Source organism: Pinus tabuliformis, chromosome 8, assembly GCF_031772625.1.
Source record: "Pinus tabuliformis cultivar Carrire ecotype Pingquan chromosome 8, CPIR1, whole genome shotgun sequence".
NCBI classification, from domain to species: domain Eukaryota; kingdom Viridiplantae; phylum Streptophyta; class Pinopsida; order Pinales; family Pinaceae; genus Pinus; species Pinus tabuliformis.
The window spans coordinates 1,323,991,384-1,324,052,331 of record NC_142294.1 but is presented as its reverse complement, the minus strand read 5'-3'; the positions used below and the strand labels follow the sequence as shown (position 1 = coordinate 1,324,052,331).

At 39.4% G+C, this 60,948-nt stretch overlaps 1 pseudogene; it reads right to left on the bottom strand.

The window, feature by feature from the left end:
* Positions 1-1,961: 1,961 nt before the first annotated feature.
* On the bottom strand, positions 1,962-33,492 carry LOC149240354 (glucan endo-1,3-beta-glucosidase 3 pseudogene; annotated as a pseudogene).
* Between the last annotated feature and the right edge of the window lie 27,456 nt (positions 33,493-60,948).

The window sequence follows — 60,948 nt, the reverse complement described above, 5'->3', positions numbered from 1 at the left end:
TGTTCCACATACTACCTATGCTTCCCATGCATCAATGATGTTCTCTCAGATTTCGCTAGTGTATTCCATTGTACCAAACCATGAACCATATAAGCAAAAAAGATTTTTACATTTTAAATTAATTTTGATTTGGAAAAAAATTGTAGTTAGTGATGTGGTGCGGTGGATAATAATGCTTCCTACAAACTTTGTTTTTTTTCCACAGCTTAAGTAATATTGCACATGCCCCATGTCGAGGATTCACGAGAGCTTACCATAATGTAATGCCCAATGTCGAGGATTCCCAATAACTTATCATAATGTATGCTTGAAATAATTGTCTTCATAAATAATGAAAAAAAAGAATTCCCAACTAATTTTTCTATTCTTTCTCCTAGTAATGCCCATTGTTCTTAGAATGATTTTCCTTCCTGCAACTCATTTTTTCCCTCTAAATATACAACCATTGCTAACAAATAATTAACCCAAGGAATAAATTCTGACACACTTAAGAGTTACTGCTTGGAAACATCACGCCTCTAGTTGCATCTTCTCGCATTCCTCCCGTATGGCCTCGACCAAAACTTGGAAATACAACTACAATCAATTTCCCTACGTTCCTGATCAATTTTCCACTTTAATTATTGTGGCTACAGTACCTCCTCATGAAATTCCTACCATTAAGCCTTCCTAAAGTGTTGTAAATGAGGTGCCACTCGTCAGTGGTGGGATCATATGCTTCGATGGAGCTAAGGTCGAAGCTAGGAGCCACGTTATTGTCCCCCAAAGCGTAGATGCAGTCCTCGATGCTATTTTCGTCCTTTAATTCCATGGTAATTCCGTCCGTTAAGTTGGTTTCTTATTAGTTGACACTTGATCACACCTTAAGTCGATGGAGTTGGAAGCCACGCTCCACCCACTTGTATTAGGGTTTAATTAAATTCCATTAGCCTGTCGATCCTAAGGGAAACAATGATTCCAATTCATTGCACTATTGACTTTTCATTGGAAAAATAATGTAGTCCAAAAAAGAAGCTAGATAAATATAGCCCAACATGTGAAAAGCCAAGTTGCACTACACCACTACTTAAACATAATGGTACATAATGGTGTTGGTGTTGGTGTTCGTGGTCTTGGTCAAAGTCCCATTTGCATCAATATTGTAACCAATTTTTCAAATAACTAGATGAGTTTCCACTCTAAATAAAATCGTAAAAGCAAGATTAATATTCATTTTAGATCTTATATTACGAAACCAGAGAAAGGAAGGACAACAACTATGAAAGTAGTAAAGCTATCCCATACTGGACAAATGTTGATTACAAAAAGACCCAGAAATGATCAATACCAAAACATTCAGTCAACTTTAATCTCATAAAAATTCATGCCTTGTAGGATAAATACATGAGCCATGACTCACAAAACATAAAAATAAATATTATCTATTAATCTTTTATTGTTTTCTTTGAAGGCTTGGTTGGAGAAAGCAAAGAGATCACAAGAAATTCTCTCCAGATAGGTAGTTCATTTTGTTTTGAAACTATCTGATATGTATCATATCAAACAAATATAAACAATACATGGAAAGAAATTTGCTTCAAAGGATAGTTAATTGTGGAAAAGGAAACTTAGATATACCATTACACACAAAGTTAAATAAATTAAAGAAATGAACTCGTTGGACAACTCCATAGCATACTTAAAAACCACCTATGTTCAACTAATGAAATTATTAACACAGTTTCATAGGAACCATGGATCTATTAAGTGTCCAAGTGCATCAATTTAAATAATTGAGTGGAAACCTATATATGCCCTTGATTTATTAAATGCCCAACGAAATTAAATAATTGAGTACAAATCTCTCCATGCATAAAAGATCCAGTGTATATATATTATCAATTTTATTTTTCCTATCTTCCACTATTAAGTAACTCGAGGAAAAAGAAACTTCAATACAAACCTCTTTGCACTTAAAAGATCTAGTATGTGTATCTAATCAGTTTTCTTTTATCATCAATCTTGTATATATAATCAGTTTTGTTTTCACTTAGAGAGCACCTAGCTTCTCTTAGTGCAAACATGAGCATATGACTAGCATACTTAACCAGGAATGTTTCTCTACTGAACAACACTAGGTTCTGCACTATATTTTCAAGGATTGGAAAAGCCAACTTACTTAGGTTATTAGTGGTTATGGTAGCCATAACGTTAAAGTCACAAGAAATGATTTCCATGCATGTCTTGTGGTAGTAGCTATGAGAGGCATAGGAAGAATGCTACTGAACATTATTAGGATTGTAGCAGGACTGGCCTTACAAAAAAGAAGAGAAATCAACTTGGCCAGGACCGCATGCCCAATCCAAAGAAACTCTAACAAGTTTAGGGTCAACCTCTTCCATTTATATTCAACAAGTCTGAATGGCAATGTCATTGGCAATAATTGTACCAACATATATTAAATGTAATGTGTACACTAGATATTTATCGGCATATAGAGTCCCCAATTCTGCTCATAAATAGGACCTGATCTCATATCCTTGTTGAATAATTCGTAAATGTATGTATTGACTAGTATGCCAAGATCCCTAGGAGTTCCTGTGTTGTTGAGGACATGCCTAACTTGATTACTGTGATAAGTGTCAACATTGTCATCTATGGCAGGGGGTTCACTCTAGACACACTTTAAGGTCCATCCTGTCTCAAACACAACCATAGGAATGTTTTTGAAATTCAAGTCAGCCATGGCAAAGTATGCAACATCAATCATGGCATTAAACATTTGTGTAATGTAGCATTTTATTGGCATCCACTGCCTCTTTGTTAGTGGGGAGGGGTTGAAAAAGGGCATATTACAATCCCACCACTCCATTGCTTTGCGTGTACACATAACAAGGATAGATGTTGACCATGAGAAAATAATCAGTTTTCTATAGAAAATCCAACATGAGCACAAGAATCAACTTAAGGCTCCCATTGAAGAAGGCCTTAGAGGGTGGAAAGGAATATAAGATGATGTCAAAAAAATGATGACTTGAAACATTGATCTACCTGTCCAGATTGGCTGCCACCAAAGTAGATTGCAAGAACGTCGTGGTAGACAACACACCTAAGGCAACATTGGGAATAGTAGTAAGAACCTTGCTACCCACACAGATTCCTTTGAAGTTGATTTCTGGAAAGTAGGTTTCCACCTTCCTGTTCACCCAACTAGCTACAGTGGAGTTTGACAACCTTATCCCTAGCAATTTGTTTTTGGGCACTGTTACTACAAAATCTATTATTGTTTTCCCCTAAAATGTCAGAGTTCCTTGATCTACATCATGAAGCCACACATGTTTCACTTGTTGTACCTTGACATGAAGTGCACTATAGCTACATTTGAGTTCCATGCCTTTGAAAACACTTTCATTCCTGTGAGTACCCAACAAGACAACCAACATCTACTCACCCTTGAATTTCCCTTCATATTTCTTGTCCTCAAGCTGACACCACTGAAGCGCAAGAAACCACAATGAAAGATTAGGCTCACATATAGCCCGAGCCGCGTGAGGTCCATGAGATCGATAGTGAAGATGAAAAACCGTGGAAGTTTCTCGCCATTAGTGATCAACCAAACAATGACCACAACAAAACCCTTTCCATGCGTACGTTTTTTATCCCCCAGAGGAGGATGAAAATGGGTTGCTCAGATTGGCTTGCATGAATAGTGTTGTGACATAGAAATCCCATAGAGAAAATGCCTTCGACATAATTAAATGAATATATATATATATATATTTATATATATATATATATATATATATATATATATATATATATATATTCTAACTTATAGATGAAATGACCTTTTTCACAACATTTTTTCTCGTTAATTTTAACTAAAAACTACTAAATATTTTTAAAAACTTGAGCTTAAGTTGTCTAATATGTAAAACTCAAGTGCCCCAAAGGGTTTATAAGATACTCAATCCATTTATGCATTCAAAAAATCATTCTAAACAACAAAAAATCAAATTCTTTCTTGAAATTGTTTTACCGGATTCTAGTGAAAAGGTCTATTTCATCTATAAGTTAGACTATGTACCTATATATAATATAAAAAATAAACTTTATAATAATATTTATGCCGATAGGCATTTTTTTTGTGAGCTTGTGGTGGGAAAACATTTTTCACACCAGCCAATCCAGGTGCTCAATTTTCGGTGTCCTTGGACCAATTAGAAATTTCCATTTAGGACTAGCACCTAGACTATCAACATTCCCTATACCTCCACAGTCTCCCAGCAATAAATTTTCACTTCATATATGCCCAGGTTGCCTGCCTGTTTCGGAATTAAATTTAATTGAATAGGCATGGAGGCAAGGACTTCATTCAATATCTTCATTCAATTTTGCATACTTCATTCATTGTGTTGGGTGGACTTCCACAATCTCCATGCAATAAATTTTCACTTCATGTATGCGCAAGCTTCCTGCTTCTACATTGAATAGGCATGGAGGCAAGGACTTCATTCAAGTTTTCTTGTTGTGTTCGGTGTGCTGGGTGGACTTCCAAGAACTAATATATACTGATGAGGGGTGCGTTCTTAACTACTATTGTTTCAACTAGTAAATTTCAAAAAATCAAAGTTGAACGACATTTCATTAAATTTGAAGGACTTCAAGGGTTTGCTCTGAAACAGATAACTTGTCTACCCAAATAGTGATACAAGTATTGTTTTGAATCTTTCCACTAAACTCGTTAGATAATCAGTTGGTATTCAGAAGAAACATTTATATAAGAGTGCAAAAGTAATCCCCTCTTTAATAAATGTAAACGAGATACAAAGCACATAATTTGTCTAGATATGGCGATATGGAAAGTTTTTTTCTCCCGCAAAAAACCAGGCAAGGAAAATTTCTGAAATCCTTCCAACTTTTACAGGAGTAAACATGGCCAAATATAACACACACTAGAAACTAGTGTGAATTGAAAATTTCATTATTCAAAGTGGAACTGGATTTACTGGTGTGAGTTGAAAAATAAAATTAGGCAAATATCATTTGGGATGGGATGACATGGTTCAAAAACAGTGCAAATCCAACTAAAAATTCCAAGGGAAATTTAAACGGAAAAACACATGGAATTGAAGAGCACATGATTCAGTCATGTAGAATCTACCTTCACCTGTGACTTGCTAATATAGAAAAACAACAATTAAGAAACCATTTTAGGAAATTGATGATGAGGGAATGGGCTACTTATGAAATGGTTATGTTTCCCCATGTAGATAATTTTTGTAATGTACACAAACCCATCTTCTAGGTGAAGGAATGGGGTTGTTACACTAAAAAATGTCACCATGGCTATTTACAGTTAGTATGGCTCTATCAACAGTCATGATATCCTCCTGGGCAAGTCTTATGCCTCTGCTCTCCATGTCAAACTCCAAAAAGAGAGAAAGTCTTTATAAATGTATTTATCTCTGGGTACGCAGATTCTCTCAGCCTTACCTGCGTGTACGCACCTCAAGTTAACATTACCTGCGTACTTGTACGCTCTGTATGTAAAGGGGTGGGTGCGTACCCCTGTAAAGGTCAAAAGGCGCGAGTTTCATCTTTAAAAGGTTACTTGTGGTCATTTCTAGAGCATTCTAGAAGGTTGTTCGACGTGTATTGAGCGCCTCCAGATGGTTCATGTACCCCTATGAAAGAGGAACTTATCCCATCAAGAGGGGAGCTATCCCATCCAAAGAGGGGCTTATCCCATTGATGGTGGACCTGATTAACTTCCTCTTGAGCACTATAAATACAGGAATTGGGCCAGAAGGAGGGGAGGTTGAAAGCTAAATATTCCTAAGGGTAGATGCTACTGGAATTAGGACTTCCTTGTAGAAGCTTGTGAGGAGAGATTCCCATCCTTTTTTGTTTCATTTGGAAGTGGGTGAGCTTATCAAAGTAAAGGAGAACTCTTGATGGACCCTGGGAGGGACTTGCACAACACCAAGGCTCAGGTTGTAATGGTTCCTTTTGTTTCCTATTAATGCAAATGAGTCCATTCTTCTCAATAACTTGTTATTCATGAGTTGTTTCATATACTCCTTGGTCTATATGTTAAATATGTTTTATTTTATAAGATATTCAGGTGTTATTTAATCGTTTGATTGTTAGTGAATGCAGGTTTTGAAGTGAAGGAGGAGCTCATCCGGATCGGCGAGGTTGGACTACTACAACAGCGTTGGACTACAGGTAGGATCTAAACACTTGATTTCTTGTATGGTAAATGCATATTTAGAGAAGGATTGCTCTTGTTTGTCTTGTTTGTCACTAGAGAGTCTTAGGATCCTAGGGAGGTTGGTTTTGTCCGCAAAATCGACTCTTTCCGCCTGACAGGGGTATAACAAGTTTTATTTCCTCCTCCTTCTGCAACTACCTTCAAATTGATGCCTCCTTCCACCATCAAGATCAATCCCAGTGTTCTCCTAGGGTCACCGAATGACCATTGGCTAAGTTTGTAGGTGCTTAGCCTGTTTAATCCCTTCGTGGGTTGAGTTACCTTTGTGATGAGTTCGACACCACTAGTCTTGTTTCTCCACGAAATGACCAAAGGCTGGGTGATAAGCCCCAAGATCCCTAGCCTCTTCTTACTCCCTTGTGTCGCTGTTTTGCTCCTATGCGAAGTGACCAAGGTATAGCGCTTATCCCATATCCCTCTATATCGACGCAATAAGCTTAGGCCTCATTCACACCCATCGGGACCATAACGTCGGGTCTACATGTCCCATGGGGATCACCTGACCTTACGTCCATTGGTTGTAGCTTTTCCATGAGGTTGCCTGTCATTCCTTTGTGTCCTGACGCTTCATCTCCCATATCATTCCTTAACTGTGCCTGCTTACCTCCACCGAGGTATTCTTTCCTAGCCAAGCTATCATGTGGGACCACTCACAACGTCCACCAAACAATCAACTTCCTGTCGGGGTGAGTAGTCTCTGACAGTATCCATGTCATCAGACGCTTAGTCAACCTAGCAACTCCATCCAGAGCAGTGTTGATCTCTTTTGGCCTCATGCCAACGAGATGGCATCATGCTGACATCACCTACCATCGTTGGCTACTCAGAGCAGGGATGGAATTTGAAAGGAAATTTTCCTGTCACAGAGTGATTTTCCCATCAAATAAAACCTGAAATTTTACAAGACCGTCAAAGTTCTTTGTTGAAATTGTGGAAACTAGTCGGGAAAGTGTGAAAATCATCAAATTAGACGAGTGGGTGTGTTTTTAAATACCAACCCTGCCTGGGATCCAAGCAAATGCTACCATATGTCCCATTGGAAGAGAGAGAAAACTCCACCAGCCCCTTCCTTTTTGTGTCAATTATCTTATGTTAATCAAAACCACTGGGTTCCACAATCTGGATCTGACACCACTGCTGAGCGGTTAGAAGTTTTGGAGGCGTGCCCCGAGAGAAACTCTCTTCTGTCAATCTGCGTGATCAATAGTGCGAGAAACTGCTTCTGGGTCCCCAAGGCCTAACAAGGTTACCATCTTGAGGCCCACCGAAATTCTGCCGTGTGGCCCAATACCCATGTTCTAACACTCCTGATTTGCTTCCCTTTCTCAATCTTATGGGGTGAATCTTGTGGGATGATGTATCATGTGGGGTCCACCCAATGCATTTTCATTGATGTATGATTTCCTTTGTGGATTGGTAACTTACATCCCAATGCTTAGCGCGACTCTTTTAATCACACTAACTGATTAGCTATTAGCTATCATAGTCGGGCGGGCTCCCCTCGTTCTATTCCTTCCCAATGCTTACAACTTGTGCCCCATTTGAAACCACTGGGTGAACCTATCGGGTTTATACCGCCGGGATGGCATCATCAAAATTTCCCAATGCCTGTGCCTTTATAAATGTTATGGGTTATGTGTCTAGGCTTATGTGGGTTGTGGGATAACCCACCCACCAATAGCAGCACCACCGAGAACGCGTCATCTTCCACGTCATCCTTGTGCTTAATTCCTGACTCTCCTCTTTGAAATAGGTTACAAGATTCTAGGGTTCTGACCTCTAGGCTACTCGTATGAAATTTCCATTACGGGATTTGTTTAATGATGATCATAGGTTCGTCAAAATACAAGCTTATTAGTGACTTAGTTAAATTAAGTTTCCGGGAATTAACCCGCCCGAGACTTCTCTAGCCATGTTGTTCTTCTCCTGACCAATCATGTAACAGGAGTATTTTTCCCCTCCAATAGGAATCCTTCCCACCTAGGGTTATGATAAACGAAGGGAATAAGGTTATCCAACATTTTCCATAAGGTTAGGGCTCCACTCCTTTGTGCCACGACAACTTTTTTTCCTTAGCTTCCTATTATGGCCCAGTCGAGGAGCTTTGACTCTCCCTCATGCAATTTCTTGGACATAGAACTCTATAATATTCTTGAAGATGAGCTCCATCATTGCACAAGCTTCCTTGAGATAGTCTTCTCGACTTTGGCTCTGTCTCAAAGGTCTGGAAAACCTCCAAAGCTACTTCAAGGCCTTCACACTCTACCAATATCAATCTAAATCATTCCACGATGTTACACTCATGAGCTTGGGTGAAATCCACTACAATGAGTTCCCGACCTTTAGGTATTCCTTTTTTTAAGGATACGGAATTCGACACATACTAGTGTTGGAAACCTTATAGTTGCCCTCTGTTACGCACATGAAGTAAAATCATGAAGGGACTTCACCTCTCAAGCCACACGCTAGGGGTTCCATGCTCCAAAGAAAGCGTGAAAGAAGATTTATAGCACCTGTCAAGGGTTTCCATGGAATTTGGCTATTGGCAGGGACTTATAGTCCTCATTACTAGGGCCCTTGGGGCAAGAAAGGAGGCTACTGAAAATACAAGGTTGAGACGCCTCTAATACATGGCTAAGAGTCCTAAGGTTGTGAGGGGAGGTTTCCCTTGGCATCAAAACATAGCTCACATGCTAGTGCATAGTAGGGAAACTATTATAAGTTGTATATGTGCATAACCTCTACAGATGCAGACCATGTGAGCAAGAATCCTCTATGTAACCATTATTCATTAATAAAAGTAGGTTCTTATGCTAATATTTGTCATATTATTGGTTCATATATTTTTAGATCCTTTTCTTTGTGCCTGGATGGATATATATATATATATATATATATATATATATATATATATATATATATATATTATTCAGTCACAACAAAGTATGCTCATGACTTCCTTAACACACCATTCTATCCCATAAATGTAACCTAATCTTGCTTCTTGAGTGTAGACATTGCCTCTTATATCATATAGGAGCTTAAGGGCGAAAGGAAGTCAACATTTATTTATGAGAGATATGGGCTTTTCATGTGCTTAAATCGATGAATCACAGACTAAGCCATTCCAGCTTGTGAATCAATCCCTTGTACAATGTTAGTGGTCGTAACACCTACACCAATAGGAATTATACCACTGTAACATGAAAGAGTCTCTTTGCTACTTACTAGCAAGGAAGTGATTAACACACACATACTATTTGCAAGAAGGTACTGTTGAACATCATAAATGGTGTCAGTGAATGAATTGTAACTTCATTTCTAGATTACGATGACTCTTCAGCGATACCAATCAGCATATATCAGTTAGCAAATCAAGAAGTTACTTTTGAACATCATAAATGATGTCAGTTCATGAATTGTAACTTCATCTCTATATTACAATGACTCTTCAGTGATACCAAGCAGCATATATCAGTTAGCCTATGTAAGTAGTGAAACTCCATGCAAGGTTGAAATTGGTTTAGCATCAACTCGCAGAAAAATATGAATACTTATCTTTGGCCATTAGGGACATGAAACACTTATATTTGTTCACACATTTTAACTAGCCATGCAATAGATAAATGCAAGTGAGAAAACTTGTCATGCAACCATCAACATATCAATCATTCACATTTCAACATGAGAACCACACAAAAGAACTTATCTTGGATTTATAATGAAGATGAGAAACTGATATTTTATCTATTGCATGGAACTTCAACTCTTTACACAACCATATACAAGTTGCAGCCAAGCTACTTGCAGTTGTCACCCCAGAGCCAAATTCCAAGGGTCTGAGGTGGTCTTGCTCAAGTGAATTAACACCAATCTACCAAATAAAACATGGACTCCATAGGTTCATCTTCCTCCACCCACCAGCTGATAAAAAACTCTATAATGTAGATGGAGCTCCAAATTCAAACTACCTATATCCTCTAGATGTCTATTGAAATACACACAGTACTCAAAGAAAAACCAGAGGCTTGTTGCCTCTCCTTTCTTATGCGCTGCCTCCTACGGCTCTATCTCGTTTATTTCTAAATTCAATATTCTCCTTTGTCTACTATTTTTCTTTTTCTACCCATGACTTTGTTACACTAAAAAATGTCACCATGGCTATTTACAGTCAGTATGGCTCAATCAACAGTCATACTACCCTTTTGAGCAAGTCTTAGGCCTCTGCTATTCATGTCAAAATCCAAGAAAGAGAGAAAGTCCTTGTAAAATATGTTTATCTCTGGGTACGCAGGTTCTCTCAAGCCTTGCCTGCGGGTACGCACCTTTTGTTCACAAGGTCTGCGTCCAAGGATGCTCTGTATCTTAAGGGGCAGGTGCGTCCCTCTGAAAAGGTTAAAATGCGCGAGTTTCATCTTCAAAAACTTACTTGTGGTCACTTCTAGAGCTTTCTAGAAGGTTCTTGGATGAATATTGAGCGCCTCCAGATGGTTCATGCACTCCTATCAAAGAGGAACTTATCCCATCAATAAGGGAGTGATCCCATCCAAAGAGGGGACTATCCCATTGATGGTGGACCTGATTAACTTCCTCTTGAGCACTATAAAAAGAGGCATTGAGCCAGAAGGAAGAAGGTGGAAAGCTATAGATTTCTAAGGGTAAATGCTGCAGGAATTAGGACTCCCATTTAGAAGTTTGTGAGGAGAGATTGTCACCCTTACTTGTTCTACTTGGAAGTGGGTGAGATTTGTCAAAGTAGAGGAAGACTCTTGTGGACCCTGGAAGGAGCTTGCACAACACCAAGGCTCAGGTTGTAATGGTTCCTTTTGATTACCTTTAATGCAAATTGGTCCATTCTTCTCAATAGCTTGTTGTTAATGAGTTATTTCATGTACTCCTTGGTCTATATGTTGAATATGCTTTGTTTTATGTTATAATCAGGTGCTATTTAATTGTTTGAACTGTTGGTGATTGCAGGTTTTGGAGAACGGGAGGAGCTCATCTGGATCAACAAAGCTTGGACTTCTACAATAGCGTTTGGACAGAGGTAAGAACGAAACACCTTGATTTCTCATATCATAATGTATGTTTAGAGAAGGATAGCTCCAGTTTGTTTTGTTTGTCATTAGAATGTCTTAGACTTCTAGGAAGGTCAGCTGTGTCCGCACCCTTGACCGATTCCGTGTGACAAATTGGCGACTCCGCTGGGGATAGTTTCCATTAATGAAAAGAGTCCTTTCTTTTGTTTGAACTTTGCTTTGAGAAAATTGATTTCTTTTTCTGGTTTTGGCCCTGTGATCTTGTCTCTGGGTGGGTTAGCTTAGGATTAGTTTGATTTTTGGTTTTCTTGAGTTTTTCAGTAGGACGCACCCTCTGAGTGCTGCACAGTGCGTCCCTGGACGCACTTTTGCTGTGTGCACAGAGCGGGCCCGCACTTGTGCTAACGGGTTGCCTGCATCCCCTACCAAAATTTAAGAAAATTCCATTTTTTGCCTTTTTTGCTCTTAGATTTTGTTTTTTCTTAGTTTTTTCTGCCCAGATTCATCAGTCCCTTGTCCAGAATCTTCACCTGAACTGGTTTCATTAGTATTAAGTGTTTTAGTGGATTTCGTCGAAGTGTAAGCCCTAGGGTTTGATTTTGAGTAGGTCTTGTAGTGACTTTAGCGGTAGGAATTGTCAAAGCCTTAGATCTCTCTGGTTTTGTCAACTTTCTAAGAAGTCAGACCTGTTCTAAAAGCCTACCTATAGAAGTAACTTACCATCAAGTTGTCTTTTGGGCCATTTTCGAAGTACTTGTTATTTAAGTCTTGAATTCCATTTTACGAAAAGAACAAAAAGATTTGAATTTTGTTTTGGCTAGTCTTTTGATTCTGCATTAGCTAGCCCTTGATTTGTTTTTAATCAAGTAAAACATCCTAGAATCGCCTTTATGAGCTTTTGCCTTGTTAGGTTTACTTAGAGTAATCTCTTTTTGGTTTGCTTGTGAGTTAAAATTTCATAGTTTTATAGCTTTTGAGATTGTTTTTGTTAAAGGTAGGTTTACATGCTTTATTGAAAATAGAAAATACAAAAATATCTCCTTTGAATAGTTTTGTTTCAAGTAGCTTTAAAAGTTTTTGAAAGAAAAGAGTTTTTCGTGCAAGTAAAGAGTGGTTATGTTTGTATGCTCGAAAAGAAAAAAGAGAATTGTTTCTTTGATTGTCTTTTCTAAAGAAGTTGTTTTCTCTAAAAATTGCATTCTCTCAACTCTTTTAGTTAAATATTTTCATTGAAAAAGCAAAAGTAGTCTAGATCATCTTAGGTGCATCTTTATAGTGGTTGGAATCGAGTCTATACACCATCGGTTTCACTTCCATCACCTTGTGACTTTAAAGAACAACCTTAAAAGTAACGCTTAAAGTAAAATTGAACTAGTAACTTTTATTTTCTAGGGCTCTAAAGCACCAACATAGCTTAGGCTAGTGTCTTGGAATAGGTGAGTACTTAACTCTCCAAGGCAGTAAAACAAACAAGTAGTCGATCTTGTGATAGAATCAAATCCAACTGTTACATTTACACTCTGGGAAAGCTCCTCTTAAAGGAGAAGCACGAGCTCGTGTCCGAAACAGTGAGGGGATCATTCCCCCCTCGTTGGGAACGACGCCAGGCAGTACGTATTACAAACGGTAAACCTCGGATTAACCATTGTCGAGGAGCCAGGGGTCACTTATCGGTAAACCTTGGATTACTGTCAAGGAGCCGGTAAGGGGATTGAGCTTGCTACTCTGCCCTTGCGTGCTGTCGGAGTTTAGACTGTTCCCCCAGGTGTACTTGTGGCCGTTGGTAACCTTAGTGACCATAATCTCTAGGATTCTACCCAAGGTGACGGTGGAGGGAAGGTCCCACTGTACCTGGAGCAGACGTCGGCTATACTCACTTGGATTTTCTGGGGGGTTCACTTCACTTCGAGACGGTTAAAGTGGAGGAACTTGGTCCAGTCTATTCATTAAGCAGGTTGTCGGCGTAACTGTTCCACCCTCCATTTCTGTACTAAATCCTGCGAGGTTGGACCTAATCACCAACTAGCGCTTTTGGTCCGGAAGATACTGTTTGTGTTTGGTTTGACGCTCTAGATTCTTTAGGCGTGTGATTCAATTTGTTTGGTTCTTTAGAGGCTTTAGGTGGTTTGATTTGAAATTTTATTTTGTTTTCGTGTGTAGTAGTTAAAAGTTTTAGCTGTGGCGGAATTACCGAGACAGTCCCGTAGAATTCGGGGCAAGTCTCCTGAGATTGTTACCGGAATAGATTTGTTAAGAAAACTCCGTAAATCGCGGGGTGAATCTCCTGAAGACATTCCGGGTCAGTACGAAGGGTTAAAGGTCCTTGTAACTCCTCCTAGTGACAGTAGAGTAGGTTCACCTGAAGAAGGAGAATCTTCCTTGGTAGTCCATCCAGACTACCAAAGTTTAGAAACAGGTTACAATCCCGAAACTGTTACAGTTTCCGAGCTTGCTGGTAGTTTTTCATCTGCCAGTGAAACAGGCGAAGAACCTGAAATATCCGAACCTGTTACTCCGACTCCTAGTGTTCCTGATTCACCGAGAATAGAAAGAATTATCACCGAAAATCTTCCTGTTGGTTTAATTGCAATAGAAGAACTTGTTCCAGAGGAAGAAATAGGCGTCTCTGATCCTGAAGATCAAATTACCCTTGATCTAAGGGAGCGTGAATCCATCTTTTACAGTCCTCCTAGAAGTACTACTTGGTACCTCTCATTAACCAATTATTTAGACAATTTTGGTTTTTCCACACCTCGAACTCCTTTTCCACCTAGAGGAATTCATACTCCTGTAAATATCTGGTCAGTCATCTGTGTTTACACAAAGTCCTGAATCTTTTTTACATGGCGGTCCTTCTGTTCCTACTGGGTATCAATCTCTTTCTGGTACCTTTGCGGGAGCATCTCCTCAACCCATTAATCATGGGTTATTAGTTGGAAACAGTGGTAATGTACCATTGAGTGTAGGAGACATTTACATGATGTCAGGTTCAGTTCCCGTTACCCAACCTCAAGGTGGCCAATTACCGCCTGGGGGGCAACCTTCGTTAATGCCTGGGGGGCAACCTCAAGGTACTTCATTCGTGTCTGGGGGGCAACCTCAAGGTCAGTACGCTCCTATGGGGCAATACATACCTCAAGGTCAACCCCAGCCTCAATATGTACCCCAAAGTCAACCTCAGTATCAATATCAACCTCAAGGATGGCAACCTCAAGGATGGCAACCCCAAGGATATCAACCCCAAGGGTATCAACCTCAAGGATACCAACCTCAAGGTCAAGGTCAACCCCAGTACCCGTATTTACCTCAAGGTTATCAACCTCCGGGTCAATACTCTGGTCAAAGTTATCAACCACCTCAAGGGCAATCATATGGGACTGCACCTTACAATTATCAACCCTATCCTCAATCCGGCTATGGATCTCAGTATCCTCAACCTGTTATGGGTCAATACCCTGGAATGTTAATGTGGGATCCGTCACAGGGTCAACAGATGTTGCAACCAAGTATACAGTCGGTACCTCAAGCAAGACAACCTGTAGTTCCTGGTCCACCCCAGCAACCGCAACCTGTCCAGTCAAGTGTTCAGACCCCTGTAACTTCGGTAATTACTCAGCCGCCAGTTGCACCTGGTACTCCATCTCAAACGGCTGCAGCAACTACCGCCACATCTACCATACTTACTTCTGGAGTATCGGCAGCTCCAGTTTCTATTGTCCCTGTAACCACTCCTCAGACATCTGTACCGTTGTCTGGATCTACGATTCAAACCACAGTCCAGATGCCTGTAGGCCAACCTGGTATAAGTACGGTTGTTACTACTCAACCTCAATTTGTTCAACCTCCGTACCAGGGACAGTATCAACCTGGGCAAGCTGCCCAACAACCGGTTTACCAGTATCAACCGTATCCTGGGTACACTTATCAACAACCTCAGCAACCCCAGTACGGTCCGGTTAATCCTGGTTTTCCAGGAGGATATAATATCCCAAATGCGACTCCTGTTCCTAGTTATCCTGGATATCCTCCTCCTGGGGCCGGTATTGTGACCCAGAGTTTTAGAGATCCTAACCGGCAGTTACCATTTATCGCAACTTTGGATTTACCAGACTTGACGCGCCTAACGAACGATCCAATTCAATATCTTCCGTTCTGGCCGTCAATGCCAAATAAGTTGCCCAGCGATATACCCAAGTTCGAAGGTAAGTCTGGAGAGGATCCGTCCAATCACGTGATGACTTACCACCTCTGGTGTGCTTCAAATTCCATCTCGGATGATTCGATCCGTTTACGTCTTTTTCAGCGTACGCTCATTGGTCTCGCGGCCAAGTGGTACATTGAGTTACCACGGGCCTCTTTTTACAATTTTAGCCAGTTAGCTACCTCGTTCTTAACTCATTTTCAGTTACCAGTCAGATACGATAACAGTACAGAGTGATTAACTTTACTAAAACAATCGACCTCCACGTATATTTCAGATCACATCCATGAGTGGAGACGTCGAAGAAGACTAGTGAAAGTTTTTATCCCGGACCAAATCTTAGCTGAATGGTTTGTTAAATCACTATTACCAAGAATTACTGAAGATGTAGCTAAGGTCGGAGTAGTTACTGAGGAGCAAGTCATTGCTCAGGCACAATACCTTGACTTAGTTTACACGCAGTCGGGTACATTACACGAGAAGATTCCGGATCTTCCAAAGTCGAACCAAATCGCTGCTGCTCCTTCGGGATCTCATGCCGCTGATGGTATGATTGGTATCGTGACTACAAAGAGCAAGAAGAAGTCTTCCAAGGCTTCAACTACTCCTATTATCACTTTGCCCGATTCCCCGACAGGAGAGTCTTCTCCTGAACTTACCGCCGATATTCACGCTGTAGAGTCATCTACGGCCAAATCAAAAAACGGTGGGAAGAAGAAAGGAAAGAAGAAGGCTAAAGCAGACAAGACTCCAAAGGAGAAAACTGAAAAGTCGGAAACCAATGACGAAAAGCGCAAACCTCGATATCCTTGTCTCATTTGTGAAGAGGATCATTTTACAAGAGACTGCCCTCATCAGGCCGAGGTAGTGAAAATAGTCAAAGGTTCTCCCACTCCTGCTGTGTTAAAAAATCCATTTCCGGAGCAGGAAAATAAGATGATAGGTTCTTCCTCGAATGCCAGTGAAGAACCCATTTTGATGATGTCTCATGTGAGGATTGCGACTCGATCGCAAGATTATGGTAGTAAGAATCCTGTTGATGGAAAAGAAGCAGAATCTTCTCACTCTAACCCATCAACCTCAGCTCCTGGTTCCGATCCATTACAGATCGAGAAACCTAACCCAGACTTAGTAATTAAACCGCCCGCCAAGGGTGTACTTCGAAGGTCTGCTTTCAATCCACATGCGAGACCGGCCCAGAATTACAACATTGTTGAGGACTTAGCTGTTTCACCCTCAGCAATGTCAGCGTTAGAAGTGCTGCAATCATGTCCAGCACAACGAAAATTGCTTTTGTCGGCTATAGGAGCTGTTGACGTCCAGGATCCGAATCTAATGATCTTCGATTTAGAAAATAGTACACCACGACTCCCCCATCAAATGGCTTTCCAAATTCCAGTGATAGTCAAAAACAGGCCTATTCATCGCACTGTGATTGATGAGGGAGCTTCTACGTGTATTATGTCCATTCAATGTTGGAGATCCCTTGGTTCTCCTTCGTTGAACCAATCCCCCACCATCCTTAAGGCCTTTGATGGCCGTGGGTTCCGTCCGTTCGGTATTCTACAGGAATTGCCTATAGGGGTAGAAGGTAAAACCGTTAGTCTGGATGTGGAAGTGGTTGATGCCCCTCTAGACTACAACCTTCTTTTGGGTCGAAGTTGGTCATATGCTATGACAGCGGTCGTTTCATCGGTCTTCAGAGTAATTAAATTCCCACACAATGGTAAGATCGTGACAATTGATCAACTGACATACTTTTCATCCGACCCAGCCTCTTCAGAGAGTATCCAGCATGTCGGTAAGACGACAATCCCTTATAAGGACGTTGGTGTAGGTTTAGTTAAGGATTCCAGTTTACTGGGAACTTTTCCTATCCCTCCACTCAGCGTAGAACCTTCGTTTGCAACAATTCATATGATCACGTCAGAAAACATTATTTATGATGATCCTTGGTATGTTCCATCTGACTCTGAGTTAGACTCGTTCGGTGATGTTATGTCGTTGAGTCCGTATGAAATTTCTTATGAAGCTCTTATGTCTTTTACCGACTTTCATTCAACCGAAGTCGACCAAATGAATGTGGTCAGTGAAGAATCACTTTTCACCTCAAACTTAGAACAGATAGCGTTTCCCGAAGTCGTGTCATCTGACGAACAACTTCGCGAAATCCTAAGTGTAGACAATCTACCATGGGAGGATCTCCATCACAGATCTTCGTTTTTACCTAAGGATGATGCATTTGAAAATGATTTTTCATCTATCTTTACCGCTGAATATGTCAAAGACGCTCAGGATCCAACGAAACATTCTGATTCAGAGCTGAATTTAGGGAATATTTCTCGTACTATTCCCATTGATATTTCAGTGAAACCCGGAATTGAGGAGAACATTCATATAGGTGCCTCATGTACAGAAGAAGAAATCCAAACTTACAAGGCCCTATTCCAAGAATTCCGCGATGTGTTTGCATGGTCTTACGAGGAAATGCCGGGAATCGATCCTGCCATTGTTGTTCATGAAATCAAAACCTACCCGGATGCTAAACCCATTCGGCAACGGTTGCGTCAGATTCACCCTCGAAAAGCGGCTGCGATTAAAGCAGAAGTCGAAAAGCTGTTGAAAGCAGGTTTCATTTATCCGATCCCGTTAACGGATTGGGTATCGAATATTGTTCCCGTCAATAAGAAACAAGGAACAATAAGAATCTGTATCGACTATAGGGATATCAATCGAGCTTGTCCAAAAGACAACTATCCTACGCCTTATATCGATCAAATTATTGATGATTGTGCCGGAAGTGAAATGTTTTCCTTCATGGATGGTTTTTCGGGCTATAATCAAATCAATATTCTACCTGCCGACCAACCAAAAACGGCATTCATTTGTCCATGGGGGACATTTGCTTATTGCAAATTACCTTTTGGGCTTAAGAATGCCGGAGCCACTTTTCAACGGGCAATGTCTTACGCATTTCACGACATCAAGCACATTGTGCAACCGTATCTCGATGATTTGCCTGCTCATTCTTTACGACGAGCTGATCACCTTGACCACCTACGAGCAATCTTTATGAGGTGTAGGCATTATCGAATTCGGTTGAATCCCCACAAGTGTGTTTTCTGTATAGAAACAGGTCGATTGCTGGGATTTGTTGTTTCAAAAGCCGGCATTCGCGTCGATCCCTCGAAAGTCGAAGCAATCATCAAATTGCCTCCTCCTTCGAGTTTGCGCCAACTCCAAAGTTTGCAAGGGAAAGCGAACTTTTTACGTCGATTCATCCCAAACTACGCCGAGGTCACTAAAGGTTTTACACGGTTGTTGAAACAGAACGTTCAATTCTTTTTGGACGAGATTGCCCAACAATCTTTTGATGCACTTAAACACGCGTTGACCCATGCACCGTTATTGCATCCTCCCAACTACAACCAGGACTACTTCTTATACCTCGCAGCTTCACATTCCACCATTGGGATGGTGTTAGTTCAAGAAGATGAATTCGGAGCTGAACATGTGATATATTATCTTAGTCAAACCTTAAATCCCACTGAGTTAAAATATTCACATGTGGAGAAATTGGCCCTGGCAGCTGTTCAAGCTGTCCAGCGTTTTCGTCACTACATTCTTCTCCGTAAAACTACAGTCATTTCGGATTGCAACCCTATGATTTACATTTTGACAAGACAATTGCTAGGGGGCAAGTACTCTAAATGGATAGTTATCCTGCAAGAGTTCGACTTGGAGTTCGAGAAGTCCAAGTCTAAGAAATCTATAGTTTTTGCGGAATTGATGTGTGATTTCCCGCGTACTGACACAGAGACTGTGGCAGAAGAGTCCATTGCGGACGAATCTTTGTTTCTTATCAGTACTTTAGATCCGTGGTTCAGGGATATAATCATCTATCTCCAAACCCAAACCTTTCGGCCTGAAGCTTCCAAAGAGGAACGGCGAAAAATTAGGTTTCAATCCCAGCAATATAAAATTATTGGAGATACACTTTATCGCCGGGGGGCAGACTTAGTTTTTCGACGTTGTCTAACTCACGAAGAGGCTGAGAGAGTTTTGAATGATTGTCACTCTGGAGCATGTGGCGGTCATATGTCTGGGTATGCCACAGCTCAGAAGGTGTTGCGCGCTGGTTACTTCTGGCCATCTATGTTTAAAGATTGTATCATTGCAGTCCGGAAGTGCCACAACTGCCAAGTGTTTGATCGAAAGATGCGCGCACCACCTGCTCCTCTCCACCCTATAATTGCCGTTGGTCCATTCGCCAAATGGGGTATCGACTTTATTACTTGTAACCCTCACTCGGCCGGGGGGCATGCGTATATCATCCTCGCGGTTGATTATTTCACTAAATGGGCCGAGGCGATCCCTACATTCGACGCAAGCGGCAAAACAGCTGCAGTTTTCATATTCAATCATATAATAACTAGGTTTGGTGTCCCACAAGCAATTATTACTGACCATGGAAGCCATTTTCGAAACACCATGATGACTGAACTTACAAGCCAGCTTGGTTTGCGCCATGACAGCTCTACTCCTTATTATCCGCAAGCCAACGGTTTGGTTGAGTCTATCAACAAAGTTCTGGTTATCATGATCCGAGGAACCATTGGTATTCATCGGTCGAATTGGCATAACATGTTATTTTCGGCGCTATGGGCATACTGAACCTCAGTGAAAAACTCAACAGGGTTCACTCCTTTCCAGCTAGTTTATGGCTTAGAAGCAGTGTTACCCATTGAATGTGAAATCCCATCACTTCAAATGGCTGTTGAATTACTTCCAGCTACTTCCGAAGAGGAGAAACGTTTATTGTACTTAGCTAAATTAGATGAGACTCGACGTGACGCTACATTGGCAATCGAGACTCACGCGAAGCGAATGAAAGCTCAGTATGATAGAAATGTGACCCCTCGAAATTTTTCAGAGGGAGACCTAGTGCTTTTATACGATCAAGCTAACGATAAGCTAGGTGCTGGAAAATTCGTTCCTATGTGGCATGGACCCTATATTGTAAAGCGAAAGCTAGCAAAAGGGGCTTATGAGCTAGTAGATTTTGATGGGGACTCTTTGGATAAACCTAGAAATGGGCTTTACCTAAAGAGGTATTATGCTTAAATGGTGGGTATGGAGATTTTTAGTTAGGTTAGGTTTTCTTTCTAGCTAGTTTGATTGTTAGTTAGTCAGTGTGCTTAGTTTAGTGAGTGTGTTTCGTCGTTATTATGGCTTATCTTGGTTTTGCTCTTGATATTGTAGATGTCGACGCCCCTCCAAACATACATTGGATTCGCTGATGGTGCTTGTCGTAATACACGGAATATCTCTTCCGCAGCTTGGGTTATCTATTCACCCTCTGACGAGTTAGTTTCTATGCATGGGGTAAGCCTCGGTCAAACAACGAATAACATCGCAGAATACAGTGTAGTGGTTGAATTATTATCCGAATCTATTTCATTTGGAATTCGACGTTTGATAGTGAGGTTAGATTCTGAACTTGTTGTATTACAGCTTAATAGAGTTTATGCCATTAGAAATCCTGTGTTATTAAGGTTGTTTTTGAGAGTGCGTCTCTTGGAACGTGAATTTGATTACATTGAATATCAGCATATTCCAAGGTCCTTAAATACATTAGCAGATGCAATTGCTTCTCGAGTGTTGGACAGACATTTACGATAATCATGCAAGTAAATTTAAAAAACATTTCATCATACATGTTAAACAAGATAAGCCGGTAATAGTGATATATATATAGATAGGAGTGTGTCAAAAAATATACATCGTCTTCGATCATAGGTTGAAAAACACCTTATGATAGGCAAAATGATAAGTACAAAAAGTCAAAATGTCACATGTGTCCACAAGTGACTAGCTAATCACTGGTGGTGCTCACTGTACGACACCACTGCACGAGCTACCTTGCGCAAAAATCTCCTCAACGGTCCAGGGACCACGACTACGTAGCGCTGCAGTCTGATAGGAATGTCATCCATAGATGTCTCTGGTATATCTGCCATCAGACGTTGTAGATCATGCTCCAACTCAGTCAGTACCTCCGCAGCCGCCGCGTCCTGTGGGGCCGGTAGCGGTGCAACTGGATGTCGCCTCTCGAAAAGCCGGAGGTTGGCTGGACGCTGTGGACCAACATCTGCATTTTGAAAACTTTACTGTTAGTTTGAGACGATATATATAAAAAACAAAAAAAAATACATAATTTGAAAACTCGTGAAAAATAAAGTACCTCTGTCATCCCATTGTTCTCCCTGTGGAAGAACCATGTCCGGATCACCTTGAAAATCTATTCCGGCATACGGAAAATCCTGGATCGCGAACACCTGGTCCTCTAACCAGTGAAAATAACTGTCAGTGAATCGAACAACTGCCGCACCCTCATCCGGATGCCGGGCCATCACAGCAACCCATCGTACCAGCTTTGGCTCCAGAGGACCCGAAATATCAACAGTGAGATGTTGAGGGATCAGCATTGGTACCCTCTCTAAAGCAAAGCTCACGACTATAGGCCCATATCCAAAGGTCTTTAGTCTGCCGGTCTTTGCCTTGGTCAGTTGGACTTTCAAGTTAGCCAACAGTGCATCACACCAATTGAAAATGGTGCCTTGGAGACAATCAATTGCCATCCGAAATTGAGACCCAGTAGCAATATGTAAAGTGGCTGAGCCACAAATTCTGGTCACAGTGAAAGCCAAGACCATGAGTTCACGTTGAGAGACATATTTGATCTCTATGCCTTTCTTGTGCTCTCGATCAGGTACGCACCAATCTGCTCGGAGACTATCAAGGGATTGGCCACCCGGCCTAGTCCCAGCCAGATTGAGTTGCTCACCTCTGTTCGGCAAGCCAGTAAGAAAGTAAATGTCAGCAGGCTCTATCTCGAGTTTTTGCCCGCCGATATAAAAAGCATTGTTCCTGAACGTTCCATCTCTCAACCAGCCACTCCAAGAACCTTACCTGAGCTCTCATACCGGGAATGGACCAGTATTTGTATAAACCACATCCTCTTAGGGCATCGAGGGAGGGTTGATGATTGATTGCAGCTTCATCAACCTCCTCATGCTCTCTTTCTCTCCAATCCAGCATGATAAGTGCCCTACACATGATTACACAGGCATTAAAATTAGTTTTGAGAAATTTCATTGGGTGGTTTGGGAGTTTGGGGTTTCAAAACCCGCGTTTTGCGGGGGACGCACCCCGCGTTTGGCACACAGTGCGCCGGGACGCAGGTGGCCTGAAGGCAACCTGCGTCCCCCGACCTTTTCCCTGTGTAGGAAAAAGTCGGGGGACGCAGGTCAGCCTTTAGGAAAGCTGCGTCCCCCGCAAGGCGTTTTCCAAAACCCAAAACCCCCTAAAAATCAAAAATGAAACTTAAAACAAAATTCTAAACGGATGAAATTGACAAGGAGGATGTTGTGAAATACCTGGAAGAGACGGCGTTCGATTCTAACGGTCGGTTTTTCCGCAGCGACCACGGGAAGTTTCTTGTCAAAAGCTCCTTTTTTCAACCTCAACAGTCAAACGGTAAAAATGACATGGTAAAAAGTCTTTTTATAGGTTTTTTGGATGAATTTGTTCATTTTTCACCATGAAAAGATGTTTTTCGATGAATTTTTGCCTATCTTAAACAGGTATGAGTAATGTGTCGCTTTTGTGCAGGACAAAGGGACTTAGAGGGAAAATTGTAATTTTTCACAAACAAAATATCAGAGTCATCTTTTAAGCCCTTTTCTGACTCCTAAAACATGAAAAGATTGCCGAGCGTTTCTTTTACACTCGTTAAAACGGAATTAAAAGACGGTCCCCTTATAACTCTTTTCTGACTGTAAAATCAGGAAAAGATTGCCGTGTTTTTGTCGTTTCAAACTCGATACGGAAATAAAACGACGTGTCCTTGATCGCTTTTTACTTTTCAGGTCATTGACACTAACTATGAAAGTACTCCTTGGTCGCAAGATCAAGCGGTTCCCCCAGGTATTATTATGCTTTTTCGGGCTTGAGGGACACAAATTTACGAAAAAGTTCAACTTGGAGTTTCCTTAAGTTTTTCAGACTCTCTAAAATTGAAAAACGCCGAGTTTCTCCTATACTGGGCTCGTTAAACATTTCACAGTAAAGGACCTGTTCAATTACAAACAGGAACGAACCACTCCTTCCTAGGGTTCGAATCAAAACTAGGTTGGACTCGTCCGAAGGATGAGCTTATAATCAAGCATATGTTATCCTCCTCAAGCTTGTTAAAAATAAAGAGGTACTTGCCAGAAATGGTGGGGGAAAAGAGAGAAGAATGAGCCCATTTGTTACCATTTGTCTCAAAAGAAACTTTATTACCACTCTTGGACACGACACTTTTCATTCACCTGGGTTGGGAAATCTTTTACCTCACAGTCAATCAAACCACTTTTGAAAGTCTTTAACCGGGTTCTGGGGATTAACTTTGAGTTATTTAACACGAAACCATCTGTCGTGTCGTTATGTGTTCAAGAGGCCTGCAAACAAAACTTTCATCTGCAAAATACTTGTCATCCATTTGACCATCCCTGAGTCAGTCCTTAAAGCAATATTTCTTCAACTTGAACAATGATTTCGTGTTGTGGGCTTGCCTGCAACGAGTCTCTTTCTATCGACATCAACACATTATCTAGAGAGATGACTTAGAAATTGTCAGTGCCTTGAAGTCTGCATGCATCAATGGCAGGTTTCTCACCTTTGACGTCAGTTTACATCATTGACTTTCGATCGAAGGATTCCGTGAAATGTTCGACACCAACTCATTCATTCACATCTCATGGATTGTACTGGGTACTTTGAGAACCATTGACATTACTGGTGGTCTCTCTCACGCTTGTTAACAGTTCACATCATCGACTGGTAATCAAGTGCTTTCTACCATGTTCGACATCGACTCATTTATTCGCATGGCTAGAATCGTACCAATTCGAGAAATAGGAATGAAGACCCTGGATCAAATCTTTACCGTCCAGGCTGCGAGGAGTTTTGTATTCATTATCTAAGTAGGCTAATCATAAATAGATGGCTGCGCCCATACTATGTCTACAAAAGTCTATGATTATAATGTACTACAAAATCATTTCTGTATCAGAGTAGTTTAGTCTGTTTGTTAAAGTTTTTATCTGAGTATGGGAATGCCTACCTCAGTGATGATATAATCTTATCCATGTATTTTGTGTTGAAAATTGCAGGTTCCAACCAGGTTCTCCACGAGATAATCCTCGAAATGATAAAGCGCTTCACCCTTCCTAGATAATACAAAACCCTAATTTATTCCAGGCTTCGCACTTTAGGGGGCAATCTGTTACACTAAAAAATGTCACCATGGCTATTTACAGTCAGTATGGCTCAATCAACAGTCATACTACCCTTTTGAGCAAGTCTTAGGCCTCTGCTATTCATGTCAAAATCCAAGAAAGAGAGAAAGTCCTTGTAAAATATGTTTATCTCTGGGTACGCAGGTTCTCTCAAGCCTTGCCTGCGGGTACGCACCTTTTGTTCACAAGGTCTGCATCCAAGGACGCTCTGTATCTTAAGGGGCAGGTGCGTCCCTCTGAAAAGGTTAAAATGCGCGAGTTTCATCTTCAAAAACTTACTTGTGGTCACTTCTAGAGCTTTCTAGAAGGTTCTTGGATGAATATTGAGCGCCTCCAGATGGTTCATGCACTCCTATCAAAGAGGAACTTATCCCATCAATAAGGGAGTGATCCCATCCAAAGAGGGGACTATCCCATTGATGGTGGACCTGATTAACTTCCTCTTGAGCACTATAAAAAGAGGCATTGAGCCAGAAGGAAGAAGGTGGAAAGCTATAGATTTCTAAGGGTAAATGCTGCAGGAATTAGGACTCCCATTTAGAAGTTTGTGAGGAGAGATTGTCACCCTTACTTGTTCTACTTGGAAGTGGGTGAGCTTTGTCAAAGTAGAGGAAGACTCTTGTGGACCCTGGAAGGAGCTTGCACAACACCAAGGCTCAGGTTGTAATGGTTCCTTTTGATTACCTTTAATGCAAATTGGTCCATTCTTCTCAATAGCTTGTTGTTAATGAGTTATTTCATGTACTCCTTGGTCTATATGTTGAATATGCTTTGTTTTATGTTATAATCAGGTGCTATTTAATTGTTTGAACTGTTGGTGATTGCAGGTTTTGGAGAACGGGAGGAGCTCATCCGGATCAACAAAGCTTGGACTTCTACAATAGCGTTTGGACAGAGGTAAGAACGAAACACCTTGATTTCTCATATCATAATGTATGTTTAGAGAAGGATAGCTCCAGTTTGTTTTGTTTGTCATTAGAATGTCTTAGACTTCTAGGAAGGTCAGCTGTGTCCGCACCCTTGACCGATTCCGTGTGACAGACTCTCATGTGTTCCTTGTTGAAATATCCCCTAATGAATCTCCTCTCCTTCTATTCTCTATCGTTGCACAGTTCCCTGCCAACACTCTGTCTCTCATTAATTTTCCTATTCTTTTACTATTTGTTTTTCCTTGTTGTGGTTTCCAAGACAACATGGGATTGTCCCTCATATTGAAGATAATTCATTTCCAACATAAGTTCCATTCCAAAAACTCATGTGTTCCTTGTTGAAATATCCCCTAATGAATCTCCTCTCCTATTCTCTATTGTTGCACAGTTCCCTACCAACACTCTGTCTCTCATTAATTTTCCTATTCTTTTACTATTTGTTTTTCCTTGTTGTGGTTTCCAAGACAACATGGGATTGTCCCTCATATTGAAGATAATTCATTTCCAACATAAGTCCCATTCCAAACACCATCCTTGTCCTTCAATTCTCAACAACCATCCTTTAATGGTTGTCATATACTTCACACTTTTGTCCCTTCAACAACTAAGGTGAAATTCAAAAGCAACTAGCCTCCCCAAACCTCTTGGAATTTGTGTCCCTTACTCAACCCATTTAATTTTTTATAATTCAATTACATAATGAGATTACATGGCCAAACTGATCCATTCATGGATGGGTTGTTACAGACCCCTCTCCCTTTGGGGAACACCGTACTCGGTGTTCTCTATCCATTACACAGAGAAACATTCTAAATAAAGAAAAAAACTACATATTTTCCTTGGAGATTTATATTTATATCTATTTACAACATTTACTTATATTTACATGTTTCATATTCACAGTTGTGTGCCCAATTACTAACCAATTATAAAGAAAAAAATTATCAGATCAACCACTTCATATGGTTCTTTGCAATTTCCTAGTGCTTTTGCTACAACAAATTTGACTTGGATTCTTTTCTTTGTTCCGAAGGGAAGTATGCCTCCAATATTCTGTTATCACTCAGGTTGTCCCTGAAGGTTAAGAAAGGGATACGGCCGAGGTAACCACAAACCAACTTTGGACTACAGGTTCTAGCCAACCTGCAATCAGAGAGGGCTCTCTCTTTTAGATTTAGCTTTGTTTGAAAGGATTTTAGGCTAGGTCTTGGGTCCAGAGGGTTTTATGTTTTGTTTTGGTGGGAAAATTGACACTTTCAGGTAGAGAGGCAACGTATAGTATGAATGTTTCAAACCATTGGGCATGGAGTCGAGAAGGGGAACTGTTGGTGCGTTTCCTTAATAATAGTGAGGGAACATGGAGCAAGATAGTTGAGCTTGAAGCAATTTTCAGGTTTAAAGGATGAAATGAATGCTAAAGAAAGAGAGGCAATTAAGAATCTCTCCAACAGATTAGCAGAGAAAGTAATAGGGTGCTACCTAGGGGCAGTTAAGAATCCCTAGATAATTAGCCAACACAAGTCAATTGGGGTAAACATGAGCCAGAAGGAATTCAATATTCATAACCAATTCATTCAGAGGAAAACATCAAGAAACAGTAGAAATTGAGCATAGAGAGTATTTAAACTAATTCTAGGCTACTCTTTTTTCCTACTATTTAGATAATGGAAAACACATAAACAGAGATAAGAGGCACTTATTGCTTCAGGCCGCAGCACAAGAATTCCATCTTCAGTCTCCAAAGCATTTATCAACAACAGACAGTTCGCTCTCCAAGCTTTCGGCAATCTTTGATTACAAAAAAATTCAGGTATACACAGCGAGTCTCTAGTGAAGAATTCTCAATTTACCAACCCTTAAAACTATACAGAGGGTGGTATATATAGGGAAAAACTTTCTATCTACTGATTTTATTACATCTTGACCTAATCAGGTCATAAAAAATAATTTGTTGACCTACTCCTATCTGAAATAAATGCATGAAAATTCCCAGGCTGCGCTGGGGGCGATCGTAAAAAAAATGAATAAATGATGTAGTCCTGGGTGCCTTGGTGCAATGCCTTTTGAAATAAATATGCATGGGTTTCTCCTTCTTTGCTGTCCTGGTGCTTTGAACGCCTTAATGGTGATTTGAAGGCAAGGATGGGCTGATGCTTATTGATTTGACTTTCTGGGGGCTTCATCAATATTCAGGTGCTTCGAGCCCCTAAACAAATCTTTCCTGATACTCTTTGGCATCTTTTCTTCCACTGATACTATTTGACAAAATCCGGACTGCTGATCTGATGTGCTGCGGGTCTAATCACCAGTAAATGGCCATTGTTCAGCCTCTATATAATCTGGAATTGTCTTCTACTCCTTTTGGTATGCTCTGTGAAGAAAACGGAACATTTTTGCGCCTTTTCGGGCTTCCTGGGGCCACATGATGAGAAGATTCCCTAAAATTGGATTCCGGGGCTCCGAAGTGCGACTTTCGCGCCTTTGCGCCCAAAAAGTGTTGATGACGTCAGCATGATGTGACATTGTACGGTGGGTGACATCAGCAGGGCGACGTGGCGGGATGACGTCGACATGACAACATCACGTACGGACGATGATGTGGCAGGTACGGTGGCAGGGACACGTGGCAGTGACGTGGCAGGAGGCCACGCAGGCAGGTGACTCATCGGGTGACCGGACAAAGGGGTGATGTAAGCAGGGACAGTACAGGGGGTGACGTGGGATGTGACGTCATGGGTGGTAAGCGGTTTTGTGGCGCACCGCTTATGGGCAAAGGCGGTCTCGGGGGAGGGGGCTCCGCCACAGCCCAACGCTTGACGCGTGGTGGGAGTACGGCGGGAATACCGCCCATCTCCCGGACGCTAAAGCTCGGGCGCTTTGGAGATGGGATGGCCCGCCAGTCGTAGATCTGCGGGGCTATGGATCGGACGGCTGGCGGTAAAGGAAACACGGCGGGGAGATACGGTGGGGGAATATTCCAAGAATATTCCTTTTTTAATAATGCGCGCGGTGGGTTATGACTTAGGGAAAGCGGGTTTGGGGTTTTTTTTAAAACGGGCGCGATCAATATTTACAGTTGGGACTTAGGGTAAGGGGTAAAATATGGGTTAAAATTGCGCGGGTTTAGGATTTTATGCACAAAAATTTGGTTTGGGGACGAAATAGGGAGTTTTGAGGGTTTTAGAGGGGCTTTAGAGGGGTTTTAGGGCTAGGGAAGCGGTTACTAGCTGACCTGATGTCAGACTAGCTCCTTAATGACTCAGATGGGCTAAAGACAGCCCCAGATGGACTGTGATTTCCCGGACTTATAGGAAATATGGCTATATTGCCAGGGAGGGGTATTTACATAGGGGAGTTTTATATACATGATTTTAATAGGGGAAGGGGAAGATTGTTAGGGAGTTATATAATAAAGTTAATAGTTAATATGAAGGTGAAAAGAGGGCGCTAAGGTATGAGACCTTAGGCTTTGTTGGGGAAAAGAAGGCTCACAGATGATGAGTGAGCAGTCCTTGAGTGAAGCAGATCCTCACCAAGGCGAATGTCATGGAAATGATGAAACTGAGAGGCTCAAGCAGACCTTGACCCCTTGGGGGATGTTAGTAAGTGACTTGGGGGAAATGAGAAGAAGGGGAGGTTAGTGAGTTCTAGCTTGAGTACCTCCTTTGAATGTAAAACTGCATGATAACTATGATCTGAAAGGATAAGACATTGTGAGATACAAAATTGATCATCACTTATCATTCTGCCACCAAACAGCTACCTACCCAGCCTACTGTCCTAACATTTTTTCTTCTTTTTGTTTTGGGTGCACTTAGACTTGCAGCCCCATGTTTGCAATTTTTTTTTTCTTTTTTCTATCTAAATCTACACTTATTTCTGCCAGGGCCCAGATTAAACAGTTGGGTCCCTTTGATTCTCTACCTATCTACAAATCTACCAAGATTAGACTGTTTGGATAGATATCATTCTCTATATTCTACAACAGGGAATTGAAACCTAGGGAGACCAGGATTAGACTGTTTGGACCTCCATTTAAGAAATTCTTCAAAATTGGAACAACTCATCAAATGGAATGCAGCAGTGGCATTTGGATCAGCACACTTCATGGCTTCTTCTTTGGTCTCTTCTGGAAATATGGAACATTGCAGCTTGCAAAGTATGACATATTTGGCATGTAAAAATGTTAATCATGAAAGATGATACCCTGTTGCAGTAGGAGGCTAACAGTGGCTCCACTTGGGGATGGCTTTTCCTTGTGAAAAGTCAAGAACAGCAGGTCATACTGCCTTGATCTTATGTTGTTGCTGTGGGTCGGAAAACTTCTTTGTTCTGGCTGTTATAAATCTGAAACTTTGAAATATGAACAACTCCTCCTCAACAGAGCTTTCTGTGAGCTTTACAATAGCATCTGCTTTCTTCTGCGCGATTGATATTTATGTACAATGCCTGAGCAACTATGCTGATATAAACTGAAATTTCTTGCTCTGTTTTGATGCTTTTGAGATTGAAGAATTTGCATCGGCTGTGTCCTTTCCAAATTTACTGCTATTCCTTAACAATCGGCCTGTTTACAAAAATTTAAACTGAGTGCTGATATATACAAATAATATTGTACAAAGATATTTAAAAAATTTGCATTGTTTCAACAACAAGGATCATGATAATGTTTCAACATCCTGCCATTCACAGGGCCTTCTTGAACAGTGTTGTCCTCCATAGATCTGAGAAAATAGGTGTTGTTTCGTTGAACAGTAGAAATTACAAATGGACCTTTCCATAGAAAGTCAAACTTGGCATGTTTGCCCTTGTCTTCTCTTCTTGAGTCCCACTTCAAAACTTTGTCACCAATATTGAAATCTTCAGCTTTAGCTCTCTTATCAAACATCTTTTTGAGCTTTTCTTGTAAGATTTGTGCTCTGTCATAGACTTGTTCTCTAGTTTGCTGAAGGTGAATTGTCTGATTAATTTTTTTTTGAATGTCATTTGGATCAGCCTGAATTTCCTGTAACAGCTTGATAGTAGGAATGCCCAGGGATGAAGGAAATCTAGCCTCCATGCCATATACCAGCTCATAAGGGCTCATTCCAATTGATCTTTTGCTTGAAAGTATATCTGCCCATAGGGCGTTCACCAGCTTTTTGTGCCAGTTTTTCTTGTTTTCTTCTAGCATTTTCTTTATGATGTTGATGAGGCTCTTGTTAGATGATTCGGCCAATCCATTACCTTGAGGGTAATATGCTGTAGAGTGGCCCAGGGTGATATGAAACTTATGGAATAAATTGATCATCTTTTTGGACTTAAAGGCAGCGGCATTGTCAGTGATGATTTTCTCAGGGTAGCCAAATCTGGAAAGGATGTTGCATTCAAGGAATTGGATAATGACGGTATCATTGGCTTGTCTACAAGGAATGGCTTCAACCCACTTGGTGAAATAATCGGTGGTTGTTAGGATCCATTTGTGCTGGCCTGAGGAAGAGGGATGAATTTCTCCAATGAAGTCAAGACCCCATTGTTGAAAAGGTTTTTTGATGGAGATGGGTTTAAGGGGCAGGCGCAACAATTTTCTCTTGCCTTCAAAAATTTGGCACTTGTGACATGTCGTGGAAAACTTTTTTACATCTGCAAAAAGAGTGGGCCAGTAGAAACCAGCCCTCGGGATTTTGTCTGCTGTGGACTTCCAGTAGAGATGTCCTCCACAATCACCTGCATGGAATTCTTTCATGACATTGTTAGTTTCATTCATGGTTAAACAATTTAACAATATACCTTCATGATTTCTCCAAAATAATGCACCATCTATAACACAAAATCTCAAAGCGTTCATTTTTAAAAATCTTTTCTTTGTTCTGGAAAATCCTGGGGAAGCACACAGGTTTGACAATATAAAGCAAATATCAGTGTACCAGGGGCATTGCAAAAATATTTCACTGATCTGTGGAGTCGCCAGCTCCGGTTCATTGTCCAGCTGGTTAATGTCTAAAGCTTGAAAGTTTGTTTCAGACATCAGCTTGGCTAAACCTTGTCCCTTTATCAGCTTGGTTGGTTTTATTTCAATGTCATATTCGAGGATACTTGCAATCCACTTACCTTTTTTGCCTTCTAATCCGTCTTGAGTCAGTATATCTTTAATAGCAGCATGTGGGACATAGGCAGTCACGTGTGAATATAAAATGTACACTCTGAAATCCTTGATGGCCTTAACAAATGCATAGGCCTGCTTTTCCATTATTGGGTACTTCAGAGGGGCGTCTCTTAAGGCTCAGCTGAAAAAAGCAATTGGCTTTTCAGCTCCCTACTCATCCTTTTGCAACAGGACAGCAGCGATTGTGTGGTCTGATGCGAACGAAAATATGATAAAGTCCTTGTCAAACTGTGGACTAGTTAGAACAGGAGTTTGGGTTAATGCAGTTTTGATACTCTCGAATGCCTGCTTGGCCTCAAGGGACCATCTTACCTTGGAATCCTTCTTTAGCATGTTGCTTAATAGTCTTATTAATTCAACTAAATTTGGAATAAATCTTCTCAAAAAGTTAATTTTACCAAGGAATTCTTGTAGCTCTTTTATGTTTCTCGGATGTGGAATTTGGAAGATGGCCTGTATTCTTTCAGGATCAATTCTGATCCCATCCTTTGATATAATGTGGCCAAGTAATTTTCCTTCTTCCAGGCCAAATAAGGACTTCTTTGGATTCAAGGAAATGCCATATTTCCTGCATGTCATGAAAATTTGTCTGAGATGCTTGAGATGTTCTTCATCAGATTTGGAAAATGGAGTTAAATCATCAAGGTACACAACTAGGAAGGCATGTAATTCTTTGGCGAATGCACTGTCCATTGCTCGTTGAAAGGTAGCACCAGCGTTTTTAAGTCCAAATGGCATCTTTACATATTTAAATGTTCCCCAGGGTGTGGTAAAGGCAGTTTTGTCTTGGTCGTCTGGGTGAACAAGTATCTGGTTAAAACCTGAAAAACCATCTAGCAGGGAAATTCTAGATGCTCCCACTACTCTCTGCAATATGTGGTCCATTTTGGGCAGGGGATAGTGGTCTTTTAAGGAGACTTGATTTAAATTTCTGAGATCTACACAAAGTCTGATTTCACCTGTCTTTTTTCTTGTAGGCACTAGGTTGGACACCCACTCAGAGAATCTGATAGGGGCTATAATGCCTGCTTCCCACATCCTTTTTACTTCTTTTTCAATCGGGGGAAGCAGCACAGGGTTGATTCTTCTCAATTTTTGTTTGAAGGGCTTCTGATTGGGCTTCAATGGCATCGTGTGCTGAATCACTGATGTATCATAGGATTTCAAATCCTCATAGCTCCAAGCAAATACATCTTGAAATTCTTTGAATAAGTCAATGTACTTGGGCTTTTGATCAGGTGGCAAATTTTTGGACAGTTTGATCATTTTTGGGTTCTCTGGTGTCCCAATGTTGTGTTCTTCAATTTCTGTGTTTATTGGTTGCAGTTTTGGTTTTCTGGGAACGTCATTAGAGTCAAACATGTCTTCTAGCGGAGTTAGTCCAGCAGGCAAAAAATTATCTTTCAAGTAAATGACCTCTGCCTCTGTTCTGTCTACTTCTTCTGCCTCTGTTTGTTTCAGTTGTTCAATGTTTTCATTGTCAAAAATGGTTGGCTTCAGAATCTTTTTGGTTGTTGCAGCGGTTAGAACTTGCTGACTTTCATTTCTCTGCTGTTCATAATCTGTCATGGCATCCATGTCAATGTGAATATTTGAAAATTCATGCTTGAGGGTAAGGAAATTATTAATCTGGGCATCATTCTCGAATACTTACCAATCTCTGACATTATTTGGCACGGTGGGTCTATGTTTTATTTCGGCTGTGAAGTGATGGTTCAGGTCAAAAGGGAGCTTGCATGTACTCGCGAAGGTGGCTAGGCTGTGTGCACAAATGTTGTGATTTCTGGAAATCTTGTCAAGCTTGAATTCAGTGAATGCTTGGAGTATGTTAGTAGCAGCAGTTCTATAGGCTCTCATTCTGTTGTCATTGGTAACAAAATTACCTTTCATCTGTTGTATAACTAGATCAGAGTCACCTAAGATAGACACTTTTACAACACCTAGAGTTTTTAGCAGTTTAAGGCCTAAAAGCAAAGCCTCATACTCTGCCATGTTGTTTGTGCATTTGAAATTCAGTCTATAGGCACGTCCTTCTGCATGGTTATCGTGTGTATTGTGAATCCAGACACCTGCCCCTGCTCATAACTTGTTGACAGAACCATCAAACTCTAAGAACCATGTGATTTCTTGCTTGTTGACAATGCTAATAGTGTCATCTGAATCAGGGTTGGGCAGATTTAAAATTTCTGTTTGGGGAGATTCTTGTAACATGCTGGTTGCATTTACTGTTTTGACAATTTCTTTATTGTGGGCAACCGTTTCTTCATTGATGTGCACTTGTTGTTCTAGAGCCAAAGGCTCCTTATTAGTGGGCAGATTTGAGTCATCATTGAATAAAATGAAAGAATCCATATCGGAATGATTTGAATAAATGGGAAAATTTCCAGGCTTGCTTTCACTACTTACTACATATTTCATCAGCGTTTCTCTGTACAGTCTCTTTGGTTGCCCAAAGACTGAAATGGTAGCGTAGGAAAGGTCTAATTGAAGGGATCCTTGGAGCTTTGCTCCCCATGATCTCGATAGGAGCATACCGTACTTTGGTGGAATGTCAGCCACCACTACATCCATGAGAATGGTCTTGTTGGGATATTGGACTAAGGAGACACATAGATCTTTAATGAGGCCTAAACATTTCACTTGACTTGAGTCAAATGAGTATAAATCTTTGTAAGGTCTTGTGATGTCGAGATTCAGTTTTTCCATAACTGCTTTGGGCATAAGATTGTGCGATGCCCCTGAGTCAAACATGGCGTTGTGTAAAACTTTGTCATGTATATGTAGACTGACATAAAAAGGTGTGACAGGTCCTTGTGTTGACTTTCCATTAACTTCTGGTCCAAACAATAGTTCAAGGGAATCATCCAAAACATTTACATCATCTTTGTTTTCTGGGAGTTGAAGTGATCTTTGAATTTGTTGCCTATATACATCGTGTGTAGCCAATTCTGAAAGAGGAATGGCTATCTTGAGTTTTCCAATCTCTGTTTCTAAACTGAAAGGCTTCTCCAATGGAGTCTTAGTATTGGAATTGGCAGTTTTTTCCTTTTCATTTGAATTTTCAGCGACTTGCTCTTGTTTATCAGTGCTATGGGAAGTATTTGCTTGCGGTTTGGCAACTTCAGGAGTACTTTTTGGGACGCTGTCTGAATTTTATTTTGAGAAAGGAGGTGGCAAAGGCTGATCTTTGGAAGGCTGTATTTCTGTTATATCTTCTACAGTCACTTGATGTGGGTTTGGGACAGTCATATCAGCTGGTTCTGTTACAACAGCTTTGTTTTTAATCTTGTTGGGTTGTTTACTTTCCTTTGTCATGCTAGGCTCAGAGATGTCAATGGTCCTAGTTCTGAGCTTATACTGTTTGTGTACTTCATACACAGCAGTATCATAACCTTGTTTAAAATCAAAAGATTCACCAGATTTAGTCTGAAATTGATTGCAGTCATGTTCATTTTGGTCTTCTTGTGTCAGGAAAGTTTGATGCTCACCCTTTAGATCCATTAAATTCATATGATCGTCTTCTATGGGTTGACTAGAAGTAGATCCTTCTACATAGTTATCTTGAAAAGGGGGTCTTATATCATGGTCCGGGGTAGACCTACCAGCATATGTGTTCTGCGTTTTTCTGAAATTTGGGTTTCTTATGGGATTAGACTGTTGTCCTTCCCATGATGCCTTTCTCTCCACATTTTCTACCCTCTCTCCCAGTCTCTGCAAGCCATTGATGATAGCATCAAGCTTCTGGTCGAAGGCTGAGGGTTCTTCCTTAAAGGTGGTTCTCTTTTCCATTCGGGCTCTATTTCTTTTGGCAATTAAGTTGGCTTCTACCGTGACAACAACCTTTTGCGTGTCTTCAAGGGTTTCAGGAGCTCTTTCTTTCAACTGATATGCCATATCAGGGTCAAAACCATCAGGAAATTTGTACAAGGCAAGGTCGGGTGGAGGCCTTAAATTCTGTGGTATCGCATTATATACATTGTTGAATCTTGCACAATATTCTAAAACGGTCTCTTGAGGACCTCGTTTAATTGTATCATATTCAGCTAGTATGTGCAAGGGATCTTTCTTTTTCTCCCATCTGTTGGTAAAGGATAGGTAAAGCTCATCGGGAGTGGTTATGGAATTTGCAGCGAGTGATCTGAACCAAGTTCTCACATCACCTGTTAGACTCTGAACAAAAATTCTCATTCTCACACTGTCATCATCTATTTCGTAGTTCTCAAAATAGTCTTGCATCTTTTTGGCATGCTAAATGGCTGTGAAAGGACCAGTGGAATCAAAATATGAAATTTTCGATTGGTAATCTTGGGGTAAAGCCGCAACGTTAGCAGGTAATTGCAGGGGTGCATATCTATTAGCCATATTGGTCGGTAGAAGTGGAACAACAAGGATGAATGGAACAACGGGGATAACAGGGATAACAGTAGTGGTAATGGGAATATGTGCAGTGAATGATGGTGTGGAAGGAGTGCTATGAGATGTGGATGACGAACAAGGGGAAGCAGGGGTAGACCGGAATAAAACCTTGACAGGGGTTGGAACAGAGCTAGGGTTAGCTATTTCAGGGGTTTTATCAGCAAAATTTTCCTGTCTTTGTTGCTTCCTAAGGATTTTAGGGATTATGTTAGGGTTTTCAAAAACAGCTGGAGGATCTGGGTCTAGGTTTGACCTTGTATATCGTGAAATTTTCTTGGGAGCCAGCTTCCGCACTTGTTTTTTTTTTTTGGTATATTTTTTGTATTCACAAGGGCCAGATAAGATTTTGGAATGGCTGTGTATATCTTAAAACTAGCATGAAGATTGACTGAAGCAGCTTTTATCTAAACCTGTTAATGTAAAACAAAAACAGTTTCAAAGGCTTCCTGGCTGACATTCAGGCTTCATCTGTAGTTTTAGGAAATATACAGCAATTAGAAAATCGATTTCTACAGGGGATTTTTAACCTTCTTTGTGAAACTTTGTAGAATTAACTGAGGAAATTCCCTAGTGGAGTTGCCATTATGTTATCACTCAGGTTTTCCCTGAAGGTTAAGAAAGGGATACGGCCGAGGTAACCACAAACCAACTTTGGAATACAGGTTCTAGCCAGCCTGCAATCAGAGAGGGCTCTCTCTTTTAGATTTAGCTTTGTTTGAAAGGATTTTAGGCTAGGTCTTGGGTCCAGAGGGTTTTTTGTTTTTTTTTGGTGGGAAAATTGACACTTTCAGGTAGAGAGGCAGAGTATAGTCTGAACGTTTCAAACCATTGGGCGTGGAGTCGAGGAGGGGAACTGCTGGTGCGTTTCCTTAATAACAGTGAGGGAACATGGAGCAAGATAGCTGAGCTTGAAGCAATTTTCAGGTTTAAAGGATGAAATGAATGCTAAAGAAAGAGAGGCAATTAAAATCTCTCCAACAGATTAGCAGAGAAAGTAACAGGGCGCTACCTAGGGGCAGTTAAAAATCCCTAGATAATTGGCCAACACAAGTGAATTGGGGTAAACATGAGCCAGAAGGAATTCAATATTTATAACCAATTCATTCAGAGGAAAACATCAAGAAACAACAGAAATTGAGCATAGAGAGTATTCTAATTCTAGGCTATTCTTTTTTCCTGCTATTTAGATAATGGCAAACACATAAACAGAGATAAGAGGCACTTATTGCTTCAGGCCGTAGCACAAGAATTCCATCTTCAGTCTCCAAAGCATTTATCAACAACAGACAATTCGCTCTCCAAGCTTTCGGCAATCTTTGATTACAGAAAAATTCAGGTATACACAGCGAGTCTCTAGTGAAGAATTCTCAATTTACCAACCCTTAAAACTATACAAAGGGTGGTATATATAGGGAAAAACTTTCTATCTACTGCTTTTATTACATCTTGACCTAATCAGGTCATAAAAAATAATTTATTGACCTAATCCTATCTGAAATAAATGCATGAAAATTCCCAGGCTGCGCTGGGGGCGACCGTAAAAAAAATGAATAAATGATGTAGTCCTAGGTGCCTTGGTGCAATGCCTTTTGAAATAAATATGCATGGGTTTCTGCTTCTTTGCTGTCCTGGTGCTTTGAACGCCTTAATGGTGATTCGAAGGCAAGGATGGGCTGATGCTTATTGATTTGACTTTCTGGGGGCTTCATCAATGTTCAGGTGCTTCGAGCCCCTAAACAAATCTTTGCTGATACTCTTTGGCGTCTTTTCTTCCACTGATACTCTTTGACAAAATCCGGACTGCTGATTTGATGTGCTGCGGGTCTAATCACTAGTAAATGGCCGTTGTTCGACCTCTGTATCATCTGGAATTGTCTTCTTCTCCTTTTGGTATGCTCTGTGAAGAAAACGGAACATTTTTGCGCCTTTTCGGGCTTCCTGGGGCCGCATGATGAGAAGATTCCCTAAAGATTCCTTGAAGATTCTCCATTTTGGCCCAAAAATTCCTTAGGCGCAAATCGCTCATCAAAAACTGCCTCAGAATTGGATTCCGGGGCTCCGAAGTTCGACTTTCGCGCCTTTGCGCCCAAAAAGTGCTGATGATGTCAGCATGACGTCAGCATGATGTGACATTGTACGGCGGGTGACGTCATCAGGGTGATGTGGTGGGATGACGTCAGCATGACGTCATCACGTACAAACGATGACGTGGCAGGTACGGTGGCAGGAGGCCACGCAGGCAGGTGACTCATCGGGTGACCGGGAAAAGGGGTGACGTAAGCAGGGACAGTACAGGGGGTGACGTGGGATGTGACGTCACGGGTGGTAAGCGGTTTTGTGGCGCACCACTTATGGGAAAAGGCGGTCTCGGGGGAGGGGGCTCCGCCACAGCCCAACGCTTGACGCGTGGCGGGAGTACGGCGGGAATACCGCCCATCTCCCGGGCGCTAAAGCTCAGGCGCTTTGGAGATGGGACGGCCCTCCAGTCGTAGATCTTCGGGGCTGTGGATTGGATGGCTGGCGGTAAAGGAAACACGGCGGGGAGATACGGTGAGGGAATATTCCAAGAATATTCCTTTTTTAATAATGCGCGCGGTGGGTTATGACTTACGGAAAGCGGGTTTGGGGTTTTTTTTAAAACGGGCGCGATCAATATTTACAGTTGGGACTTAGGGTAAGGGGTAAAATATGGGTTAAAAGTGCGCGGGTTTAGGATTTTATGCACAAAACTTTGGTTTGGGGATGAAATAGGGAGTTTTGAGGGTTTTAGAGGGGTTTTAGGGCTAGGGAAGCGGTTACTAGCTGACCTGATGTCAGACTAGCTCCTTAATGACTCAGATGGGCTAAAGACAGCCCCAGATGGACTGTGATTTCCCGGACTTATAGGAAATATGGCTATATTGCCAGGGAGGGGTATTTACATAGGGGAGTTTTATATACATGATTTTAATAGGGGAAGGGGAAGATTGTTAGGGAGTTATATAATAAAGTTAATAGTTAATATGAAGGTGAAAAGAGGGCGCTAAGCTATGAGACCTTAGGTTTTGTTGGGGAAAAGAAGGCTCACAGATGATGAGTGAGCAGTCCTTGAGTGAAGCAGATCCTCACCAAGGCGAATGTCATGGAAATGATGAAACTGAGAGGCTCAAGCAGACCTTGACCCCTTGGGGGATGCTAGTAAGTGACTTGGGGGAAATGAGAAGAAGGGGAGGTTAGTGAGTTCTAGCTTGAGTACCTCCTTTGAATGCAAAACTGCCTGATAACTATGATCTGAAAGGATAAGACATTGTGAGATACAAAATTGATCATCAATTATCATTCTGCCACCAAACAGCTACCTACCCAGCCTACTGTCCTAACATTTTTTCTTCTTTTTGTTTTGGGTGCACTTAGACTTGCAGACCCATGTTTGCAATTTTTTTTTTTTCTTTTTTCTTTTTTCTATCTAAATCTACACTTATTTCTGCCAGGGCCCAGATTAAACAGTTGGGTCCCTTTGATTCTCTACCTATCTACAAATCTGCCAAGATTAGACTGTTTGGACAGATATCATTCTCTATATTCTACAACAGGAAATTGAAACCTAGGGAGACCAGGATTAGACTGTTTGGACCTCCCTTTAAGAAATTCTTCAAAATTGGAACAACTCATCAAAATGGAATGCAGCAGTGGCATTTGGATCAACACACTTCATGGCTTCTTCTTTGGTCTCTTCTGGAAATATGGAACACTGCAGCTTGCAAAGTATGACATATTTGGCATGTAAAAATGTTAATCATGAAAGATGATACCCTGTTGCAACAGGAGGCTAACATATTCAAAATTATTATTCCTTGCACTCATGTTCCATTAGCAAATAGTTCCTAGCCCATTTCTTCTTAAGACAACCCCAATGTGCTTATGATTCCAATAAGCCATATCATGACCAAGAATCCCAACTCATTTTCCAGCCTTCCCTTCTCTCCTTCTCAATCCCTTGGGAAATCTGATTACCCTTCTCTGCGCAGTCACTCACCTTCCAACTTTAGGCATACCCTTATCTGCTTTGCAATCCCTAAGGTGATCCATCATTTGGAAAGGCTTCCTCGCATCAAAAGGAGTTTAAACTCAAGGTTCGTCCTCGCTCTCAAAGCTACCATACGATTATAGCATTCTTCATCATAATCAATTGAAACCATTGGTGTTAGTGTATCGTAATGGCCCCATCCTTGAAATATTTAATCACTGTGCCACTACACATTTTACGTCTTTCAACCGTGCTAATTATCTTGCATCCAAATCCCTCCACCCCTCTGGGTGATTTCATGCTTTCGTGCATCATAGTACAAATGACTCCATAAGTTAAATCATTAAGAAAATGCAATAATTTTAAGACCTACCTCATCAATAGTTTGCTCATGAGGTGAACTTGGAATTTTCCCTTTAGTTCCTATTATAGCCAAATTAGGTTAGCTCATGTCCTAACCATTATTATTAAAATTATTGAATTTAAACTCATAGAAAATTTTTTAGATTGTGAAATATTGATACTTATCTTGGTTTACTTCTTGATATTTTCTTTGCATACATTGAATTAGTAATCTATCAGGAAAGCACCCAGTGCCTTCTCCACACTTTGACCACATACACACACCAGATCAGTTACCTGTCGGCAAGCATCTAATGCATTCTCTTTACTTTGATCACATACATACACGAGATCAGTTTCCTATTGGAAAGCATCCAATGCCTTCTCTTAACTATTGTCATGTAAACACACCAGATCGGTTACTTATCATCAAGCATCCAATGCCTTCTCTTCACTTTTATCCTGTACAAACACCAGATCAGTTTCCTGTCAGCAAGTATCCTGTGTCTTCTCTTCACTTCTCTTCTCTTTCACTTAAAATTTATTAAGTGACTCATGGGCCTCAAGTGAGAACTTAAGCCCAATTTCAATCTGACAATTATTGGCACTACCACCTAGGTAGTATTCTATTTATAGGAATATTGCGTAGGCCTAGGTAGTCCCATTCCTGTTTGTGTGGCACCACACAATATAAGGCCCTAGACAGCCCCATACTTGTATGTTCTAAACAATTTTACATATACACAAAGCATAGGCCCAGATATTACCATACATGCATGTCCTGACCCACAAACACAACACACAAAACTAGACAATCCCATACCTACCCATCCTGACACACAAGCCTAGACAATCCCATACCTACCTGTCGTGATCACATTTGCACAACACACACTTATACATATGGTACGACACAATGCACATAATACAATTTTACCTCATTCCCATGCACAACACATGCAAATGTACAAAAGAAACAAATATACACATGAAATATCACATTACACAACATCACAGTAATCTAGAGACCACCTTGTCTCTCATGGCATATCACCATATTGTTTTTAGTTTAGAGACCATCTCGTCCCATGTATGTGACTGAGGCCATAATGCCATATTTTTTTTTTCCCATGTTCTTAAACTTGGAATGGGAATAATATAAAATACATGTTCACATAATTATAAATCGGTAGAATTTACCTTTATGTCCACTAAGTTCCCCATTTTTGTAGGAATATTTTCATGCCATCCATATCATCAGTTGATTTTTTGAGTAGTCATCCTTTCATTCAAATGACCTCTGACAACCCCGTTAGTAGCAATGGTATTTTCATAGGTATAAACATATACATCAATCAAAATGAGCATATATATAATATACCACCCTCCATCAATATAGGCATGGATGCATCGTACAAATATCCATCAACATAGTCACATATGCATTATATAAGTATCCATCAACATAGTTTCTTTTCTAGCATAATCAAGTATGCAAGATATAACGATCCATCAACATAATCATGTATGCAGTATATAAGTACACGTGTAGGTATAGTGAGGGGTTAAGATAACTCCCTTCTTGTTAGTTTCCTAGCTGCACATGTCTTTTTCCATTATTCTTATGGACCTAACTAGCCCATTAGGTTGTCACATTACTTAATCATGGCCACAAAAACTATTAGCTTGTTCCCAAATAGATCCATGTTTTAGATGACTCCCTGATTGAGGTAAAGCATGTGTTATATTCTTTCCACAACTAGCCCACGTAGTTAATTGGGGGGTGGAGCTCCCCCCTTTGTTGTGTCAATTGCGTAGTGGGGAGGTCACAGGGGTTTGAGGGGTGCAGGTAAGCCCACTCTATGGGGTCCGGGGTAGCACCCCGGAAAATTTTGCTTTTGGACTCTATGTTAGGTTTGGCAGACCCACCTATGGTTTTGTGCATGATTTTCGCACATGCTTTGGATGCGATGGTTTTCGGTCCATGGTTTTGGACACGATGGTTTTCGGTCCATGGTATTGGATGCTTCGACATGTAGAAATATGTATTATAACATTGAAAGGAACATAATGAAAAATCAAGCTAGTAGTCCCGGTTTTGGGATCCAGGGGAAAATCTCTGTGCATATGTGTTTTATGTGTTATGCTCTCGCTATTGTTTATTTTCTATGTTTTAGAATTCATATGCAGGTAATTTCTGTACGAGGTTAAAACCTACAATTGGTATTAGAGTTGTTTTGGCTTCAAGGGGATGCCTTTGTTGCTGAGGGGTTTCGCTCGGGCCTATGGTAGACCCTATTCAGTGGGAGACCTATGGGATCGATTCTGGTGGTGAAAGAAGATGGCGAGCAGTGGAAAGATAGATATCAAGAAATTTAATGGTCAGAGTTTTGAGTTATGGAAACTCAAGATGGAGGATCTGTTGGTGGATAAAGATCAGTGGATCACGGTAGATCGGGGTACTAAACCAACGAGAGTGTCCGATGAAGAATGGAAGAAGTTCGATCGGAAGGCAAAGAGCACAATACGATTGTGTGTCTCAGATTCAGTATTGCTGAATGTATCAAGGGAAGCTACGACGAAGGCTTTGTGGGATAAATTAGGGACTTTGTACCACTCTAAGTATTTGGTGAATAAATTGTTCCTCCAAAAAAAGTTTTATAACCTAAGGATGAAAGATGGAGACTCGGTGATAGAGCATATGAATGCATATAATACTGTGGTAAGTCAGTTAGCATCTGTTGATATTAAAATTTCATATGAAGATAAGTGCATCAGTTTGTTGTGTTCTCTACCAGATTCGTGGGATGGTATTGTTACTGCAATAGGTAGTAATGCAACTACCTTGTTGTTTGATGAAATAGTCTCATCCTTGCTGACGGAGGAGATGAGATGGAAAATATGGAGAGCTAGAATGGTGATGCCTTGTCTGTACGAGGACGGTCCCAGAACAGAAACAAAAATAAGTCATCGAGTGGGAGATCTAAACCTAGAGGGAGATCTAAATCTTCAAGAAAACTTGTAAAGGTGGTGTGCTGGAAATGTGGAAAGGAAGGGCACTATGAATGGGATTGTAAATCTAAAGCTCCTAATACAGGAAAGGGATTTGATGATGCTCCTTCTGTAGAGGCAAAAACCACCTCAGATGAAGGTGGGGATGTGTACTTCGCTTCTTCAAGTACACATGTAGATCATGAGGCATGGTTGATTGACTCAAGTGCATCCTTTCACTTCACTCCCCATAGAGAGTGGTTCTACAAGTATGAGAAATACGATGGTGTTGATGTCTTCTTAGGGGATGATAGGAAGGCTAGAATCGTTGGTCGTGGAAAAGTAAAGTTGAAGTTGTAAGGTGGAAGGGTTAAAACACTTCCGGATGTTCTGCATATTCCTGCATTAGCCAGAAATCTGATTTCTGTAAGCAAGTTTGATGATGGAGGTGTAAAAACAGTGTTCGAGAAGGATACCTACAAGATGGTTCGGGGAGCACTAGTACTGATGCGGGGAGTTCGGATTGGAACTCTGTACAAGCTGCAAGGTAGCACGGTTGTTGATGGGTGCAATAGTTCTATGGTTCCTGAAAGTGGAGCAGAAAATATAGTGGTCTCTGGAGAGAAGACCATGTTGTGGCATCAAAGGCTTGGACATATTGGAAAGAAGGGCCTTCGAATAGTCATGGTAGAGGTATGGTAGAAGGTATGAGTAATAGCTCTCTGGATTTTGATTTCTGTGAAAATTGTGTATATGGGAAGTAGAATCGGGTGAGGTTCCCCTCTGGTGGTAAGAGGGCAAAACATATATTAGAGCTTGTGCATAGTGATGTGTTTGGACTTGTGAAGGTTCCATCACTCGGTAAGTCTATGTACTATGTATCATTTATAGATGACTTCTCAAGGAATACATGGATATATTTCCTTAAGAAGAAATCTGAAGTCTTTGACAGGTTTAAAGAATTCAAGGCTCTGATGGAAAACCAGACCGAGAAGAAGATAAAGGCGTTGCGGATAGATAACGGTGGAGAGTTTTGAAGTAAGGAATTTGAAGAATTCTGTAAGAAGTGTGGTATAGCATGGAAGAAGACTACTCCATATACACCTCAGAAAAATGGAGGTGTAGAAAGAATGAACAAGACGTTGATGGAAAGGGCAAGAAGCATTCTCAGTGGTGCCGAGTTAGGACATGAATTATGGGCAGAGGCGGTGGAGACAGCATGTTACCTGGTCAACAGATCACCTTCATCAGCGTTGGAGGATAAGACTCCACAAGAGGTATGGACTGGTAAGAAACCCTCTCTTTCACATCTGAGGGTATTTGGATGTGATGCATATGTACATGTTCCAAAGGAGAAACGAACCAAGTTGGATAGTAAATCTGAAAAGTGCATCTTGGAACCCAGTAACAAGGAAGGTTGTGTATAGCCGAGATGTGGTGTTCAGAGAGGTGAAATATGTTATTAAACATGAAGTCCAACCAAAAGAACCTGAGAAGATAGATTTTGATTTAAAGGATGAAGAATCAGACTCTATAGCAGATGAGGAATCAGAAGATGAAGAGCCACAAACTCCGAGTGTGAGAAGATCAGTTCGAGAAAGAAGGCAGCCAGAAAGGTATAGTCCATCTGCTTTCTGTTCAAATTTTTCTTTATCTATTACTGATGATGATCCCAGAACTGTGAAGGAAGCAGTAGATTCAGAAGATGGAAAACTTTGAAAAGAGGCCATGGTTGATGAAATGGCATCTTTGCACAAAAATGAGGCTTGGGACCTGGTGGAATTGACAGCTGGAAGGAAACCCATTGGCAGCAAATGGGTGTTCAAGAAGAAGACAAATGCAGAAGGAAAGGTGGAGAAATACAAATCTTGGTTGGTAGCAAAAGGTTATTCCCATGTGCCGGGAATTGATTTTGGTGATATTTTTTCTCCTATTTCCAAGGTAATTTCTATTATATTACTTTTATCTGTTGCTGCTGCTTTTGATTTTGAGGTAGAATAGATGGATGTGAAGACAACATTACTTCACGGGGATCTGGAAGAGGAAATCTACATGAAGCAACCTGAAGGCTTTGCAGTGAAGGGTAAGAAAGAACTAGTATGCAAGTTAAAGAAGTCTCTGTATGGCTTAAAACAATCACCAAGGATGTGGTATCAGAAATTTGATACATTTATACGGGGACTTGGCTTCAATAGAAGCAAAGCATATCACTGTGTGTATTTTAAATTAATTAGTGACCATGTTATTTATCTAGTATTGTATGTGGATGATATGTTGTTGGTTGGAAATGACAAAGAAATTATCCAGGATTTGAAGACCCAATTGTCCTCCAAATTCGACATGAAAGATCTTGGTGCTGCAAACTATATTTTGGGCATGGAAATTAAAAGAGATTGGGAAAAGAGGAAGATCTGTTTAAACGAGAGGAATTATGTCGAGACAATATTGCGGAGGTTTAATATGCAGGATAGTAAACCGATGAAGGTTCCTATTCCTGTAGGTGTAAGGTTATCTGTTGAACAATGTCCCAAGACACAAGAAGAAGAAGAGGACATGTCTCCTATTCCATATGCAAGTGCAATTGGTAGCCTGATGTATACGATGGTCTGTACTAGACTAGACATTGCCCATGTAGTGGGAGTATTGAGCAGGTTTATGTCAAAACCAAGGAAGGATCATTGGACAATAGTGAAGCAGGTTTTCAAGTATTTTCTTGGCACTAGTGACTATGGTTTGTGCTACCAAGGAAGACCAGGATTGGACAGAGTGTTGGATATTCATGGCTTTGTTGATGCAGACTGGGCTGGAGATTTGGATCAGAGAAGATCTACAAGTGGGTATGTTTTTAACCTATTTGGAGGTGAAGTCAGTTGGATGAGTAAGAAACAATCTGTAGTGGCACTATCAACTACAGAGGCAGAATACATGGCAGCCACTTATGCAAGCAAGGAAGCAGTTTGCTTGCAAAGATTGTGTTCAAGTATGGGGTTAGCACAGGGAGCTATAAGGATAGACTGTGACAAACAAAGTGAAATTTTCTTGGCAAAGAACCCCACATATCATTCAAAGACAAAGCACATTGATGTTCAGTATCACTTTGTGACGGATATGATAGAAGACAAAAAGATGTTGCTAGTAAAGGTGGACACTTTGAAGAATATTGCAGATGCATTGACAAAATCTGTGAGCTCTGAGAATTTCTCTTGGTGTAGCGAATCAATGGGCGTTGCAGGGTTGGATAAATGACTAAGATCTCTTGTGGCCCCCTATGGAAAGAAAAAAATGAGTGGGAGAATGTTGGGTTGTGTTATATTCTTTCCATGACTAGCCCACGTAGTTAACTGGGGGGTTAGAGGGGGGCGGAGCTCCCCCCTTCATTGCGCCGATTGCATAGCGGGGAGGTCACAGGGGGTTTGAGGGGTGTAGGTAACCCCACTCTATGGGGTCCAGGGCACCACCCCAGAAAATTTTGGTTTTGGACTCTATGTTAGGTTGGGCGGACCCACCTATGGTTTTGTGCATGATTTTCGCACATGTTTTAGACGCGATGGTTTTCGGTCCATGGTTGTGGACGTGATGTTTTTCAGTCCATGGTATTGGATGCTTCGGCATGTATAAATATGTATTATAACATTGAAAGGAACATAATGAAAAATCAAGCTAGTAGTCCCGGTTTTGGGATCCAGGGGAAAATCTATGTGTATATGTGTTTTATCCATTTTTAATAATAATAATAATAATAATAATAATAATATCCATTTTTAAGGTCATGGCCAAGCCAGACACCAAATTGGTGTATGAGACCCCCTTATTTGTGGGACAAGGGACCCACCTCCGCGCAGCGATTTGACTGCTAAGTCTACGAAGGCATACATACTCTACCCCCCTCTGGTTTTGAACCTGTGACCTCTTAGGAGGAAACACATGCTCTTAACCATTAGGCCCACTCAAACTGTATTATGCTCTCGCTATTGTTTATTTTCTGTGTTTTATAATTCATATGCAGGTAATTTCTGCATGAGGTTAAAACCTACACCTTGCATTGTCATCTCCTAGGAGCCAAGAAAACGACACCATGTGTCTTACAGGAAGAGAGAGAAAATTCCTCTAACCCCTTCGTTTTGCATCAATTCCATTATGTTAATCAAAACCACCGAGTTCCATAATTTGGCTCTAGCACCACTCTTGAGCGGTTAGCGGTTTGGAGGAATGCCCCCATAAAAACTTTTCGTCATCAATCGACACAATCAACGGTGAAAGAAACTACTTCCGGGTCCCCAAGACTAACAAGGTTACCATATTGAGGCCTATCAGAATGTCACCGCGTGACCTGAAGCCCATCTTCCAGCACTCCCAATTTGTAACCTTTTCTTAATCCCTCGGGGTGAATCTTGCGGGATGATGTATCATGTGGGGTACACCAGTGTGTTTTCATTGGCATGTATTTTCCTTTGTGGCCCAAAAACTTACATCCTGATGCTTAGTGCGACCCTTTAGTCATGCTAAATGATTAGCTCTGAGTTATCACACGCAGGTGAGCTCCGCACACTTTGTTCCTTCCTAATGCTTTTGAAACCACCTGGTGTGCCTGCCAAGGTTCTTCCGCTAGGATGGCGTCATCCCAGTTCCCCATCGCCTGCATCTTTAGAGGTGTTACAAGCTATGTGTTCGAGCTTATGTGGGTTGTGCGCCAACCTTCCCACCAATAACAACACCACCGGACACATGCCTTCTGTCGTGTCATGTTTGTTTTGACGTGTCATATTTTTGCTTCAGTCCCAACTCTCCTCTTTGTAATAGGTTATGAGATTCTAGGGTTCTAACCTCCAGGGTTCTGGTATCACATTTCCATTACAGTATCTATCTAATGACAGTCTTGGGTCCGTCAAATGACATTTTTCCTAGAAAATTAGTTAAATTAAGTTTCCGGGATTCAACTAGCCTGGGACTTCTCCAACCACATTGTTCTTCTCACGACCAATCACGTGAAAAGACAATTTTGCCCCTCCAATAGGAAGCCTTTACACCTAGTTTTATGATCAACGAAGGGAATAAGGTCATATAACCTTTTCCATAAGGTTGGGGCTTCGCTCCTTTGCACTGTGAAGACTCCTTTTTCCTTAGCTTCCTGCTATGGTTCAGTCGAGGGTATTTGACACTCCCTCATGCAATGTATTGGGCATATATCTTTGTAATCTCCCCAAAGATGAGCTCCATCATTTCCTAGGCTTCCTCAAGCTAGTCTTCTCACCTACGGCTCTGTCTTAAAGTTTGGAAAACCTCCAAAGCTGCTTCAAGGCCTTGGCACTCTACCAATGTCAATCTAAAGCATTCCATAACATTACCCCTCATGAGCTTCGGTGAAATCCACACCAATGATTTCTTGACCTTCAGCTATTCCCTGTTTAAGGATAGGGAATTCCACACATGCTATTGTTGGAAACCTTTCGTTCTCCCTCTTTTAAGGACATGAACTAAACTCCTGAAGGGACTTCACCTCTCTAGCCACACACTAGGGGTTCCATGCTCCAATGAAAGCATCCAAGAAGGTCTATAACACTTGCTAAGGGTTTCCAAGGCATTTGGCTATTGACAGGGACTTACAATCCTCATCACCAAGCCCCTTGGGGCAAGATTAGAGGCAAATGAAAATACAAGGCTAATATGCCTCTCATGCATGACTAACAATATTTAAGGCTACAAGAGGATTTTTCCCTCGGAATGAACACATAGCTCACATGCTGGTGCACAGTATAGCAACTATTATAAGTTGTATATGTTCATAACCTCTACGGATGTAGATCCTATCAGGAGGTGTCCTCTATGTAACCATTATTCATTAATAAAGTGGTTCTTATGCTAAGCTTTGTCATATTATTGGTTCAAATATTTTTAAATCCTTTTCTTTGTTCTCTCAAGGCTTTACTATATATATATATATATATATATATATATATATATATATATATATAGAGTAATTTCATGACCTCCTTAGCACACCATTTTATCCCATAAATATAATCTACTCTTGCTTATTGAGTGTATACATTGCATCTTATATCATATAGGAGCTTAAGTGAAAAATGTAGAGTTTTTTTTATCTACAAGAGATATGGGATTTTCATGTGCTTAATAGATATGCACTGTTAGACTAAATCTAGGAATCACAGACTAAGTCATTCGAGTTTGTGAAACAATCCCTTGTACAATGTTAGTGGTTGTAAGACCTACAACAATAGGAATTATACCATTGTAATATGAAAGAGTCTCGATGCTACTTACTATCAAGGAAGTGATTAACACACACAAGCAAGAAGCTTCTGTTGAATATCATAAATGGTGTCAACTCATGAATCATAACTTCATTGCTAGATTACAATGACACTTCAATGATGTCAAGTGACATATATCAGTTAGCCTATGTAAGCAGTGAATCTCCACACAAGGTTCGAATTGGATTATCATCAACTCACAACAGAATATAAATACTTATATCTCGCCATTAAGGACATGAAACACTTATATTTGTTCACACATTTTAACTAGCCATGCAGTAGATAAATTCAAGTGAGAAAACTTGTCATGTAACCATCAACATATTAATCATTCACATTTTAACATGAGCAACACAAAAAATAACTTATCTTGGATTTATAATTAAGATGAGAAACTAAGTTTGGGACTTCAAATCTCCACCCAACCATAGACAAGTTTCATCCAAGATACTTGCAGTCGTCACCCTCGAGCCAAATTCCAAGGGTTTGAGGTGTCTTGCTCAAGGGAATAAACACTAATCTACCAGTTGAAAGAGGGACTCCATAGGTTCATCTTACTCCACCCACAAAGTACTTAACAACTCTCTAATACACAGGGAGTTCCAGAGGCCAATTGCCTCTACCCTCTATTTGTCTAATAAAGGACACACAATACTTGGAGAAAAACTATAGGCTTGCTACCTCTCCTTTATTTTGCGTTCCCTTCTCCAATTCTATCCCCATTCTTGCTGAATTCGATATTCTCCTCTCTCTACTCTTTTTCTTTTTCTTCCCATGAGGCCCATGTGTTCCTTGATGAAAAATCTACCTAATGAGTCTCCTCTCCTTCTGTTTTCTATTGCTATGTAGCTCCCTGCCAACACTCTGTCTCCCATTAATTTTCCTGTTTTACTGTTTGTTTTTCCTTTTTGTGGTTTCCAAGACACCATGGGCTTGTCCCTCATATTGTAGCCATTTAATTTCTAATAGAAGTCCCATTCCATATACCATCCTTGTCCTTCATTTCTCGACAACCATCCTTTAATGGTTGTTATATACTCCAAAATTTTCTCGCTTCACCAAGTAAGATGAAATCCCTAAGGAACTAACATGCGCAGACCTCTTGGAATTTGTGTCCCCTACTCGTTCCATTTAATCTTTATAATTCAATTACATGATGAGATTACATAACCAAATTGATTCGTTCATGCCTGGACTATTACAATACTTGTGGTAAAAAATGAAAGAACATAAACCACACTTCAATGCTCATTTGTCAAGTTTCGGTACCCAGAATCTAGAGTAGTCACATGATTTTCTAAGTTTTGCCCTAAGGATCATTTGTATCAGCTTTCAATGGCCGAGACATATCATATTAGGATAACATTTTGGGTGTCACTTTTTCATAAAATTTTCCAACAGATTGAAACTGCTAAATTATCCATCTCTCATTCTTCCTCCTATTTGTTCTTTCTTTCCTAGATCATCTGAAACATCGACAAATTGTTGTATAGTGCCCAACAAAGGAACCATTTCCATTTTTCAGATATATTTTCCATAGTGGTGTTAATAATCCTCGATACTTTACACGAATTTCCATTTGTTCACAGTTTTTTCATATTTTCACGACTTTGCTGACACAAATTCTCTCTCTTTTTTACAACCTTGAATATGCAAACAATTCCCTATCTTATCACATATTACTTGCACTTTCTAATGCAAATTGTCATCAATACCTTCAACATATGGTAATTCATGTAGTCTTCACCATCATTTGACCTCCACGTGAGGATACTAGCGTCGATAATCATTGTCCTAAAATCCCAATTTTGGTCGTTATGGGTAGGGTTTGCACATTATGTCGTAATCAACCTATGGATTCGACTAAATATGGTGACTTTCAAAGGTTATCCAACATTGTTAGGATTTTATAAATTTAGAATATGTGGACCACAGTGAGATGTTGCATCCATTACTTTCATAGTGATGGATATCCTTGATTCTGGTATCTTAATTTTATTTAAATCTTGCACTAAAGATATGCTTACCATCTCAGACATAAGAACCTTCCATTTCAGGGTTTCCATGCACTAGTAGATTGATTGCATGTTGTTCTTAATTGCATCGAATTTTGCAAAAAATAATCTTCTTCATGAAATATGAAGGACTTTATTATGAAATCCATGTATTTTAATTTTTTTCTCTAATAAAATTTCAGTAGTTTGTTTTGAAATTGCATGGTTGGAGGTCTGGATGCAATAATAATTATTCATTGTACCAAAATATGTAGCTATGTTTTCATAAGGAGGGAGTCGCTGGAAGATTTCCATAAATTACATATTAGAAAGGGATTTTGGTATTCTTCTATTAATAGAAGGTTATGGATAATAATTCATTTATTATTTCCATTGTAGTTTCTTTAAGCTACTTCTTTTTAAAATAGTTGGAACCTATATTGTCTTAAGAAAGGGGTATATTAAATTTGTTATTTCATATAGGTAAGGGAGATGTTGTAGGCCCATTTCTTATTTTTCTATTACACCTCGAGACAGGAGGTGCTCTGGCTTGACCGGGCATAATGTGATGGTTTTTCAATAAAATGAAGAATAGAGCCATATCTTGGGAGAGATGAAATATTTATTTTACTTATTATATTTAAATATCAATAAACTACTCTAGGCCCATCTAGGGAAGATGTGATGGTATTTTAATATTATGAAAATTTGAGCCATATCTTCGGAGGGATGGATTAGTTGTTTACTTATCATATTTAAATAACAATATACTAGCATAGATATGTGTTAAACAAATGTGTATATTTGAATAACAATCAAGGTGTGTGTTGTTGAGAGGTAGTAGTCTCAAGTTTTTGATCCTTAATAAATTATGTTTTATATGTTGAGAGGTATGCATCACGGATTTTTGATCCTTAAAAAATTAGTTTAACATTGATTTAATAGTGAATTTTTAAATTAGTTTAACATGTATTTAATAGTTAATTTATTCTCAAAGATTTACAAAAAGGAGCCCTCTCGAGTATAAAATATGGTATAGTAAAATTCAATTTGAGATTGTTCAACATAGAATTTTGTATACGAAAATTCAATTTGAGATTTTTCCATGGAGCTTTAGGTGCATTAAATTAGTTTGTAGTTTTACAATATAGAATTGTTCCTTTCTTGGTGTGTATATTGTAATGTAAAGTGGATTCTGTAGGCATTTCTTGGCCATTTGTTGTTCATTTATGTAAGAAAAAATATATATGTCTATGTTTTTGTTTAATTGAGAAAATGTCTTTCTCTGAGCTATGAGAAATAACTGCACCTGAATTATGAATTTACCTTCTAGATCAAGGATGCATAATATAGCTCATGAACTTGTATTTTATCATAGAAGGTTTGATATCTTACAAGTTACACCAGTTGAAACATATAAATAGCCCATTGTTTAGGATTTGTATGGCGATCATGATGTGACAAATAAAATAAATTGTCATTCTGTCTCTTAGCTATAACAATGATCTGACGTAATAGAATTTTGATTTAGAAGTCATTTCTCTAGATGCAAATACAAGTGTTCATCTTTGAATTTTTTTAGGAATGTATTTATTAATAGGAAGTACTATCCTATGTACATGGTTATGGTCATATGCACCACATTTATTTTCTAGTTACTCACTTTCCATGAGATCCATCTAATAATAAGTTGGTAACAAGTTTAGTCCCATGTCAGCTGAGTTATGGTTTCATGGTAAACATGTGGGAGTTTACTATTGTTGGCTGAGGTTTGGTTCCTAGGAAAAATAAAAAATTCTGAGTAGGACATGGTAGTTTGTGAGTTCCAAATTGAAAATAAGTAAAAGTGTTAAGTATTCTTTTACTGGTTCATTTTACTCCATCATCAAGCCCTTGGTCTCTCCCATGATATGTTTTTTTTTCTCAACACTCGCTAGAGACTCCCAATCTTTTGAATATGAAGAGAACTATTGTCAAGTTTATATTCTTCCATAGGTATAAATGGTGAATGCCAAAGTTTGAAAATGTTATAAATAGATGATAACAATTGCAATCTCCATAAATGGCATTCCTAGAATGTGTGAAAACTCATCCATGTTTGATGTTGCATTTCTGGAAAGTAATAAGTATTTCTCAATGTCTTGCATTTATGTTTATGAGTTTAGTTTCTAACTAAGTTGTGTTATGGAGAAATGGATATGAGTGCCTAAAATAGAAAACAGGTTTACCAACCTCATGCTTTGTTTAATCCAAATCCCATTTTGATCCGATCTTGATATGTTCCCCCTACGAGTTTGATTTGTGGGGCTTGGAAATATTGTTTGGGAAATATTCCTTTCCATTACTTGTCAATGATAATCAAAATTCTTACCAAGATAAGACAGGATAAAATGACCATATTAATCCTAAAACAAACTGACTTCATGAGAAAGTGTTTCTTTGTATGCCTTTCATTCTAACAAACACCATAAGGGTTTAAAACAATCAAATAAATTCATTGCATCAATGTTACCACTGATGAACAAGTCGACCATCTAATTCATGCCCCATGATGAGAAAATCATTATGCTCAGTTCCAATTAATAATCCATACTCCATAGGATAGCATAGAACAATTATTTATGTTTTGGTTGTCTAATTCTCTTTATGCTTAAATACCATTAGAAAATTATAAACAATAATACAGCTAAAAAGTCCATAGATAGAATGATAATGTCATCTAATATGTGCCTTGTGATGAGAAAAGTTAACTCATGAGGTGTTAATATATGCTAGGAATAATCTATGCATATAAATGAAACATTAATTCGTGAATTGTCAAAGAATGTGGAAACAACTATATATATATATATATATATATATATACACTTACATTCCCAATTTCAACAACTACATTTCATTTTCTAGGCACAACAAGATTGCCTTAAAAAAAATATATTCTTCCTCACAAAAGATTTTGCATTTGTTTTGAAGAATTCAAAATTTATGGAAAAATCATAAAGATTAATCCACAAAGGTCAAATTATGCAAACTGTTGTTGATCAATGTATATTAATTTCTCTTAAATATAAAATAGATGCTGAATCCTTGGATGGGTTTACAACCATAATGAAAATTTCAGAAAATTTTCTTCAAGAAAGAAAAAACTACATAGGAGCTCAAATATAACACCAAAATCCTAGATACAAGATATAAATATGCATTGCCCATATCATGGATACAATTTGAACTACTACTTATCTAGAGGTGAGTTGTGTAAAACACCTTAACCCCAATTAGGCTAATGTGTTAAGGTTTTATATTGCTTTCTATCATAGCTAAAGATTATTAAGTAGAGATTAGTTGTCTTCCAAATGAATTTCAATGAACAGATACAAACATATTGGTTTGTTCATGCATGATCCTCAGACATATAATTGGTAAAGAAAAGAAATTCTTTACAATCCATATACTCACAAACTCACAAATTTAACGTGAGAATTAAAATGTGGTGGTGTTTCCTATGGCAGAGTAGGGCTTACCTCTGGCAACTTCACAAAACAAAATCTCATTGGGTGAACACATTGTGACTGGTTAACTAAAACTCTTTTGAGGGAGCATTGGTTAGTTTTCAAATTTAGGGACCAATGCATTGGTTTTCAGTGAATTTCCATAAATTCTAAATCACTATAATATAGGAAATTAATTTTGAACACTTACAACACAATTATGAATTATCCTGAGAATTGAATGTCCATAAATTCTAAATTGCTATAAATAAAGGAAATTAGTGAAAGGATCTCTCTAAAATAATATGTTTGGCAAGAACTAACTAATATGGAAGAGAATGTTATATAAAAACATAAAATATGTAATAATCAACTTCCATAACTTGCATTAAATGCTAGAGCTATTTTGTAGCTATACATTATTCTCACCATAAAAACATTTCTTGTTGTGACCCCATTGGCGATGTGGACATGCCTTATCATGCTATTTTTTCATAGAGAAAATGTCAGTGATGTGGCTATGATTGATCATGTTATCTTTTCATAAAGATGGGTTATTGATGTTGCTATGTCTTATAAGCTGGTGATGTGGCTATGCATTATCATATATGCTTTCAGGAAAAAAAATAGGTCACATCTAAACACATCTTTCCAAAAATGGGAAAAGATAATATTTAGGAATCTTCCAGGAAAAGAGAATACACCATGGGAATATAATTTTTCCAATAGAATTGGATCCTTATATGGAAAAGGAATGCCTATGTAAGTGGTAAACATTTTGTTCTATGTTCACATTCTAACATTTTTCTCTTTCATGATTTGGTGGAGTGAAAAGGAAGTCATTGATTAGCTAGCCACAAATGTTTATATTTGAGATGAGAGTTGATACAAATTTGTCATTCATATTTTACAATTTTCATCATCTTTTAATGACTGAAATTGAGATGTGGTTGGAAATTGATTGTGGTTGATGTGTCATTTGTTTTTCATTTAGCTCTCATACTCAAAAATAATCTACTTTTAGGTAATAAGAATATTTAAGTGAGCCCACCCTTTTTGGGACTAAATTCTCTTTCATATAGACCTAATTCTGGAACCTTTGATTTCCAACGAAAATTTTGTCGTATCCTATTCTATACTCTGGAATCAGATGGAGGATGTATGCATAGTTAACCTAGGTCAATGTACTTGTCAAGATGATTAACACCAAAAGACCAAACCAGAATATTCGGTGAGGCATTTTCTTCCCATTGATTTTGTCATTTTCCTCACTAAATTAAAGAGAATCTCAACAAGAGTTGAATATAATTGTTTCTGGAAGTGGAAATGAATCACCATTGACTTCCCATTTACTTTGTCAGGATGCCCCAGCTAGGGAAAGAAATGCCTCAACCAAAATTGAACTTATATCTTTTTGCGAGTGGAATTGTTTCATTGTTGATTGAAAATAGAACTGACATGCTTTTTTTCATACCAATGTGTCATGCAATTATGAATGATTTAGCTGTTATTTCTCTCTAGCTTATATTGTAAATTGTTCTCTCATGTAGTTCTCACAAATCATAATTTTCTATGTTTAATATGTTATGAGGATCCCTGTGTTTCACTTTCCATGCGGTTTTTAAATCCTTTAATGATTTCATGTTTATTGATGGCTTATCTCATTTGAATTTTATGTATGTAGATTCCTTTATTTCTTGGCAATAGATAAAATTGTTGAAGAATATTTTCACTTCGAATATCTTTTGTTGCCTAGCATTATGCACTTCTTTTCCAGCCATAGAAGGGGTTGTCATATTAAATTTTTCTCCTATTTTTATTCACCCATAATAACTTCTCCCCTATTTTTATTTACTCAATATAGGTTATTTAATGTTTATTTCATTTTAACTTGTTTGGAAGAAAACATATTTCTTTTATAAATATCTATGCCTAGAAAATAACAATGCTAAAATTTGTTGTGTTTTGTTCCTCCATTTTTATGTTCTTGTAACGCTACCATTCATTTGTCTCAATGGATACGATATTTCCCTTAATTCCTTGTCAGTTTAGTGAATTCCAAAACGTTGTTGGTTTACTGAACATCTTTCATCACATTGTTTGTATGATATCTAAAAAACCTATTACTAACAAATGCTTTAATTCAATTAGGAAATTCATGTCATAAATTGACTTGCTAGAAATAATTAAAGTGGCCAATAAATTAATTGTTGAAATTTTGAATAAACCCCACGTCTAGAGTCAAAATGCCAAGTGCAAGAGTTAAAGGATATTGACACACGTTCTTATTTATTTCTTGCTTTTTTTTCATCATTTCATACAATGACTATTTAGAGATGAATGAAATGTAAATTTCATTCAATCCCTTATATTCCTTCTCCTATTTTGAGGGCCCCACGGATAGAATTACACTTATGTATCATTTTATCCTCATTGGGGAATTCATTTATGATTTAGAATTTTTGTATGGGTGTGTATATAGGATTTTGATATCTGTTAAGATTCAATACTATGTGGCGTTGATGAAAAAGTGCAAGGAGTCTGAATGGATGTAGAGTTGCAAATCAAATCATGTGCCTTGTCTTTTCTTTTTTTCCTTACCATGTTTCCAGTCAGTGTTTCTTATCATTATGTAGATATAATAGTCAAGTTGTGACCTAAGTTTCTATTATCATCTTGAGTAGCATGTATCCACAAGGAGATTGTTGTCAAGATCATTTGAGTTGCTTCTAGTGGATCATTTCATATTAGCAGAAGAAATCCTACATGGTGCTACTTAATTCTTAAGAAGCACCAATAACCTCCTTAAGGTTAGGAAATACTTTAACAACCTCTTATAAATATATTGTTGAAATTTTTCAAAAAGAAGTCCAGGAATTTGTTCTTCACTGGACCAAAATTGTAGGAGTTTAGACTGGTATTAAGTTCAGAGAAGCTAATTTAAATTGAAAAGCAAAAAATGACAAAATTCTAAATCTTGTGATGATTTTCTATGTGATTTTTGGGTTCCATAATTTACAATTCCAATCCAATTATATTAGAACACATGTATTCTCTCTTTTTCCCTCTCACACTTATTATAACATAGAAGAGGTAAAAAGAGAGGCCAAAATTTATCACTATAATACGCCCCAAATCTTATTTAGATGTCATATATTTGAATGCCCACAATGAAGGGCCACAAATTTTCCAAAGCCCAAAACGTATGCAAATTGCATGGAATATGCCCCAAATATTTTTCAGATGTCATATATTCGAATGCCCACAATGAAGGGCCACAAATTTTTTCAAAGGCCAAAAATTATGCAAATTGCATGGAACCATGTGTTACTATGAAATTTTTTAGGTCCCATAAGTAGAGCATGAGAGAGGAATTCTACACACAACATCAAGATGGAGTTTTCAACCAACTCTTCTTCATAAAGAAGCCAAGGTTGCCCGACAAACAAATTTCCCTTATTTTAACTAAGAATTGGATCTACTAACTGGAAAATTTGTGCGTATTCGTTGGAAATGAAAGGGTTATAAAGAAAATCATGGATCATTATGCATAATACAATAGATTTTATGACCTCAATTGTAAACGAAGGCTTTGTAATCAGTTTTGATAGAGATCGCATCAGAAAGAATGTGTCAAGTGGAAATACAAGTGCAAAGGTGAGATCTAAGACCCTATAATTGTAACCTTGATCAACATGTGTGAGTTCAATAATTAATATGTTCTTGCATTTGTACTCGAGTATCCTCTAAAGTTGAAAATTTTAAAATAAGGTAACCAACGAGGAATTGTTGACTGCTACTCCAATTCAGATTCATACCTTTGAAGTAGCATGGAAAGTCTTGACAGAAGTATGTGTTAAACAAGGGAAGAGTTTTGAATTTATGAATGTGTCTAAATCTATACAAACTGAACATTTTTTTAAGGTCTCATTGATTTGCATATACCTAGAATCCATTTCATCGTGGCAGTGACAGAAAATATTGCCTGCAAGCACTTAAAATTAAATGTATACCTCAAAGGGGAGATTAAATGTATATACAATAGAAGAACTATTTATGAATTGGTTTGGTCATTTAACGAGAACCATCAAAACAATGAATTGTATTTCTTAATTTAGGATGACCATGTCAACCACAACATGATTTCATATTTCATGTTCATGCTATCCATAAATGGGTATTGTTAGACGTAAGGGGCATATGTACACTTAAGGTGGAGTTCGATGTGGGGTACTTTAGATCATTAAATAAGGTCTTTGATCACTCTTGCCATAATTTTTTTTAGACTATTATCTGAAGGAAAAAAATGACCTCTCTCTCCTCTGCGGTCTGGAAGTTAAATCTTATGCATGTGGCATGCTAGCCATTATTTAACCTATAGAACTTTGTTCATTGTGGAATATGACACAAAATAATGTATGAATTATTTCCTTCAACATTGGTTTTCCTTTGCCTCTCTTAGTGCAATTGCTCATAAATTATTGAGCTGAGAGGCTCATTCTACAACCCAGTGTGAAGACGATGTGTAAGTATGTCCATGCTCAACTTGGAGTTGACATGTGTCCCTATTAAAATAAAAAATAAAATATTCTCTAAATAGAAAAGCAATGCCTGCTATAGAAACACATAGCAGAGATGACAATAGGTTAAAGGGGAACCTGATTAACTTGGAGGAGAGCACGAACAGGGAAGAGTGAACAGAGTTCAGCGCACGCAGAGGCAGTCAAGAACCCTATGAAGGGTGGCAAAGGAGGGGGCTCCACTCCCTCCTACAAGGAGGCCATGGACAGCAGGGGAAAGACGCCTCTAGAAAATGTTATGGAAACAGGGGTGGAAGGAAAAATAATCACGGAAGAGGGAACAGAAGAAACCATAGAAAAGGATCAACATGGCACAAAAGACAAGGAGGTAGAAGACAAAAAACAGGGAACTAAAGACAAGAAACACAAGGGACCCTGCAAACCCAAAACAGATAAAACTCCCAGGGTTATTTTAAATAATCCAGAGTTGCAGGAATACAGGGAACACATGGGGACATATGCCATCATCTGTAAGTTCATGGGATGATGGCCCACTGAAAAAGATTTATAGTTGTGGATTAAATATCTCTAGAAACCAAAAGGAAGCATAGATCTTCATCTAGGGTCTAAGGGTTTCTTTACGGTGGTGTTCACAAATATTGAGGACAAGGACATAATATTTGAAGGAGGGCCTTACTTTTATGCTGCTGCAAGGCTCTACATGAGACCATGGATAATGAAATTTGTTCCAGAAAAGGAAACTTTCACTTCAGTTCCGGTCTGGGTAAGGCTCTACTCTCTACCTCTTAATTAGTGGCAAAATAAATCGTTAGCGGCCATAGGAAATAAATTAGGTCACTATGTTAAAGCCTCTGAAGCCACTAGAAGGGGAAAATATACTTCCTTTGCTAGAATATGTGTGGAAATGGATCTATCAAGAGCTCTACCGGAGGAGATAGTCTTGGAAGTTTTTGATGAAGAATGGGTGCAAACAGTAGATTA